The sequence below is a fragment of the Dreissena polymorpha genome, chromosome 8 (genome assembly GCF_020536995.1).
Source record: "Dreissena polymorpha isolate Duluth1 chromosome 8, UMN_Dpol_1.0, whole genome shotgun sequence".
In the NCBI taxonomy this organism is placed as follows: domain Eukaryota; kingdom Metazoa; phylum Mollusca; class Bivalvia; order Myida; family Dreissenidae; genus Dreissena; species Dreissena polymorpha.
Window position 1 is genome coordinate 43855282 of NC_068362.1, and position 72089 is coordinate 43927370.

Here is a 72089-nt window from a genome sequence, read left to right on the forward strand (position 1 = left end):
TTCATCGTCAGATAATAAAAATTGTTTGGTTGGAGAGGTATAATGAGCAATTCTAATTAAAAGGACTTCTCTTTGGTGTGAAAATCGTTGACATTCTAAGAAATAATGAGAAACTGTTTCAATTGCACTACACGTGTATAAGGGTGAAAGCGCAATATTGGACTTAAATACATGTTGATTAAGTGAACTATACTCAGTTCTGAGCCTTGAGTAAAGCATTTGTTGGCGCCTTTAACCATAACAGTATAATACATTCGGGTTCGTAATATTTATATTTAGAAGATGCATAGTTTAAAGACGTTAGGGAATCAGCATTTCTAGTATCTAGAGATAGTTTGTTCCATTCCGTAATGGTTGATGGTACAAATGAATAAGAGTATGTTGTTGTGCGGGTCGTAACATTTCTGATGTTGTCTCCGTTTCGTAATGGTTAGGGGTTGTTAGCTCCGACTGTTTCCGGTACACTAGATTTTAGGTAAGCCGGCGTAAGATTTTTTTGTGATTTTAAATATGAGAACAAGTTTATGTTTACGGCGATGAGTATCTTATGTTTCCCATCCAACCTCTTTGTAGAGCTCAGAAATCGACACAAGTTTGGTACAACCCGAAACAATTCGTGCTGATTCTATTTGGATTTTGTCTAAGTCTTCTTTTCATAATTACAAACTTCTCGAAATATTATATTATTGGTCTTATAAACGAACAATATATACATTCTAATGCTTTCCGATCGAGAGTATGGTTGAGGCGGCGCATAATATTTATTCGTTTCCAGGCTTTGTCTTGATATGTGCTATATGTTTGTGTCCTCAGCAGTCATTGGCTATACATATTCATAAATGTTTATGAAATTTGACTTCTGGAATGGGTGTGTTTTGCATACTCAAAGTAGGGTGGTTTGGTCTGCTTTGTTTTCGGGATATTAATAACGACTCTGACTTTGCTGAATTAAATTTTACTAACCACTGACCGGCCCAGGAATTGATTTGTTCAATATCAGTTTGCATAAGAGCCGCTGTTTTAACCGGAGAGTTTACAATCATGCACAGGCTTGTATCATCTGCGAAGAGGTTAACACGCGAACTTATATTACAGACAATATCATTTATGTAAATAAGAAACATCAATGGACCGAAAATGGAACCTTGGGAAACTGCAGCCGATATATTAGAAAAATGCGAATCGGCGCCTGAAAGTACAACCTTATGTTTTCTTTTTGATAGGCAATTTTTTTTCCAATGCAATAAGTTGCCTCTGATACCAGCAGAGTGATGCTTATGTATTAGTCCTTTATGCCAGACTTTATCGAAGGCATATATATACTCTAGTTGATTCACGGCTGAATCACCTTTGATTAAACCAGACTGATATTGTGTAAAAAACGAGTTTCTTCGAAGAAAATAATAAATATGTTTATAAAGGATCCTTTAGAAAACCGTTTCAAGAGTGTTTAGTAGAGATTGGTCGGTAGGGTAGTTAGACGCTAATGACAGGTCGCCCTGGTTAAATACTGCACATACTTTTGCAATTTTCTAAGCGTCTGGCATTTAAAATTGAGTCAAACTTGCATTAAAGAGATTGCAAATTCGGATTTTACCTGGTGCGTAGATTCACGTAAGATTCTATAGCCAATCCCATCAGAACAAGAAGCTTAACCCAATTTCACCTTTTTAAAGGCGTAAACTACTTCGTCGGGCGTTATGGAAATAGACTGAATTGTATTTTCACAAGATTGTATGGCTTTATGGCAGGTTTGCATTGGAGTCGTCAATATCTGACTGCATAGCGAAGTACGCATTCAGTATGTTTGCATAATCAGTATCATCTGTCACAATATCATCAGTTTTGTCGTCACGTAAGGGTGATATTGATCGATAGAAGAAGTAAAATTACGCAAAGTTCTCCACCAGTCTTTTGAGTTAATATTTGATGATTTTAGTTTATTGCTAAGATTTTAAATATGCTGCACTTTTGCATCGCAGATAAGTGAGACAACTTGATTTCGAATAACGCGAAAGTTGGTCCAGTAAGTAATTGAGCCTGAACATTTTGATTTTTTATACATGCGTCTACGTTTACGTTTATTGGATTTTATAAATGTATTCATCCATGGGGCGTCTTCTGTCCTAATGCGGACATTTGTATTAATAGGTATTACCCTTTTGCAGAATCGAAGATAACGTCGGTGACATTTTGTGTATAGATATTTATATCATCATGGATTAATTGGTTCCACTTTACATGTGAAAGAAGTGTTCGTAATATTTTTCATAGTCACCTAATCCGTATCGCCATATATGTCGGCAAAACGGCACAAACACTGGGAAGTGATAGCGTATTTATTGGTCAAGGAATGGTTCGCCTGTTCCTGATATTAAAATTGATTCTTTGGTATATTAAAATTGAGTATATAAGATCTGTTTTGTTTTAAATACTTTAGACATTGTAATGAACAAAGGAAAACATAGTTTTAAAGCATTCCGATTACTACGAAGAAAGATTAATTTACATAAGCAAGAAATAAACATGTTTTGGTGTTCCATAAGAATGTTAATACATAGTAATTTATCCAACCAGGCTGCACTGACTTGACGTTAAGTATTGTTTAATTATTATCTCATGTTGGCCACCTAACAAAAACGAAACTATAGTTGATATATAGGGATATGGTTCCTTGGTCAAAATGGTTCCTTGGTTAAAATTAAATAATATATTATTTCGAAATCAATGTATATATACTAGTATATATCATACTATAAAGTCGACCATCTATTCGCATCCCAAATATAGATGATCTTAAAGGATATATGTGCTAGTAGGAAATTAAATAATAACGTACGAGTTAATCAAGAAATGTGACAAAATTATAAGACCAAACAGCTACACAATACATTCAATTTTTAAAATAAAATCAAAACAACAGCAAAGACCATACGCATACATGAGACCATGAACATTGAACAAGCTTATGGTATTAGAACAATTTGAGTACTATATAATCCACCGAATCGATCATTTTTAACTGTACACATTATGTGTCTCTTGGTTTAGATGCATTATGGCCTTTTTTAAAATTGTTTTATTTTTGGTTTGCATTCAACGTATATATTTAAGAATACTCCTATGGGTATGGACATTTTTGGGAATCCATTCTTTTCTAATATGGATACATATGGGGCTCTACAGAACATATTGAATTTCGTCTTCACTATCATAAAGATTGCAGATGATACATTTTATCCCCACGTTTTCCGGAGAAAAAGTAGGGATATTGTGGTGATGTGCGTCTGTCCGTCTGTCCGTTTGTCCTGGCCTACTGCTCCTCCTACACTATTAGCACTAGAACATTGAAACTTACATACATGGTAGCTATGAGCATATGTGCGACGGTCGCAGTGACGGAATTTTGATCTGACCCCTGGGTCAAAAGAAATGGGGGTTGGGGCGGGGCCGGGTCAGAGATTTTCAATCTTTTGTTTATGTTATTTTATATTAACTTCTTCATTTCTGCACCGATTTACTTCAAATTGATACTGAGCCTCTCTTATGACAATACGGTCAATCTCAACTATACATGGCCCCATTGCCAACCCTGGGGCGCCCCGCCACATAGGTTAAGCCCACCCAAAATTGCCTTTTACTATTATTTCTTCATTTCTACACCGATTCACTTCAAATTGATACTTAACCTCTCTTATGACAATACGGTCATTCTCATCTATGCATGGCCCCATTACCAACCCTGGGGCGCCCCGCCCATATAGGCCATGCCCACATAGGCCACGCCCACCTAAAATTGCCTTTTTCTATAATTTCTTCATTTCTACACCGATTGTCTTCAAATTGATACTGAACCTTTCTTATGACAATACGGTTAATCTCAACTATGCATGGCCACATTACCAACCCTAGGGCGCCCTGCCAACATAGGCCACGCCCACCCAAAATTGCCTTTTACTATAATTTCTTCATTTCTACACTGATTCACTGCAAATTGATACTGAACCTCTCTTATGACAATATGGTCAATTTCAGCTATGCATGGCCCCATTACCAACCCTGGGGCGCCCCGCTCACATAGGCCACGCCCACCCAAAATTTCATTTTACTATAACTTCTTCATTTCTACACCGATTCACTTCAAATTGATACTGAACCTCTCTTTTGACAATATGGTCAATTTCAGCTATGCATGGCCCCATTACCAACCCTGGGGGCGCCCCGCCCACATAGGCCACGCCCACCCAAAATTGCCTTTTACTATAACTTCTTCATTTCTACACCGATTCACTTCAAATTTATACTGAACCTCTCTTATGACAATACGGTTAATCTCAACTATGCATGGCCCCATCACCAACCCTGGGGCGCCCCGCCTACATAGGCCACGCCCACCCAAAATTGCCTTTTACTATAATTTCTTCATTCCTACACTGATTCACTGCAAATTGATACTGAACCTCTCTTTTGACAATATGGTCAATTTCAGCTATGCATGGCCCCATTACCAACCCTGGGGCGCCCCGCCCACATAGGCCATGCCCACATAGGCCACGCCCACCTAAAATTGCCTTTTTCTATAATTTCTTCATTTCTACACCGATTGTCTTCAAATTGATACTGAACCTTTCTTATGACAATACGGTTAATCTCAACTATGCATGGCCACATTACCAACCCTAGGGCGCCCTGCCAACATAGGCCACGCCCACCCAAAATTGCCTTTTACTATAATTGCTTCATTTCTACACTGATTCACTGCAAATTGATACTGAACCTCTCTGATGACAATATGGTCAATTTCAGCTATGCATGGCCCCATTACCAACCCTGGGGCGCCCCGCTCACATAGGCCACGCCCACCCAAAATTTCATTTTACTATAACTTCTTCATTTCTACACCGATTCACTTCAAATTGATACTGAACCTCTCTTTTGACAATATGGTCAATTTCAGCTATGCATGGCCCCATTACCAACCCTGGGGGCGCCCCGCCCACATAGGCCACGCCCACCCAAAATTGCCTTTTACTATAACTTCTTCATTTCTACACCGATTCACTTCAAATTTATACTGAACCTCTCTTATGACAATACGGTTAATCTCAACTATGCATGGCCCCATAACCAACCCTGGGGCGCCTCGCCTACATAGGCCATGCCCACCCAAAATTTACTTTAACTATAATTTCCTAATTTCTACACCGATTCACTTAAAATTGATACTGAACCTCTCTCATTACAATACAGTCAATCTCAACTATGCATGGCCCCATTACCAACCCTGGGGCGCCTCTGGGTCAAACATTCGGCGTGGGGATACGCGTTGGCCTCTGCCGCGCCATTTCTAGTCTTTCCTGTCTTTGCACATTATTGTGGCGACCGTGTTCAATATTTAATTTGAAGGATGATTAATGTTTTTGGCAAGTACATTTCTATTCTTTTGTAGAATTATGCAACTGCCTTACGTATGCGTAGTGTTTGTTAAACTTAAGTTTATTTCTCTATGCACATGTTCCTATTGTAACAGAGTTCGTATTTAACTTTATTTAATGTTAACTATGCGATTGAAGTAAAAAGCGAATCTGTGTTTGTACCAGAGTTGTTAACATGTATATTACTTAACTGATCATTTAAAACGGTATTTAACATACATGTTCTCGTTTACCGAATGAAACTTCAAAAAGCATTTATTCCGTCTAATATACCATGAAAATCTACTTAATTCTCTATAAAATTCTAAATTATTTGTAGAACGTTTTACATTTCCTAAACGTTTTGTGTAATCTTACTGCAGTAAGCGTTCAATTGATAACATTATCGAATGCTCCCTCATCTATATTTTACCCGTGTTGTTACGGGATATCACGAGGTTTTTTGCATAGGTCGATGTAACACACGCGATAATATATTGTCCAATTTACTGATAACTGTTGATTGGACTTGGTTTATGAATAACGAGATATTAGCGCAGCTGTATACATGTGTATCATATGGACTTTGAACGTATAACGTTATGAGATTTAACAACGCTTACTTCAAATTAACAATATAGTAAGATTAACATTCAACAGAGTGTTCGTATTATGTGATACGTTTCATTTTACTTGGTATGTCTTGGCAACAAAATGTATAAGGTATGTTGCTCTCCTATGTTTATCTGTAAAATAATATTTGTTTCAGATCATGATGTTTCTTATAGCAGTGCCTTTGCTTTATAGATTTAGTTTATTTTGTAAAAGCATCTGGCCACGATCCTTTCAGACAACAGTATGCGTATGTTTGGCTATGTTACCATAACACCGTGTTTACTTTCTTTACTTATGATTATTTTTTCTGAGGTCATAATGTTTATTTAAGTGTACCATTGATTTCCGGTTCGGTCGATGTTTTGTTATTGGAGAATACATCTAGAAAATTGTCGATTAGCGTTTTTTATTTCCAATAATACAACATATGATTAATTGTGTTATTTAAGATCGAAACACATAAATGTGTTGCATGACTAAGTCGAACTAATGTTACGTACGCGTCTACCGTATGCTATAAGCGCGTGATTATCCTCAATTAGCGGAAAGGGCCTGATAAAATTCTAACTACACACACACACTCACACGCGCACACGCACACGCACACGCACACACACACACACACAGAACATTCATTGGCTGTCCAGTTAGCCCAGTGGTTTGTGCACGCATTTCTCACATCGCCGACCTGGGTTCAATCCCTGTTCCCAAAAGCACACGAATTTGATAAGTGGTCACCATACCGAACGGATGAGGTTTACCTCCGGTACTCCGGCATAATAAATGTACTGTTTAAAATCGAAATCGCTCCATAACGTCGTAAATCGTCAGAAATTAGCCGTGGAGCTGGTTTCTTGTTCGAGAAACATTATCTTTAGCATTTCATCCTAGAACCAATTATTATTGCATACAGTCTATCTATAATGCCCTCCTGCGGGGTGCAGAAACTTGGCAAAATGAGGGCTTCAACGGGAGAAATCGTGTATTAACAAGGCGATTAACGTGCCGTGCAAGCCCTGGTATATGTTTTTCATATCCCTAAACTGGTTACTTCCCTTAGTGGATTCAATGAAGTCATTATGAACTTTGTTAATAACTCCAGCTATCGACGACTTTCCAAGCATAAATGGGGAACTGAATAAGCACCAGTTACCTCATGTATGCAGGGATTAAGGCAATGAATATTTAAATCGACTTTTCAAATTATACCATCTGCACTCTTTCGACAACAGCTTTATTTTATTGGCAAGGTCAATGAAGTCAATATTATTTACTCAACACTTTCAAAAGACTATGCTGTAAATGTAAGTGTTTATGTTCCTTCAACGTTCCTGCTGTATGCTTGAAATACTTCAGTGACAATATGTTGGCAGTATTAATTTTTAGAAAATTTATTTGAAACGAAATAAGATAGACTTATATGAAAGAAACATCTATGAAAAAATGACTTATTCTAACGATATATTTATCCGTCACGATCAGTAAATTCCAACATAATTCACCATTTCTTACTTTGCGAGGCTGCATTTCAAATTAACATTAATCCACTGTTTAAACACATTTAAATTCAAAACTGCCTATCCTAAGGTAAAGCCTCGTCATTTCTGGTGATGATCGAGTAAGGCATATGTAAAACACAACCTTGAACCGTACGTCATATGAAATAATCAAAATTTGTGTCGATGTCAAATGAACAAGACATATTGTTATCAATGTTATTTTAATTTATTTTGGTACGTATGATTTGTTTATGCAATAATAGCGAAATTACACATTTTCTCGGACATGATCATCTGCGGGCGCTCTCAAAATCCGTTCTTAACATCGTGCTGCGCACTCGGACAGGAACTGATTTTTCGAGCGCCCGCAGATGATCATGCCCCTCGAAAACGTGTATTTTCCCTATATAGAGTTTTGTTCAAGCAATTAAACACTAGCATGACTTTTTGACTAGACGATGGTTGACCACTAGTGTGTACCAATTTTTAACAGCTTGAAAGCAAAATATTATGTTTTTTATGTTCGCATATATCGGCACATCAAGTCACTCCATGACTCTTGATAGCGACAGAACCGTCAGGCGGCGAATTCGAAACAAAGAGGATTATGAACATAAAAATAGCGTGCTGCATGGCACCGGAAATATTGATGTAATTGAATGTAAGTATGTACATAAATTTATTTAAAACAAATAATAGTATTTTATAAGTTCATGTTCATGTTTTGGCCAATGAAAATATCCTCATAGGAAGGTACAAAAAGAATATGGTTAAGTTTTTTAATAACAAATACTTGCGAGGTGCATGAATGTTTAGCAAGAAGTGTACACTAGAAACGAACATATGTATTATTGTGATACACAGCGTAAATGTGTACATTATGTACTATGCGTTGTGTTGGTTAATTTAAACACTATTATTAGTTAAACACCCGCTTATCAATAGTCCTTTCACCCTTTGGCAAAGTGAATATTAAAACAATCATAATCTCTATATGTGCCCGTATATACAAACGATATTTTAAAGAAAACGAAAACATTATCTCATATATCACGAGTCAAATTCAATACCAATAAAATATTATACCTCTTAATATAATTGTCATTATGAAATTTTCCAACGGGAACACAAAAGTACAGCTCCCGCTAAGACAATTTGTAAGTAGTAAATTATAGATATAAAGCGCATATTAATACGAGGCTGCCCGAAGCCAATCTCGCGTTTTCTCGCAAATGATAGGATGTAAGGCAATTCACATGGAATAAATTGTGACGCAAAAATTAAAAACGAGCATTGTTTAACTCGTTAAATCTATGTTACCATACTATATCTAGCGTTCAAACTTAGGCATTTTCTATAAGGAACATTGATTGTATATGGGCTAACTATATTTTACGAAACATTCATTGATTTGTAATATTTATGTTGCTTAAATTCCATTCAGAAGCAAACAACGAAATCATAATTGACTTAGTTTATTTTAGTTAAATTAGGTAGTGAAAGGCTCATACTACAGTATAATATCATAGTGGTAAAGGTGGTAAAAGTAAATCGTCTGAATACATTTCTGCAAAACAAGATAAACGTTTTGAAATGATGTTAAATACAAAATTAACGCAAGAAAGTGAGGAATTTACCAGCGCTAGCTATAATTAACCTTTGGCTGATGGCGATATGCAGAGGAATATCCCAACGTCACTTGGACCGATGAATTTAAAGGGTAACTCTTAACATTTGGTCACTCTACTTTTTCGGACACGATTTAACGATTTTAAGTGTTCTACGAATTAGGGAAATTTTATTATAATATGTTCCTTTCTATACTATGGACTGTAGCAAATTCTCGTACAAATGTAATGCCAAATGCATTTTAAGCAAGTGGATCACACAAATTGTTGATAAAGCAGTCCAACGAACATGTCACTGGTTCACTTTCATTTCTCTTATCGCTAATACTGCGTTGTCGTATTCATTTAATGCCCCGTCTAGAGATTTCAAATCCGGAAACTGCATTACAACAAAACGCAGTAAGGCAAAGATTGTATGTAAAACCACTATTTATAATTTACAATTTCAAAAATGTAAGTTATTTAAAGTTGTTTTTAATCTAAAAGTGTATTTATCATAGCATATTGCAAACTGGTTATTGTGTGTACGTTCATTTACATCGAACTTTAAGACACATTTTATTGTTTTGTAAATCAATGACGTAGGTCATAGTGTTATAATTTTACGGTTACATGCGTTTATGATAAAGTGTTTTTTATTTTTGTTTGAATAGTTCAATTACCTAACCCACATACTTCCATATGGCCGGTTCGTAATGTTCCTTACTAATTTCACCGTTGAACTATACTTGGATAAGACGTACTGACACTAAAAAAATCTTTCAACATAAAGTATTTTATACAAGTTTTACAGGTGGCCTAACATTCCGGAACGTAACGAGGCTTTTGTTTATTAACATGAACATATCATAAAAAAACATATGCAAAAGAGGGCAACATTAATTCCATAAAAATATACAGCCATAACAATTAATAATAATTTATAATTAATATTACGTTTTAAAACAAAGTATACACTTATTTGTTTACTATTCGTTAAGGATTTAAATCGCATCACACCATTCGAATTTATTTCTAGTACAGATACGTTGATCCCAACTATATTATTATCAGACAGCAAATTTAATGGCGAAAGAAATTGATCAATCTAAGATCTCCAATATAAGCCTATCTCTGAAAACTTGAGACATATACACGAGTAATGCATCGTGATGTTTAATTTCTTCATATATTCGTATTACCCTTAAAAGGCATAATGTGTCACAAATATGTTTTATCGAAATAAGCTGTATGCTTAAAACGTACAGAGAACCGGCACAAACGCCACAAATATGCTATTCATAGCTGGTCGTTGGGTTTTCTCAGAAACATCAGACCCATGTACAATGTGTCCAAGCGTTGAGATACAATATAGCAAACCTCAAGCACAAAAATATGCAAATTTTGTGTTTTTAACTGAGAACAATGCATGATTTTAATACGTTTTTTATTAAACGCTATTAGGAAAATAGTATGCATGCATGGATTGGGTATTCTTATAAAAAGTCATTTCATAAGCGCAATCTTATTAACACATATATCTCTTTTAAGTGCAATTGTGCATCTTGCGTGATCGGTTTTTAAACTGAAGCTATGGGATACTTTCTCTTTAATCTACTTATTTTCTCGTCAGCATTACAAAAATGTATCATGGGTGTTGTTAGATTTCAATTAAATAGCGTAACTGTTTGCTGTTACGGTACTCTTACATGTAGAGCTCATGAATCTTTCACCAAAATAAAATAGTCAAGTTCATAGATATATGGTAATGATCCAAAGCATCACATTGCTGCGTTGTGTTTTAATTAATATATTATGTTGATGAATATTTTTGATACATCTTTAAGCGCTTTCAGGCAGCGCTGTATTAGAATTAATTTATCTTGATTAATAGACAAACGTCAGTTACAGACCGCTACAATGTTATAAAGAATTCTTCAACATTATATACGATCATAGTTGTATCATGGACGAAAGTGATGTTGATAACATGGACATTGATGCGGCTTTTGATTGGCTTGAGGAAAAACAGATAAACCATCAGCTTCAGTCCTTAGAAGAGATGAAACAGCTCATTCGAGTACATCTTCGCGCGTCTTCTAGCGATCCGAAATTATCTAAGTCGCATAAGGTATCAAGCATGTACATTCATTCTTTTGTATACCCCATTGGAGGATCTTGTTTAAGAATGTTGGTATTGTAACAATTTAATTTAATGAATTTAATAACAAATCTTTTGAATGTGGTAATGTGTTGTAATTTTATTTAGAAAGCAATGGAATTGCGAAACGGATTCGCGGGTCAACAAATTACCCGCGGATACGGGGCAAAGCTTTTGATAACGATCCCCGGTCGGATCGCTAGTAAACAAAAGGGGATGCAGGATTTATTTTAAATAGATTACATTATATCAAATAGATTGCCTTCTAAATCATAACGCGTGTTTTTCAAAATAAAGACCGAACAAACACATTTTAGTCAAATTATGGTATTCTTAAAATTGTAAAATAATTTGACGAATTTCTGAACCGGAACATGTGTATGAATTCTAATTCGACTTCAAACTTGAAACGGCATTGTATGCAAACCTTAATACATTATTTTCTTGCATTTACATTAAAATAACCGAATCTAATATCCAATCATTTCTGTTATCCTAATTGCTCTAGCCAGTAAATGATGTTAAAATATTGACCCGAATGACATACGATACTAACATTATTTTTAAAATATTACTGCTTCAGTGTTTTAGTCATTATGTAATAAATTATACTTCTTCTTCTATTATATCAACTGTCCCAATCTCTGCAATAGTAATGTGCTTAAAGAAACGCCTTTGCAATAGTTTTAAAAAAAATTCGTCAAATCATGACCGTACTAAAAGTTTAATCAATGTTCGATCTAGAATATAAACCTATATATATGAACACTTAGAGTCTTTAGACATAAACACGAGTAATGCATTGTGACTCTTGATTTCGTCAAATATTCATTTTATCCGTAAGAGGCATAATGGGTCAGAAATATGTTATATCGAAAGAAACGGTATGCTTAAACGCATAAAGATCCGGGCGCAAACTGTACAAATACTGAACTCATATATGGTCGTTTTCTTTTCTTAAACATCAGTCTCATGTACAATGCGTTTCGCGTTCATGCGTTGAGATAAAAAAATCAAATTGAAGCGCAATATGAATATTTGGTGTTTTTAACTTGGAACAATTTATGTTTGTAAGTCTCCATTTTCAGTCAAAAATAAATAATTATTGTTCTTCATCGCGAATGCAGTTTAATGTATTTATGCGAACAATTAAATGCAAAGAAACGAAATGACTTTTTTATTATTTAACGCTAGTAGGAAACTTTTATTCATGCATGGATTGGATATTCGTACAAAAATTCAATTCATAAGCGCAATATTAACAAGTGCATCTCTTTTAAGTGCAATTGTGCATCTTGCGTGATCGGTTTTGGAAACTTGTTGCTATGGAATACTCTCTCTTTAATCTACTTATTTGCTTGTCAGAATAACAAAAAACTATCATCGGTGTTGTAAGATTTCAATTAGATAGCGTATCTGTTTGCTGTTGCAGTACTCTTACATGAAAGAGCTCATGAATCATTCGCCAAAAATAAAATGGTCAACTTCATACATATACGGTAATGATTCACAGTATCACAATACTGCGATGTGTTTTAATTAAACAATCATTTTGATGAATATTGTTGATACAATTTTATGTGATTTGAGGAAGCGCTGTATTAGACTTTACCTTTATTTATAGGAAAACGTCCGTGACAGACCGCTAAAATGTTATAACGAATTATGTAACATGAAAGACGATGATACTCGTATCATGGACGAAAGTGATGTTGATACTATGGACATTGATGCGGCTTTTGATTGGTTAGATGAAAATCAGATAAGCCATCAGCTTCAGTCCTTAGAAGAGATGAGACAGCTCATTCGAGTACATCTTCGCGCGTCTTCTAGCGGTGCGAAATTATCTAAGTCGCATAAGGTATCAAGCATGTACATTCATTCTTTTTTATACCCCATTGAAGGATCTTGTTTAAGATTGTGGGTATTGTAACAATTTAATTTAATGAATTTAATAACAAACCTATAGTATGTGGAATTGTGTTGTTATTTTATTTTTAAAAAAACACAGTGGAATTAAGTAGGGATTACCCACACGCGAAACGGATTCGCGGGTCAACAAATTACCCGCTGATTTGAGACTAAGCTTATGATAACGATCCCCGATCGGTTCACTAGTTCAAAAAAGTGATACAGGTTTATTTGTTAATAGATTAAATTATTTGAAATAGATTGTCTTCTAATCATTAAGCGTTTTTTTCCAAATAAAGACAATCAACCCAACGAACAAATGTAAGTCGAATTATGGTATTCTGAAAATGGTAAACATATTTTCAGGGATTTCTGAACCGCAACTTGTGTATAAATTCTTATCGAATTAAAACTTGAAACGGCATATAAAGCAAGCATTAACAAAATGTGTCCTTATAAACACATTTATGTAACAAAATCTATATTTTAAGTTAAAACTATTGATCATTTTTTCTGTCTGGTCTTTTATCGCTCAAGCCACCAAATGAAATTAAAATAATGGCCTTAATGCCATACAATACTTATATTAATTTTAATGTTCAACAATGTGATACATACTAAATACAATGTTCCAAGATTCAGTGTTTTAGTCTTTATGTCATTCATTAAACTACTAATTATATTTAATAAACCGAATCAATCCTGTAAGCAATAACATTTTTTTTTAATAAACTGCTTTAAATCATGATCCGCACCGAAACATTGATCAATCTACAATCTCCATTATAAACCTATCTAAGACAATTAAGAGTCTTGAAACATATACACGAGTAATGCATTGTGATTTTTTATTTCGTCGTATATTCGTTTTACCGGTTAAAGTCATAATGTGTCAGAAATATGTTTTATCGAAACAAAATCACTGTATACTAAAAACGTACAGAGATCCGGGCACAAACGCCACAAATATGGAATTCATAGCAGGTTGTTGGGTTCTCTAAAAATAACATCAGACCCATGTACAATGTGATTCGCGTTCAAGCGTCTAGATACAATATATGAAAACTGAAGCGAAATATTAACATTTTATGCGTTTAATTGAGAAGATTTCATATTTGCCACTGCCCATTTTAAGTCAATAATTAATAAATATTGTTCGTCAACGTGAATGCAATTTAATGCATTTATTTGTAAAACTAAATTCCAACCAACGAAAAAAACTATTTTATCAAATTAAAAAAAACTAGACAAAAATCCTGGACAAAAACACTTTTTGTATATTGTTTTGTCGACACAAACAGCGACGATACGTTATCGTATTTAACGCTATCAGGGCAATATTCATTCAAGGATTGGATATTCTTACAAAAAGTCATTTCATAAGCGCAATCTTATTAATACATACATCTCTTTTAGGTGTAATTGCGCATCTTGCGTGATCGGATTTGGAAATTGATTGCTATGGGATACTTTCTCTTTAATCTACTTATTTTCTTGTCAGCATTACAAAAAATGTATCATAGGTGTTGTAAGATTTCAATTAGATAGCGTAACTGTTTGCTGTTACAGTACACTTAGAGCTCATGAATCGTTCTACAATATAAAATGGTCAACTTCATAGGTATATGGTAATGATCCAAAGTATCACATTGCTGCGATGTGTTAAAATTGATAGATCATGTTGATGAATATTGTTGAAGAATGTTGAAGCGCTTTAAGTCAGGCAGCGCTGTATTAGAACTTTACCTTTATTTAAAGGAAAACGTCAGTGACACACCGCTACAATGTTATAAAGGATTCTGCAACCTGAAAGACGATGGTACTCATATCATGGACAAAAGGGATGTTGATAACATGGACATTGATGCGGCTTTTGATTGGCTTGAGGAAAATCAGATAAGCCATCAGCTACAGTCTTTAGTAGAGATGAGACAGCTCATTCGAGTACATCTTCGCGCGTCTTCTATCGGTGCGAAATTATCTACGTCGCATAAGGTATCAAGCATGTACATCCATTCGTTTATATACCCATTAAAGAATCTCGTTTTTTTTATTGTAAAAATTTCATAAAATGAATTTTATAACAAACTTTTAGAATGATGGATATTGTTGTTATTTTATAATAACAATAATAACAAACCTAAAAAATGAGGGATATTGTTGTTATTTTATAATTAAAAAAATCACATTATGTAGGGGTAACTACAAACGCATTCGATGGTCGAACATTTACCCGCCGATACGGGACAACTCTTTTGATAACGATCCCGGGTTGCGTCTCTTGTTCACAAATGGGATACAGGTTTTATTTGTAAATATATTAAATAATGTCAAATACATTGCGTTCTAAATCGTTTAAAAGTTTTTCTAAATTAAGATAATTAACCCGAAGAACACATGCAAATCGATTTAGGGTATTCTGAAAATGATAAAACTATGTTGACGCATTTCTATACCAGAACATGTGTATAAACTCTGTATCGACTTCAAATTTGAAACCGCATTGACAGTAAAAAGTTACCGAATTGATATTTTAGGATTTAATATGCAATTGTTATGTTGTATGTATCGTTATAGCCAGTAAATGATGTTAAAATAATGAACATAATGCCATAGGAAACCTGCATTTATTTCATTTTCAACATGATGATCTATACTTAATGAAATGTACCAAGCTTCAGTGTGTCAGTAATCGAATCATTATGCTACTTATTCTATTCGATTCACTCTAAATCTCTCAACTAGAAATGCGCTAAAAGAAACGCGTAAGTGATGAAGTTTTATTTTTTAACACGCTTATTCAAATCAATACCCGAATCGACCCGAAATTCCATGTTTTTTTTACTATTATTATTATTATGCTACGCAAACCCTTAGAATTTGATCGACCTGTTCTAGCTCTAAAAAAGGTGCATTTTGGAATTGCAAGTGCCCGAGACATTTTTGTTTGAACAATTACGGCGTGGTTTTAACGCTAAGTTGATACTATAGAATTATTTTTTATAAAAAAAATATTTCGCCAATCGCTGAACAGTCATTTTAAGGTTCGAATGAAGAAGTCTTAGGATTGCAAACCTATCATGGCTTTTTTTCAGTCAGAGACAGACATAAACGAAATAGTTTCCAAGGATAAAGAATTTCGGAAACATATGTGTTTTCTATATGACGAACTCTTGAAAACTATTAAAAACCATCCAACATTAACTGATCTTTACGAATACCTCTCTACAAGAAGCGAATGTGATATTGAAACTAAGCTGCAAGAACATATAGACGAACTTCAGAGCATGGACTGTCCAATCGTGATTGCAGGTGCGTGGCGTTCATCTTTTTATTTATATCTCTCTAATTTGCTCAAACAATTACAATTTATACGATGCATAAGTTGCATATACGATACGTTAGTACAACATGTATTACGTTAGCTTACGTTAAATTGATATGGAAACCAAGTAAGTCAAATGATCCGATTAAAATTAATTTAACTACAGGAGAAACAAGTGCTGGAAAAAGTTGTTTTATTAACCTGCTTCTTGGAGAGGACGTACTGCCTGTCAGTTTGTTATGTGCAACCGCCACAATCTGTGTCATCCATCCCATACCGCCAGGCGAAACACCGTATTTCAAAGTCGATGGAGAAAATAGCAAATGCATGGGAAGTAAGGCAGAACTTATTTCCCAACTGAACAAAATATTGACTTGCCGCTCTGACACCACCACTGTTAAACAAGTTCATGTTTATTGGCAAGTGCCTCTGCTGGGATTGAATGTAAGTGTAACACACATTTTTCCATAACTTAGTTGTGGATGTTTACAAGTTACACTGTTTATCAAACGACAACATGTAAATTCTTCTGTTTAATGTGTAACTGCATGTTTTAAATTTAATCAAACAATGGCAAAAACATAATCATTTATTCAATTTTGACATATTATTTATTTGTTTGAATTGTATGAAGGCAAATTATTTAAAACAAATCTATTATATAAACACTATGAAAAAATTAGCAAAATTTGGCCTTACCGTCCATATGATTCACGTCACCTATAGTCATGTTGTTGTGGCGAATACCGAAATGTTTATGTTTTCGTTATCGTGCTTTATATTAACCAGACCATCATGTGGCTTACTAGTTTGGTTGAACAGCATCTACACGTTTAACAATGTAAACAAAGTTATTTTAGTTACAGAAGAAAACTACAAGACCGTAGTCGATATTAAGGTACCGTTGCAGCCGCAGTCAAATCTGGCGTGAGCGTTTACCATAAATAGATGAATATAAATTGAACTATTCTGACATTAAATGTTGACTCCACGTCACTATTAATAGCACCTCACATGACTATTTTTTTGAATGCGTGCACTGATGAGACCATCTCGCCGTTAGCGCGGCACAACTTAGAAGAACAAAGAATCACATTAAACAGGAATTTTGTATACATATCCGATTGAATTTCATCATATAAAAATACTAAACTCAATATCTTCCACGATTTGGGAACATGTTCACGTTTAATTCCTTCAAACAGCATTAAGCATTCATTACAAACAGTTAGGAGCGGTTTAATCTTTGCAAATATGTCATCAGTATTAAGCGTTACGTCAAACAATTCATCTTTGACTTCTTTACATGTATCCGCATCAATCAAGCCGCCTGCTTTTGGTCATCAAGAACATACATTATTTCTAAGATGGCAAAATTATTCGAATATTCGATTAAATGGTCAGTATTTGAATAACAGAATTGTTATTCGCATATTCGCATTTTTTTCAAACGTAATTGCCCTAATATTTAATTACCTGCGAGCCTCTTACAAAATGGCACCCGAAATCATTTGGGATTAACATGTTTGATGTGACGTTCTTCGTGTCAAACTGATAACGCGGCCCGTATTAGCGTTGATTGCGCAATGTAATATACACACTCTAAGAAAGGTCCCGAACTGTTGTTTTTCGATGGGGTGCAAATTAACGGCTTTATATGACTGGCGAATAATAATGAAGTTTCTGTGATCACAGTATGAACAGCCATTTAAATGTGTGAATTACTCAAATTGCGCAATGCAATATACACACTCTAAGAAAGGACCCAAACTGTTGTCTGTCAATAAGGTGCCAATTAAGGGCTTCAATTGACTGGCGAATAATAATGTAGTTTCCTCGCATCTCCATAGTAGCCCGCCGTCTTCTTTAAAATTTCAAATACAAATATAATTCTATGCCATGATGTTTTTCCTTCTTTTTGTGCCCGATTACCGTATCGGTTATAGTATTAGTCGACAGCGATATAATTATTCGATAGCAACGTTAATATACAGCCTCGAATTCAGCAAAAGGATATAGCTTACACAACAATGGAAGTTAACACAAAACAAGTTTCACTATTTTCTTTTCTAGGCTTTTTCAAAGTTTGTTTTTACAATTAAGCTACATTTTCTTTCTATTTCTCAACATAACCATTTTATATTCACATGTATTTCTATGTCAATTTATATTAAATATCCCTACTGGATACGAAACTGAGTAATAGAAGTTAAATCAATCCAGCCGTTTTATGCGTATATTCGAATATTCGATTGAATAGATTTGCGAATAGTTGAATACAGATAAAGGTATTCGATGCCATCCCTATATTATAATTTATTTCATTACAAAAAATATATTATATAATTTGGTGTTTAAAGAAAATAGTTGTACGCACCTTCTTAGTTACCGCTTCCATTTTGTAGACATAAATTAAAATATCTACACAAAATAGTATGTCAATATCGGAACAGAAACGCTAAGGCTTATGCAATTTTTTTAAACAATTATAAAATATTTCAAAATTAAACTTGCAAAAGGTTTGAATAAAAAACTACATTTTTTTTTTCGGCATGAAAATAGTTGAAAGCATGCCTGATATTTTAAACGCCATAAGCCTGTTATCATTTCACTGATTACCCCCAGCGAAGCGAATAGAAGCATCTGCAAAAGCTTTAATTAGCTAACACAATAGACAGGTCCACTAAAGAAGACACAGTTGGGTTTAAAAAAAAGATAAGCGAATGCTTACAAGATTTTATATCCTGGTAACGTTTCTAAAGTTTAAATACGCCTATATTGTTTTTTATGTAACGCGCTCCTTTATGGTGGGTTAAGCAAGTAATGATAGGTTTAAATTGTGGGCACATGATATAAATCCGTGGGCACATGATATAAATCCACTAACATTAACCTGAGATAATTGATCTTTTAATATTTATTGGTTTAGTATGACCCGATGTTTGTGTGATGTTTGTCCAATAATAAATATTGGTAAAAATTTGCATAAAGATACTGGATACAAATGCTTAGTGAATAACGAAATAAAAAGGTATTTTGTTTGGCTTTATTATACACACAATTGCTATTATTGAACTAATACTTATGCATTTAAATCGCTTAATGTGTACTTGTGTAAATAAAAACTAACAATATATACTGATAATGTTTAGACTTGCAAAATGGCGGTACTTTTAAAGCTTAAGTACACTTATGTTTTCATTTCGCCCCAAAAAGAGCATATTTAGGGAAATAAATTTATTCACATATTATTAGTTTGAATGAAAACCCTAGTTGTTTATGGCATAATAACATTTAAAAAAAGAAACCGAAAACAATAAAAAAAAGAGAAAACAACAACAAAATATACAACTAACAATATTACATTTTTAAACATTCGAAATCGCATGACTCAATTCAGAGATCAGGTCTAAAAGTAAGACATCTTATTATATTATATGTATTAAAGTATTTGCATATCAAAATTTCAGAAAAAAAAGATAATATACATTGTACAACATCTTTTGATATGAATTAACTTTCTTTCGGAATAAATATGCATATACATATAAATAAAGAATGTGCATGAAAATAAGAAGTGGAACATTGTTATGTCTGTATAAATACATATAACCGATAAAAGGGTTAAAATAGTATCAGTATTTAAATTTTGCCTACTAACCATCAATGTACACATCGAGATACGCCCTCTGGCACCGCATGAATTAGGAAACGAAATGTATACATCTCGTTGCGAAAAATCGTCCTAAAAGGGTTAATATTAATGCCAAACACATTGTGTAATTAACATTTAAATGAATGAAAGCTGCATGTGTGATCTATTCGTTCTTTTTTCCTAGCAACACGTAGTGATTGTCGATACACCCGGTGTAGGTGAGGACGAGCAAATGACGAATAAACTTTTTGAGTACCTTCCAAACGCAGCTGCTTTTATATATTTGATAAACTGTTCAAATGCCGGCGGAGTCCAGGAAGACAAGGTATTTGTCTGTGCTCAACTATTATTCACCGAGATAAAATTGTATTTGTCGGGTTCCGAGTCGAACTACTCAATAACAAATAAACTCTTTATATGTTATTTTTACTTTTATATATTTCTAAATGCTTTCTCGATGCATACATTTTCTTTCAGTTGGTAAACATTTTCAGAAAGGTTCTCGACTATGACAAATCATCGGGAGTCTTTAGTTTCGATTCAAATTGTACATTATTTGTATGCAACAAATGGGATGTAATAAAAACAAGGGAAAAGGAAGGAGAAGACGGGCTTGAAACGAAGGTTTGGGAAGACATAATATCAAAGATAAAACGATATTTGCCAACTTGTCAATTGGAACAACATGTGTTCAAAATGAGCACAACTAAGGTATTCTTTTTCTTCACATCAACCGTTTTGTATTTCGATTTAAAAAGCCCTTACATATAATACGCATAACATTACTCAGTAAATGTTATAAGAATTAGATGCGCGAATCAATGTGGGAACCTTATCCGCCATACCTATAGTTCTATTAGTTTAATAATACTTACGATTTCGCACGGTTTCCTGTTTTCTTTGATTTTCTTTTGTCGTTCGCTGTGTTTAGATTCGTCATGTATTACCTTACATGAAAATTTCTATATTCGAGACGAGCAGTTGCCTGAACGTGCATTAGTAAGTGCATATAGTTCAGTGTAACCGATATATCGGATAATCTTTCCCAACAAACATGTGTGTGAGTTTCCTGATAAGTATTAAACTAGCTAAAGATCACATGAGGAATAATTTCAAACGCAAAAATACTTAAAGTTTTATTTATTCAAATTATGTCCAATACCCATGATATGAATCTGAATAGCATGACTTAGTTCAGTGGTTTTCTTAAAATTATTACCCGGGTTGGTCTACAATAAAATAAATACATATATAACGTGAATCCAATGATCATTACGATCATGTAATGTTTCTCACTCACTAGCGTTGTATTTTCACATAAAACGAATCAAGGCATTTGTGTCGAAATGAACTCTTTAGTCTCGTGGATTTGTAACGACCTGCTAGGAAACTCAAATCTTAGGTAGTATGAACATGTATACACACATAAAATGTGGTTGTTATTTGTCTGCATGTTTGTCCGGTTTGTTGTTTCGGGTACCTGCCCATGACATCACATATTTATTAAAGGATATCAAAAATAAATTAACTGGTTAGTTGATGCTTTTAAAACGAATACATAAAAACTGTATATATTTTCATGGTACCCTCACTTCCAAAGATTAAGGGGAGGGGTATAGTGAATTCAACATGTTTGGTTTAAACACTATTTATTTATTCATGTTTGTTGGAAGGTTTGTGTAGTGTCTGGTTTGGAGTATGTCCTTCTAGCTATTTATTTCAGTTTTATTTGATTCGCCAGATTCGCGACTTATATTTGAACGAAGAAGTAGTGCGTGAAATAAAATTTGAGTATCACTCGTACACGATTTTAACGGATATAAGACGGTATTTCGCGTGTTCAATAAGTACTTCGCTTGTTTATATCAATGTCACTTTTCGAGATCGATTATTATTGCACAGCAGAGTATCATATTTCTAGCTGATCGTGGATATATTTACGTACGTTCATAGCTTTAATTTTGTTTAGGCCTTACGATACATGAGATGTGGAATGGGCGACACAACGGAATTTTCCGAACTTAAGGAAGGACTCAAAGGCTTGTTAATGAATAGTCAAACCAGTAGATCTGGAATGCACTATAGGTAATTTACAAACTGAATTCTTGAACATTGCATAAAGAAAAACACATTGTTCGAAATATATATTTTAATCGACGATCATGGAGTACAGTCCATTATTTAAACGTTTTTTTAATAATTGAATCAGCGTACTGAGTGACCGTCCAATATTTGATCGTGGTAGGCGCGCGTGCTTACGATACATTACGTTGTGGGCGGCCCTAAAATGTTTATGATACTATTGCAGGTCATCTAATCTACGATACAAGACTAAGCCCGAAATTTCAAATATGTTGAGAAATATAATTCTATTTAATCTCGTATTTATTTTTAAAACAAAGTTTACTGGTCAGCGAGTATTTCTCAGACTTAAGTTTCGGTTTTTGTTTCAAAATAATACGAACACATTTATAAAAAAATTACTGATACATCCTGGGTTTGTCATCTACAAGCGAATGTAAACAAAACATTTTTTGATGTGCGCTTGCGTATGTTCATGGGCCTTATATTGAGTCATTAAAGGGAGATCATTTTCAACTTTATAGAAGTATTTACCGGACATGTATATACATTTATTATTTTGAAACAAATAAGAGTTTAAATAAAACTTTTCATAACATTACATTAAAATGACGTAAATACATTACTTTGATAGTAAAATATGTCGCTTTCTGAGTTTGTTAAAAGATTAAAGTGATATTATGGGCATCTAACAGTTTATAGGTGTCTATCGCAACCGTTGTTTATTTTTTGGTGTTTTCACTTCATATACACTTAAATTTGTTAATGCAGCATCAACCTACTATAACAATATCCCGGAAAGAGAAAAATAATGCATTTGAATATCAACCGTATTTTCGTTTTGACAACTGACGACAGAAATGATTCGATATACAATGTGAATCTGAATGTAGTTTTAGTGCAGATTCGTTCATACGACACAAATACACTATTTTGTTGTACAGATCATTTCTGCTTAGAGGACTGGGTGAGTCACGTAAAATATCGAATATAATATAATCAACTGGTAGCAAGATGAGTTGCAGATAATTGGTCAGTAACCACATTTTAACTAACTCTTTTTGCCTGTTAATTCTTTTCAGCTCAATGGAACAGTGAAAAATGCCCATACTATCACTTTAAAGTGATATTATGGGCATTTTTCACTGTTGACTTGAGTTGTGTCTTTGTGTCGTATAAACGAATCTGCACTATTTAACTAAATTTAGGTTCTCATTGTACATGCGTGATCAGTTGTCAAACGAAAGTACGGTTGATATTCAAATGCACTATTTTTCTCTTTCCGGGCTATTGTTTTAGTATGTCGATGGTGCATTAACACATATAAATGTATATGAAGTGAAAACACAAAAAATAAACAACGGTTGCGATAGACACCTATAAACTGTTAGATGCCCATAACATCACTTTAATAATTTGTTTCCAATATCAGTTCGAAAAAATATCTATAAACAAGCATGTTTATTTATAGATCTTTGTGGAAAGAAGAATATTATTTTTCAAGGGAGAAAATCCAAACAGTGAATTTATAATTTTAAATGAGATTTGTTTCTATTATATTTAATTATTTACTTTGTACATTTTGTGAGCAATTCACATATAAGTATACAGCAAATTGTGTGGAATTTTAATGTAAAATATCTATCATTTAAATCATGTGTGCGTGTTATACACCTGCGTTTTTGGTAAAATAAAAGATTGTAATATAAATAATTGAGACCTGCTCTAGCAGCAGACGACAGAACATCTCAAGCACACAGTTTGGGTTTCAGTAAGGGATTTCTTTTGAGCATGCGCGGGCTATTAACATCCCCCGCCTGGAGGTCGCATTACATTCCTACGAGATTTAAAAACATCACACTTGTTTAACTTTAGTTCAAGCATTTAACGAATTTTTGCTGTCAACTTCAAGAAAACAAACATCTGTAAGAAACTGACGAAGCAAATTGTGTTGCAGCGTTACAATACACGAAATAAATAGAACGACCCGTAAATACTGCTGTCCGACAAATACTCGCTTACCAGTAGGTGTGAAATACAGTTGGGTTTCGAACACAATTGTGGAAGAAACGAGCTCGACCTTTTCCTGAATGCGACCGTTTCATCACGTACACACAAACCAATCACAATCCAGACGGGTTGTTCCTGTTTGATATAACGCAATTTGGAAATAAAATTCCCTATTTTATTCAGTTTTTTTCTTCATTATTGACTATCCATGTTAATTTGAAAATTGTAGTATTTTCGAAATAATTTGTCCGATGTTTAACAGCAATATTCAAATGTACTGATATACAATCACCATTGGCATTTTCTGTTTATTTTTTATTAGTTTGGACTAGCGAATAACAAGGATTGAATGGTTATATTTTTGTTGAAACATGATGTTCGTACGAACTTTCAAAATTCCTGTCCAATCAGCGATCACATATAGGAATAAGCATTTCTGTAAAGTTAAATATCAGAAATACAAAACTCGAAACTGGTGCTCCAAGTCTCTTTTTCACATATTCTGCACCCAATCTTAATGCTAACTTTCAATCAGTATATCCCATTCGAACACAAACGTACAATATGAATATTATACACTAATCAATATACGTTTTTTTTCGAACTTTGCAACATGGGGTCCCGTGTCTGTTACGCGTGCTCTGATCCATGTATTTAAATCACATTAATTACCTAGTAGAATGAGTTTTATTAGTGGCGTATTGTATTTGCAACAATTGTAATGTCTTTAGGCTGCTACCAGGCGACCTCATTTTGTGAATTGTCATGATTTTAACAATGTGTACATCTACATTTATATAAAAATCATACAAATATGCCTAACATAATTTCATATCTTATCAGTCAATGTTTGGATGTGCGATGCATTATGGGAATGGATGATTCGGTCATCTTTTTCCCTATTTAAAAAGCACACAAGTTTATAGTAAGATGAACAACATGTTTTATTTAAAAAACAGCAAAACAATTCGGTTTACAAATTTTAAATTTAAGTACTAATGAAATCTCGCCAAACAAGTCAAACGTCATACAATATAGTCATTCCCGCCAAAAATACAGAGTAGTAACGATTATATTTAATTCTTTCCTTGACACGTTTTGCGTTAATGTGTGAAAGCACAAAATAAGGTTATTGCGCTATCCTATTGTAATCTTATCAGGTTTGGAATGATTAAAAACAACTAGGGAAAATGGCCATTATTTCTTCTAAGCGACTTATATAATGTTTTAACCAAACGATAGCGCAGTATATTGTTATTCTTCATTAAAAAGACCAGCGTGTTAAACAATCTTTTCATATGAAGCAAATATCTGTAGACGTTGTGTGTTTTAATACTTACACATTTTCATGCGTGTTGCCACGTAAAGAACTAAGAATTAAGCTTCCATAAACAGTACTATTTCCGTAAATATATATATGTTTATTTGAAATGTTTATTTAAATCTTTAACTGTCCATTCGTATGCATCCGCCGTAATGTACACTAATATTTATATCATATAAACTATGCATTGATAAATATTTAGAAGCCGGTTTTCATTAAAAAACAATTTCCGTTATTCCACTTGTCAATATTAAAAACGATAGGGAAACGTGTAACGGTGATATGAGCACATTATTGTGATATTTTGTTTCCATTTCACGAATGACAATTACGTTTTATTGTATATTTTTGCATTATATATTTTAAATAAAGTATAAAGTTACGTAAGGTAGTTTTTAATCAACAAGGCGGTTTCTCCAACCTTAATCATAATTGTATGTTAAATAATCGTTACGCATTATTTTTGGGGGCATTTTATAGGCAATCGGTCAGTCGACATTGCGAAGAAACTAGCGGATACAAAGGATCACTTGGTCATATAATTTTTAAATTTACTTTTCGCTAGTTCTATATATATGTGTGTTAATGCATAAAAAAGTCTTGAAGTAAACCACACTTTTTATTTACAGGTGGTTATTTTCAATTTTGCATCATATAGAATTGTATATTTCTGCGCAAACCGCTAATTTTTCGGTTGAACAAAATAATATTTTATACGACAAAGTGATCACAAAGCTGAATAACATTTACGTCAGCAAAAGAAAGGTAAATAATTGATTGATCTTTTGCCAGTTTTCAATAAGTACTTATATCTTTAAAATAACATTTAAGTTTTATAACGTGTTGGATATGAATGGAAAAAATCATGACATATTTATTTCATAAGATCGATTTTATTTTAAAATAATTAATGTTAATTTGTTTCTATATCCTTTAAAAGGAAACATATTTAGTGCGTTGCAAAGAGATAATTTCTAAAAATGTTCATGCCCATAGTTCGAACAAACACTCAAAAAGATGTGCGAAGAAGTGTCATTCAAAATTTCACATGAAATATATCAACACCTGCGCAGGTTAGACGTACAAGAGCGAATTCTTGCAAGACTTAAGGGACGGTATGACTGTCAGAAATACCATATACTCGAAGTTGTTATCCAAGAACTAAAAGATTGGGAAAACTCGGATAATTACCAAAGACAATCATTTGAAAAATATGCGTCCGATATTGAACAAGAAATTCGACTTCTAGTAGATGAATGCACTGTCGCTGAAGCCGAAATCGCTAACATGTGTAACATGTCAGATGGTAAATACAGATTTATACACTTTATGTAATCGGGTGAGTTGTGTGGTTTTAATCAGTGTGATGTTGTTGGTGAGATTTTTTTATTGTATGTGATGGTAATTTATTGATGTGATAATTTTGGTTAATTGGATGTGACCCCGTGCTTACAGTTTGCATTCCATTCACTTCTTGTGTATGCATATCTCTTCCATTCTATTCACCATCGCAGTGAGATATAGATAAAATGGAAGAATCTTCAATGTTATACATTGAAGTTAAGTTGTTGGTCGGGCATGTGTTTTCAGTAGAATTAATATGTCGTTCTTCGTGTATTTAAATGGCGAATGCATACAACGTATATAAATATGGAGTATTACATTAGTATGATGTTTTAGGAAAGTGTATCCATCTGGTTGTTTGTGTCAAGTACCACTGCCTCTCGTGCGATGCTAGAACAATATTCTACATATATTATTGTATATTATATTACTTTTTTTAATTTGAAAAAAACACTTTATGGTAGTTATACGCGTGGGTATATAGTATATTTGTACTGCCTCTTAAAACGTGATAGGTCACGTTGAAAGCGCACGATACAGGGCATGTATCTATTACAGACACTTGCGTTCTAGCTTTAGTTACCGGTGTAAACACATAGAACACTGACAAAACCCATAACATGAATTATGATAATCTTAATTATATGATAATTGCTGTAATGCAATACCCGAATGTCTTTGTTGTTTTTTTCTTCAAGTATGTACTTTAAGTCTGGCTTACCCCAAAGGTTGGTAACATAAGCACTTATAAACGTGTGAATTGGTTAACGGATTGCATTGATGCGATGGCCGTAACACGCCAATATAACAAACGAACTAAGAAACCATTATTGTTACTAATTGTGCTCATTTAACAATGAGTTTACTTAACTTCAAATAAATAAACTAAAGTTTATCATTTGTTAAAGATTGACTAATATTTAATTACATTATCACCAGGTATATTAAAGTGTTCTTGTTTTCATAAAACACTTACATGTTTATTATATATTTTATTTTATCTAAAATATATGTATATATTATTTTCAGTAATGGGGGATCAATCAGTGTTCTCCAGCTTTATAACGCTTATGGTTAGACGTGGCCCAATCATGGTCTTTTCAAGATGGCGGCCATTTTATTTTGATATATTCATCCATGTGTTTCAAAAGCTGCATATGCAAAGCATGTTGCGTAAAATAATTACGCAATCCTTTGACATGGAACATATACAAGATCGTATTAACAAACATTATTTTTTCCCAATGGAACAGAAAATTCAGAAACATTGCGATATTATGATAACGCGTCTAGTGGAGGGAAATAAAAAACTTCTAGATTCTATTGTGAATCATAATGCAAACGCACATACACAAATAAGGGAATTCAGAGTAATTCAAGATGAATTTCGAATAATTCGTGAAAAGTTATGGAGGCTCGACAAATATTGAACATGTTGAAAGGAACATATGACGAATAATACATAGTTTAGTGAATACATTGTTATTTGATGTGATCATGAATACAGTCACTTATATAGGATTGATTTTTGTATTGCTACATTTGTAGTGTTTTCATGATCGTAACAAATTGTAGAGCTAGCAACATTCTATTTGTTAAGCATATATATAACATTATAGTTTACAAATTCAACACACAATGGATATATTACGCAAGCTCTAGTACATTACTCTAGATACAAGTGAAACGAACATCATCAATACATACTGCAGAGTGGGTATTGTAATATATGTTTTTTCATGTTTGGTCGACTTTATACAGGCGAAGGCGTTGTTGAGACATTCTTTACACATTGCATTTACAAAACAATTATACTTCGATTAAAGTGTGTTTAAACAAATATGAATATTTTATAAATTGCATCTGTAATCAACAACTCATAAATGTTTTGTTCTTTTTAGAAATGTTCTAACAGAATATAAATAATTAATCTTACCCTGATTATGCATCAAAAAGTCATCTTTTAATTATAGGTATGTTGTTTTTGTATCACGTGTGTCGGTGTCATGTTTTATTATTGCGTTAAAAGTTTTTAAATACAGAATATTGATATAAACATGTATGGCATTGACCGTCACATTTGCATATATGTTGTCCGTGTACACATTATTCTAGGCAAATGTCGGTTATTCAAGTGGAGTGTGTTTAGATCACCTTCGTTGTGGAGACTTTAACGTTTAGTTTCTGACCCCTAACTCCAGACCAAATGAGCTGGCGTCCGTAAACTTCATATTGTTTGTACCATTTTGTTTTGATATGTCCTTTATATGATAATTTTAGAAAAACGCTTATACCTGATGTTTACAGAAGAAGACCAAGGATGTTTAAATTTTGAAAATTATTGAATGTGTCTAGAAAATCTATACTGATTCGTCTTGCTAATTTCTGTATTAAAGCATTTAAACTTAGAGCCGAAAATATATAGAGAATATGTTTTCCTCAGAATTGTATATGATATCTAAATGATTTTTTTTCTCAATCAATTTACGGATTTTGAACATCCACTTACCTTTATTTAAAAGAAATAGTAAAAAGCCTTACATTCTCATTCAAATCATGAAACTTAAGATGTAGACACCTACCAAGATCTCTGATTTCGATAACATATGCATTTTGTGTTTTTCGCAAAAATCAAGGGGTTTCCTCTCAATAACTTGAACAAAATAGAACGGTTTTCCCTTCTGTTTACAATTATTCATGTCAACATCTTATGAGGCTGCCCGTTGTGTTACTCAACAAATAACTTTTTAGTGTTAATGATAATTCATACTCGCTTCGTAAATGCACAAAACTTATCAGCCGACATCAAATAAACATAAAATCAACCCGTATAAGGGTATTTTACTCGTTTTTAAGTCAATTATCTTCACAGCCGCCACATAATATGTGTGTTAATGTTGGTATATACGTGTATTGCTATCTGCATCCTATGAGCACACAGTAGAAAATCTAACAAGAGACCCAACGGGTCATAAATTGTTTAAATCTTACTGGACCGGCATGGGGTTCCTTTTCTAGAAGTGTCTTTAGTTAATCTAAATTGTGTGTGAACTTGGAAGCCTTGTGTTGACAACTAAATAAAGGCATAAGATCTATTCTTCGAGTTGTAGTATATGTTTTATCATGCGACAACCATCAAGAACATAATATTCATAAGTTTCGTTCGCGATATTTGAATATTTTCGTTGACCTTCTGCATTCCGCCTACACAAAAGAGTTATAAATTATAACCAATGGAGTAATGCCTAAATGTTATAATGGTGGAGGTGGTTGGATTTCAAATCTATGATGAAATTTTAATCACGTATTGTATCAAAAGAGTATTTTGTTAGGTTAAAAGTAACGAACAGGTCATGGCAACTGGGGACAGCAGCAATATGACGTGGGTTGAGGCGCGATACAAATCCGTAAACGCGGCGGACGCAACATTTGCAGTGCCAACACAAAATAGGTTTGTCTTACCCTGTGGGCTGGGACGTGGTCAGGAAGACCGTGACTGCAAACGTAAACAAGTATGTAGCGATGGGAGTATGGGGGACGAGCTCGAATGCGAAACACAACGCTTTGTTAACCTTACTATCGACGAAAATGTATTATGTTTATTTGAAAAAATTAATCGGAACTTTATAAAACGGTCGTGTAGAACTAAATAAACACAATACCGATATCTAAACAGTACAACTAGAAATGCTATCATACAAATCCATAGATCTGGAGGCCGAAGTAAGAGAAATAATTTGATATTCTGGGAAATATAAAAAAAACATACAACTAGCCATCTGTAAAGAACTTATTCATAAAGGTAATAGAACGAACTAGATATTGATCCCATTGAAATATGCATCGAAAGACCACAGCGTCCTGGGACTACCATAAACACACCACTGCAAAACAAAGATGACCCCAAACGCCCAATAATTTTGCGATTTCGTGATTATTATGACACAGACACAATCATAAAAAATGCGTACCGACTAAGGGGAAATAATGTCCAAATCGATAGAAATTACCCGACAGAAACAGTCGAAGCCAGAAAACACCTGAACCAAATGGAACAAACGAAGACCGCCCGTGTAAAAAGAGAAAACATGCAAATAAGATATCCAGCGAAACTTTTCATACAGGACATGTTTCCGGATTGGTACGAAATTCTTTGAGAAAGGAGAACAAGGTTTCCAAACGCATACCAATAGAAGCACCTTAAAGGGGCTTGTTCACACTTAAATTGCATTTTTTTGAAGTTTTTCATTTAATGCTTTAAAATTCATAAATTTAAACATCGCAATTAACGTGCTCAAGTATAAAACTAAAATAAAGTTAAAATAAGAAAGAAAAAAGTAAGCCGCACCAAGGCTCGAACCACTGACCCTTGGATCGGTTTTTTCCCCGACTACATATAGATTTTAAATATAAATTTAAATATAAACACGCATTGTGACAACAACAACAACAACAAATATGGCGGAATCTGTATTGTCAAACACGGAAGAAGAAGGTAAAATATGTTGTTTTTTATTGTAAAACTAAATAGTGCGTATGATTTTTTTTATAAAAGTAGATTAAAATAGTATAACTGATCAAATGATTCGTTTTCGTTACATAAGTATATGCATATACATCACAGAACGCGTAAATACTGATGCTCTCGTTTACACTTAAGTTACAGACAGAGACTAAAAGCCAAGTTGAATACAGAATTAACTTAAGTATTCGCGCAAATAAATTAAATTTATCATTAGCCTTGGAGTACTGAGATCATTTAAACATTACAGTATCTTTTTCTTTCCTCATAACTGACAGTGACAACATTATTTGTTGGCAGGCAATTCAAGATGCTGTTCATTTATTGAACTATTCATTATTGTGTGTTATATGACAATGACATTTATTATTAACTAAAATGCATTTGAATGGTACTGGTAGTTTATTAATTTAAACCCAAAACTCATAGTTAACCCATTAAGCGCTGGAACCGAATTTTGAAGGCCTTTGCAAACAGTTTGGTTCCAGATGAGACGCCACAGAACGTGGCGTCTCATCAGGATCCAAACTGTTTGCTATTCTGATAGTATTCTTTGAAATAAATCGAAGAAATGGCTAATTTTAGAAATTCAGCGGATGACATTTAGCAGATGACAAATTTCCCAGCATGCAAAGGGTTAATGTATTTATATCAGTTTCTTCTGCACAGCTATTTTATAAATAAACTGAATAACCAAAATATTTTTGAAAATAGTAACACAGTTTAGTTATTCATGGCATCAAATGCATGTAGCTGGCGCCAGACAACTCTTCCCAATACCAACTTGCCCCAAAACAAACTCGCATCAAACATATGGTCACTCGCTCCAACCAAGAGACAACTCGCCCCAATTTATTTTCGTGCATCTTATTGTTTCTTTATTTAAAGTATTTTATCTTTATATTCTTTGTTAATTTAGCAAAGCACGTATATATTTTGATAAATGTGTATTTCAACAGTACATTGTATTTTGAATAAATCAAATACAGGTCATCTGAAATGCATGTATCATTATATTTGTAAAAGCCAAGAATATTCTGGATATTCCTCTTTTTTCAACTGTTTTGAATATCCTCAAGATTTGATTTCCTGAATGTCGAAGAAAACTTATTAGATAATAATACCACATATTTACAACTCACTTTTTTAATAGAGACCATAAATAGTTTTAAAAAGTGGTTTAAATTGTGTATTTACTTTTTCAATAGGATACAACCATAATTAAACCAAGAAGTTTATGAAGAATGATCACTGGATTTTGTCACTTTGGTACAAGAAACATAAAAGGTATACTTATTTAGCTGCATTTTTTTCTGTTGATTTCATTTGAGAATATTGAAATAATTTGTAGATAATGTTTTCATGATATTCAGGCAAGTTGAGATTTCATTGAATTTTTTTTTTATGTCATTTCACAATATTCTTGAATGGAAACAGAAAAAAACACAGTTCAACGCACTAATTGTTGATATATAAAACAAAGTCTTTGTATGTAAAACTGTGTTGCTACATGAGCAAAGAATTTAAAAAATGATCCTACATTACAAAAAAACTGACAGGTTTTAAAAAAATGGTGTCATGAAAAATAAAAAAAATCTATATGTACATGTAGCTACATCTTGTGTCAAAATTCTTAGCTTTATGTTCAAAGCATTTATTGTTAAATGCAGAAATGTCTTTTCAAGGATATCATAGACCACCTTACTTATACGGAAGCATCGGAGCTGTTGAAGGAAATTGCTGCCAGACAGTCAGCAGTTATCACTGACAGCCTGTCCTGGCCCAGCTTGGACCATCCTCAAGCTAACCATGATGGTGTGTTTGCAAGAATTGTCCATTTGGTAGACAATGATGAAGACCAGCTTTGTTGTGGCATGGCCTGACAATACTATACAAGCCAGAGACCAGTATGTTTACTGTTGTTGAATATGACCCATTTTTCATGTTTATTTTTCTGTGGGCCTGTTTAACAGAATTAATAATGCACTTTATCTATTTCAAATATGTTGTTTTTCTGTGGACTGTTTAACGGAATTATTAATGCATTTTATCTATATCAAGTATTTTATTTGTCTGTGGGCCTGTTTAACGGAATTAGTAATGCATTTTATCTTTCTCAAATATTGTTGCTTGTAATATGAATATAGAACACGTAAAACTACTCATGTAATTGTCTCAGCTTAAAATCAAAAGTGTAGAAAATTTAACTCATTTACTGTCGAAACAGTGGCCATTATGTTCCTGCATCTTAAAAGCTGGACAATAACAGCTAATATATATATATATATATATATATATATATATATATATATATATATATATATATATATATATATATATATATATATATATATATAGATAAATAGATTTAGCAAGGGGTTTTGAGTTTTTTATGTGTTCATATTTTCAGAAAAAGGGTTAAGTGGTGACTGATCCTCTCACCCTCCTTATCCAGGAAACGTTTCGGAACAAGGTGTTGGCACTGAAGATGTGGAGGACACAGATTGATCACAGTACATCCTTTGGATTCATGAACACCTTCAACGGGACGACAACAAAACTGTATCTGCCTTTTTTTTTAAAGGAATTAGTTAATAAAATTATTGTTTACAGCTTTTTTAGTCTTGTTGTTTAAGAATGCTTGCAACATTGGTGGATAAGCGGTTGTTTTAAATTTGAATCTTCAGTAATGCATTCTTTATTAAATGATGTAATCTTATTTCTTTCAATATAGTGTAAATAATAAGAACATAATTATCCTTTGTATACAAAATGAAAACCAAGTTTACTGTTCTATTAATCATTATTTATTTATCTTGTTCTTTTGTCAGAAATATTACAGGGGCAAACATACAGTATTCCTTAAATAGAAGGGGCAGTTCTTAGAAAATTAGCATGTATTTTAGCAATGCATATTCAAACTTTTTCCATATTTATAACCAGCAACAATATGTAAGTATTATAATGTAACACAAATTAATACTACGAATTTACTACTGATTTTGCCGTGCCTGTCATCAAATAAACATGTTTTACTGAAAGTTTCTTAAAAGATGTTATGTGGAAGACTTAATCAATCATTTAATAAATATTTGAGCCTCGCTCTGGGAAAAGGGGGTTTAATGCATGTACTTAAGGTTGTCAGACTGCACAGGCTAATCAGGGGCAACACTTTTCGCCTTATCTGGATTTTCTCTAAGAGACTCCCTTTCAACAAAAAAATACAATAACGCAGCAATTGTCTGCCTGATTGGTATGATCAGCACATGTTAATCTCGTACGACAATTTACGCACATGCATTAAGCCCCATTTTCCCAGGGCAAGGCTCACCTATTTAGGTTTTAGCTGTCTATATGCTCTTTAACTTTTGAATCATGATGCAGTTTCATATAATAATGTATTATGAGTCGTTTTTAATTGATGCATATTCTTTTGTTCAGTGTTGAACTCAACATGTATTATAATAAGGTGTTCACTTAACGTTCTTGCAGTATAGTTTTGCTGTGTAATATACATGTTATAATAAATCAAAATTGAACAACTAGCTTCTTATCTCTTCATGTTATTTATTAAAACATTTTAAACCAAAACAACAAAATCCATAACATAATGAACACAAAACATTATACTCTATATTCATGAAACAAAACTATAATTGATAACATTTTGAATAAATGTTTCCAACTTTCAACATTTGACAGATCATATTATTTCTGAATTCCACCAATTTTTTAGTTATGGATAAACAGCACTTTATCATCTTTATGACAGTTTATGTAAGGCTATTACAATAAATGGTTGTTAGTAGACTGATAACAATGGAAAACAACACATAATCTATATATAGCATTGTGCTTTGATGTCATTGTTAATAGAACATAAACAAATGTGGTGTGCAGCATGCACTCAACATTGACTATGGTAGCTTATACCTAAAGGAGTCAATAATTCCTTTTCATAGTCTTTACTTGTGACAAAAAATCAGGAAAATGCTGAGCTCAGTGTTTATTTAGCTATTTGCCAGACCAGGTGTTCACAAATTCTTCTGTTTCAGAGTGACCTATGATCAAATACTTTGGATCCTCTATTGTAATAACAAAACAATTAATTCACCATGTTTGTTCATGAGTCTCCCATAAAAAACGTAACACAAATCATGATACATAACACCTATAAGAGTCAATAATTCCTGTTAATGGTCTTGACTTGTGACAAAAAAATCTGGAACTTGGCCCATTGTTTATGTAGTTATTTGCCAGACAAGGTTTTTACTTATTCTTCTTTTTCAGAGTGATCTATGATTGAATACTTTGGATCCTATATTTTTATAACAAAACAATTAACAAAATTCACAATACCTTACACACTTAAAACTCAAATACATATTCTCATGGCATTTCAGGGCACTTGTATGCTATGTTCATCAGTATTTTATCAATGATATTTCTGCCCTATGTTTATAAGCAGTTCACTTATTAAAATCACATTTTATCACCATGATGATGACAGGACAGTCGACCATAATGTCACACATTTGGTCACGCCTTCATATTACACAAATAAATTCAAGCATCATTTCAAATACTAAAGTCATCTACTGACTGAAAAAACAGCCAGGGTCACACATTCACTTTCATACTCAATGGTATACATCCTATAAAACCATGCTTCCAAATTCACACAACATGTTCCTACCCATAGTCAGTTATCATTGATTTCAGCTTTGTCAATGTTTTAATTCATAATAATGGTATGTTGAAGTTAGTTAAAACAACATAGTTACATACACCATGTACCAATTTGTATGAGTAAATCTTCATATTGTTTCCGGGTTGCTTGCCCTTGACCTATTGGATATTGCAGCTCCTCATTAGCCGCAGGTGGATATATAAGGGGCAATTGTAGAGGCAATCAGCTTTGGATAAGCTGAATCAAAAAGGAACTTTGATCGAAGGGTTTTTTCCTTGATGATCTCTGTGTACTCAGTGCATGAACGTGGATCCCTTCTTTTCATTGATTGGCACCACCGTCCAATTGTTGGCTGCCTTCAATTTACTCTGAAATAACATATAAGCATATTTGAAATTTTGAAACACTAAAACTCATCATAAAAACTATGTATGAAATTTGTTTGCTATTTTAAACATTATTTTATTCATATCATGCCAATCAGGTAACATACCAATACTTTTCTGGGCTACTTGATTCACCAGTATTAACTTATAAACCTACCAATACTTTTCTGGGCTACTTGATTCACCAGTATTAACTTATGAACCTACCAATACTTTTCTGGGCTACTTGATTCACCAGTATTAACTAATGAACCTACCAATACTTTTCTGGGCTACTTGATTCACCAGTATTAACTTATGAACCTACCAATACTTTTCTGGGCTACTTGATTCACCAGTATTAACTAATGAACCTACCAATACTTTTCTGGGCTACTTGATTCACCAGTATTAACTTATGAACCTATCAATACTTTTCTGGGCTACTTGATTCACCAGTATTAACTTATAAACCTACCAATACTTTTCTGGGCTAATTGTATCACCAGTATTAACTTATGAACCTACCAATACTTTTCTGGGCTACTTGATTCACCAGTATTAACTAATGAACCTACCAATACTTTTCTGGGCTACTCGATTCACCAGTATTAACTTATGAACCTACCAATACTTTTCTGGGCTACTTGATTCACCAGTATTAACTTATGAACCTACCAATACTTTTCTTGGCTTCTTGATTCACCAGTATGAGCTTATTATATGATGAAGTTATCATACTTGAGTCACTAACTGACAATTACTGTACAACTAGAGATTGGAGGAGAATGGCATTGAAATAATTTCATGACCAATCACCATGCAAGTTATCTGAACGGTTCAGAAAACAAACCAGCTATCGGATATCCTCTGGTTTTCATAACATAAAAAGTTTCTGGTAAAAAAATGATAAAGCAATTATATTACCAAGGAACTTTAGGAAGCACATAGAATCTTATTGAATATAAATAAATTACTTTATCAATTAAAATATGCTAAGACAGGGTTGTTTGCATACTCTAAGTAAGATGTTATCTCTCCAATTCCTGACACATGACCAGGTGTGGTACTTCCTTGTGACACAAATGACAGGCCAGGACCTGGCGGGGGCTGATGACCGTGCATAGGTGAAGAGTTTGTTGTTCTAACATTATGCTGAACAGTCAAACTTGCAATAGTTTGGCCGGCACGTCTCCCTAAATACCTTAAAAAAGAAGGTTTATTTTAGAATATAAAATTGATCACATATCAATTTAAAGAAACAACAAAATTGATGTTAAAATCAGGGAATAAACTGTATAATCATATTATCATATCATGATAATTGATTACATAATATAACATATACATTTGCATGTCAGTAAATTTTATAAAACAAATATACAAAATTATAATATTTTATATACCGAATAAATTAATCATTCATAATTCATTATTTATCATTAATTGCATGCTTCATTTGACTCGTGTTGGAGTGTTCCTTATAAGTTATAACGAATTCATTAAATTGATACGAACATCTTGGCATAGGGGCATAAAGGCTTATTTCAAAACTCGCAATGAACAAATTATGTTATCAGTGCGTATCTGGTTCCGTTGCAGAGTAAAATATCCATACAATAAAACCAAATACCTGTCCAAACTTTTGCTAAAATTCCTTTGTAAACAGGCAACACTTGCCAAACACTAAACGTAGCTTCTAAAATATGACTTACAATTCGTGTGTGTAAGCCATTACCCTGTATTCGTCTCTTCCAACGATACTCCTATGGTTCTGCAAACACTCAGTCTTGTCGCCAAGATTGAATACATTCGAGCGATGTCGCTGGCTCCGGCTTTTGTTTCTCTTTTTTATATTTTCGATCACACAAATGAGATGCATTGTTTGTAAACCAAAAGCGGATAAGCGCAGCGCGCATGCGCAGGCTGCATTCTGGTATACTAGTTGGGATCCCATTCACAATTTCTGATTAAAAATAACTCATTTCGCATCTGAGACGCTTTATAATTTTCAGGTTTTCAAATCGTCAAAAGTTGCATTAAATGGAAATTTTAGAGCATGGAAACAATTTGGTGTTTTTTTTAAAGCAAATATCATAACTACAATGAAAATTTGCAAATCCGAAAAAATTTTTTTCAATTTTGTCAATTTATCAAAGTGTGAACAAGTCCCTTTAAGTTTCCCACTCCCGCAAGATGCTCAAACAGAACCCACTACTGCAGCGATATATACACACCAAAAATGTCCGGGAAGAGAACAAAACACACAGATCACATACAATAAAAACAGAAGTTTTTCATGAGACACAGTCGAACAGCTATGTGCCAAACCCCCTCTACAGACAAAACACCAGATAATCCGTGCACATAAAAAGAAACACCAATACTTATACGTATGGCATATAGATGACGAACGACTTTAACATAAAACAACGTAAGTGCTCTCTAAAATGTTCTCAATAACACAATGAAAAACAAAACTACTCAAGGCTTGCCAACGCCACGTGCAACGTAAAGAAACCGCACCGCTTCAATAAATAGGAATACGGTGCAAAAACTAAACGCACCACGAAAAGGTGTAAACAATTCGTATTCAATACACACATAATATGCAGCGACAGACCATGACGCCCACGCACAGCACAATATGAAATACAGGAGGAAAATGGAATTGATTTCTACCTCAAGAATATTCAAGAATTGATTGGCAAATGATTACAACAAAATAATTACAGTGAAGAAGTACCATGATTGTTTTGTTTACATCATTTTGTTAACAGACGCCTAGTTGAATCAACACATTTGCACAGTCAATGGCTTTTTACATTTTAAATTAAAGTAACTTAATACTCAAAATCAACGAATATTTCGCAAAATCGTTCGTAACATAATGTTAACCCATAACTAAATCAGTGTTCCTTATATCAGTAGCGATAATTTCAACGCTAGATGTGCTGTGATAACATAGATTTAACGTCAATGCTGCCCTCTGATGGCACTGATCTTTAAGTTCTATGCATTGACTATGTTGTTTTTTGTAAACTACATTGTGTCTTGTATAAACATAATTTTGTTCTGTACATTTTTCTTTATGCTTTGTGCATTTGCAATATCGTTTTGTACTAATTAAATTTTGTAAGGTGCATACATCATTTCGTTCTGTGCATTTGTCATTATGTTGTGTACATTTACTAGCCCATTTTCTACTAACGACATTTTGTAAAATTGCACACATGATTTTGTTATGTGCATTTGTCATTATGTTGTTCAAATTTTCATTATAATAAATACTGTTTGAACTAAATTTTAACACACTGGAGTAACCAGTATTTTATCCCATTTTCAACGCGACATTGACGGTATAACACCTTATGGAATATACTAGCCTGTATTCAACCTTGTGGAATATACCTGTCGCATGCACGGAATACTTTTTACTTTACCACTGAATGATTTTTCATAAGAAATAAAGTCGTGAAAACTTTAGCTTCAAAATTATATTACCTTCAACCTTTAAATCTAGTCATATGACATTATTTTTCGCCATTCGTATAATGAATCAGCTGATACTTATTTCGACATTTTCCCCCAAATTCTTTTGACAATTTATTATAAACGCGACTTATTTCACGTGTACATGTACTGTATATCGACATATTTGAATTGTCAATTTATCACATTTTCGTTATTTCGTGTAATGTGCATTGTTTATAATCCATGCATATACTTTTGACATTTAAGAATGTACAACAAGCCATACAAATATCGCACAATTCAAAAATAATCTGCAATTGCTCTATTTGCTTTCCGATCTAATTCACGTTAGGCATAGAGTATAAGATGGTAAAAATAGCACCACACTGGAATTCGGACATTTTGTACATGTGTATTATACACTCATTTGTCTGTTGTGTAATGGAATGTTTTCCATTCTTTGTGTATTTATATATTTTGTTTTCTTGCACAATAAGGGAATTTACCATAGACAAATAAAACATTGTGCACGTTTAAACATAGTTATGTTTGTTTGCAACAATCTGCAAATCCAATCGAGTTTACCAACGGCTATTATTTGATAAACTGCTCCGGTTCATTTTAACAGCAGTAATGTACATAGAGTACATGACGTAGCGTGTGACGAAGAAGAAAGTTTATTGAGTTCGTAAATTCATTCATTCTATACATAGATGGTGACGTCACTACGTTATTGTCACCTATATACTAAGACGCATCACATTCCCCTTGTTTGAGGAATTATGCTTCCGCAAAAGTAGTTCTGCGTAGGAATGAAAATGTTAATAATGAAAGAAACATCGTTTGTTATTGTGTGTTTAAAACGAAATGTTATTTAAAGGAATGTTATTTAATTATGTTTAAATGTGATTTTGAATCTCTAATAAGACTGATAGCGATTACCAGAAGCACGATTACCTGACCTATTTTCGCTTTCACTTTTCACTCGTAAAAGAAGTAATACCCACAATTCCTACCGCGTTAGTACGCAGGTCAGTAAGACCGGTGTGTACACAATGTAAATTCCTTTGAATATAGTGATAGGATGGCATAAGGGTCTTTATTTAACTATGCTAAAATAATTATTAAAGACCCTATATGCAAACTCGTCAATTATTGAGTTAAATGGATTATTAGATGGATTTTAAAGGATAATTAAAGGTAAGATACTAGTTAGAACGTGTTTTGGTTCTTGTTTGTACTTTTGTCGTTCCCTGTCCTCGGGGAAATGATTTTAACATGGGCGCTATTGATGCATCGGATCACACTCGGCATACCCATAACATTATATAAAAAACACGTTCTGCGCGTCCTTAAATTCGTCGTCCGAAGTTGGAAAACGTATTGCCCTGTATATTAAGTCAAATAAAGTGTCAGTCGCTGCCATCGTCTGTTTACTCGTCGAAATTGTCAAGGTCGTCGATGGTGTACATGTATGTTGACATCGACATCATTTTGTCAGGAGCAATCGACGCCATATTGGATTTTGATCTTTTTTTTTTCGAAAATAAAATGAATTATAGTAAAGTAAAATCTTCTTTTCGCGGTCGTAATGTGTTACAATTCGCATACTGCGTAAATTTGACTGGAGGCATCTGGTGATATTTTTACTTGTTTGACAGTTTGTGTGTGAACTTTTTTAAGACTATTTTGCGTACCAGAACAAATACATTTATATCACTACGCATGGTTTCATTCGTTAGATTTTAAGCGCTTTTAAGACTGAATTAAAATTATTGTTAAGGTTATTAGATCTGATTATGTTACATGTCACGTTAAAAATAATCAAATGAGATAAATAGAATACTAGGATAAGCGTTGAATACAGAGAAGTTTATGTTGCTCGGCTCGAACACCGAAAGCGCTCGCCAAGGCTCGCGCTCCCGGCGTTCTATGCCTCGAAACATAAACTTATTTTTTTTTAACGCTAACCTAGTATTCTCTATGTATTAATAGTATACACGTAAGTAGTGAGGTCGATATTCAAGTCAAGTGTTTGGCCAAGCACTCATTTCTTATTGTATAGATTCACGAAGGTTGGGAATAATTTTCAATTAACAGCTGCAATTATCAACTTATTAGTCTAAGTGAAAAAGTTGACGTGATGTACTGGAGACGGAAAACGGCGTACCGAGATATAAATCCCTTCTTTCCTGAATGGTGATTACGATTCAAACGCACATGCGTAGGGAACTAGAAATTAGCACAAAATTCCAATACACTAGCTAGCCAGATATTATTTTTTCTACCTTTTAAGGTTGTTAACCTATATCTAAATTATAAATAATGAAAATATTAATAGCAAGTTGATAAAATGCGCGAATTGTTAACAACGTTTTCATAACATTACAATAGTGCGGCTTCAAGTATTCCAAAATGTATGCTAAACCATTGAAAACAAAATGCAACAGTACAATCGATCGAAAGAGTAAACGCGCCCATCCTTTCATTCATCAATAGTTATTCAATTCATGATTAGGGTAAACAGCCCTAATTAATGTACATTAGGGCCATAGTAATCTTTTTGATCATCGTTTTTAAAACAAGTACTAGTATATCTACTGCTACATTATCTGTTAAATTGGCACCTGGAACATCCGCATTTTCGAAATATCACTGTTTACTACAATTCCAATACATCTGAGGAGATTTATTGTTTTCCGATATTCCTTTAACGATCCGGCAATTTCCTCTTCTTATATCTTATTTTATTGTTTTAATTATGTATGCGTTAATCTGTTTGCACGACAGATCTGACGGCCATGGTTTTAGTATTGATAATTAATCTGCTGTTCACATAAGAATTAACTATTACATTGCGTCGCTCGTCATGAACCCTGTTAATTACTGTGAATGAAGATACCATCAATTATTCAGTCTTTGATTAAAGTTGTATTTGTCTTAACAAAGATATACACGCAATCGGATCATTGTTTTGAGGGTTTATGTATTTAGAGCTACGTTTAAATTACTTTTAGGCTGTGAAGGTGTTGAAACCAGATAAAGTGTTATTAACCATTTACAGGATAATGAACCTGGTGTTCAAGTGCAAAACGTAGGTGATCAGCTGAGTATATATAGTCTATGGGTAGAGGAATGTTTTTAATGCAATCATTAATTAAATACATGCATAATTCTAACTAGAATGACCAAGGAAATGCAAACTTAATTGAACTATCCTTGTATGAATGGAAATATTCAAATTCTTAATTGCGAAAATTAGAACTGCGTTATGCACTTCACGTGTTGAAAATTTAAAACGTGTAGACGCGGTATTGAGAACAGTTATAAAAGATGGGGATGCCAGTATTCAAACACATCATGGTCGATGAGTCGTTGATCATCAGGACCAATACTGAAAGTGAATCACAGGTATTAGAGCATCACAATTGAACGGACAGGTACATTTTACTTTTTAATAATAACTATATGTACTAAATTGACTCATCACTATTCCGACATCATTATGACATTATAATGCATTTTAATATATGTAAAATAATTGTTTTTTTTTTATGTCGGCTAATAAAATAGTAAATATTGTAGGTACTAAATTATTTCACTGAACTTGCTTTTCATGATCAAATAAAGTAAAAACACACACTTTAGCGTGATTCGGTTATGAAAAATATAAACCAATATAAACAATCGAAGTACAAATTTTATTAACATAAAAAGACACAACCATTTAAAAGGGTTATGAATCTAACGAAAAGGAAAACAAAATCACATTTTAATAGTGTACTTTGTTTTTTTCCGAGCATGCGAGTTATACACTTAATCAGGTGTGGGTTACTTGCGACGTTATACAAAATAATGGCTGTCGTTTCGTATAAACGATTTCACACGAGCGGTTAGAACGAGTGCATACGTTTGTAAATGTGACAGTGTATGCCGAGTTATGCATGAAAAAAAACTTAAAAAGAAATGGTTTCAACATATATATTTGTTTATTAAATACGGTTTATACATCATGCATGTGTACAGATTTTGACACTTAACTAAATTACCGTCGAAGGCTGCGTTTCCTTTAGTTATTTACACAAGTACATGCTTTTAATTGTATTTGCACATGCGCTGTTGATCGAGACCATTTATTACCATTTTATCCCATACCCGCATTAACGAACTAACAACCATTCTGAGTAATTTTGGTGTATTTCAACCATCTAAAATTAAACAAACATGCGCAATATTGTGACCTATAGCTTCCTTTTATTTGATGTTTAAGTGTTTTTCCAGCAATCTTAAATGTTTTTTCTTATATTATGAAGACAAGCACATGCAAATAGTATGTGCTTAATTAAGTACCAGATTAGTTTCGAAGACACAATAGTTTATTTGCTCAGCAGGAAACCATGAACACTAGCACATTATCGTGGTGTATGATTTACAATTATCGCTAAATAAACGTATTTGTATTCAACACTCTGCTTATATTATATAAAAACGCACATGAGCTACCAAATGTAACACAATATGTTTGTTTTGTTTTCACTAAATATTGGTGAATATGTATCATTCGTTCCGCGTGTCTGTTAATATTGTTTATTTTGAAGAAGTTTATGCATAAGGAACGTTTCGCCTGATTTGGTCGTAAAATCTGGCTCGATGTGATTTCTATTGCAGATGGTTTTTGCATAATTATTTAAATGACAAAACAACGGTGTTCATTCATAATTGTCAACACATTTCATACACCTATGAAATCCAAAACAAATAACCAATTTGTATAGCTACAGCACGTAGTGTTTCATCAGCTGTATTTGTAACATTCTAAAGGGGGCTACGGATTTCTATCCGCTGGCGTAAGAAGAGCTTTTGGGTTCGGTTTGAACTAATGTCAAACGGCATTTCAATGTCGTTAGGGCTATTGTGGCTTCATATCGCTATTCAACATTGAAAAAAAACAATGTTATGTTCCGCGGAAACAATGACGTCATTACGTTATTTGTTTAAAAAATATAGAACGTTGGTGTATATTTACGCATTTCTATGCATACGATGCGGCTTCATAAAAAATGCAAAACTTGGTCACGTTGTCGGATTATCTAACCAAAACACAGTGTTTATGTTAAAATGATAAAATAATTGTGAAAACATTTTTTTAAATTTCCAGTCGACGTTTGATACCAATTATACAGAAGGCGATGAAGTTGAAGATGCGGGAAAATCTTTTAAGTGTATCAGTTGCAATCAAGGCGATAATCGTGATCATATTACGCAAAATACCGACGTAAACAACATGCACACTAAATTCAACATTCTTTCTTACGGTACAGATAAATATTCAAGTTATACACTATCTAACGATGTCAAAGCAGATAAAAGTCCTGTGTTGGCATGCGCCTTCTCAGAACGCACAACGCGCATTACGTCATCCAACTATAATCCTCATGCCGTGGTCAAAGATACACATATACAAGACGTGCATGCCACTGATAACAGAGACGATGCAAGCAAAGAAGGTATTGATAAGGTATATGAAGAGTTGGCAGAACAAACAAATCGTTCGGTTGAACATGATATGTGTACACAGGAACATACATCATATAACAATGAGCAACCGTATACGCAATTGTGGTCGAGTGAATTTGATTCAGAAACTGAACTATAAACTTACCCACTTAATGTTACTAAAACGGAATATGTGGCATCATAGGAAAAAGAACCATCAATCGATTTAAATATTGTTCATTGCGTAAGTATACAATAACAATGTTCCCATACTGACGGATCATGTAAACCACATTGTGTGTTTTAAGTTTATTGCACAAAATATGAGTTAAGATACAAAACGATTTTAAACATTCATTTTAAATTCTAACTATTATTTCGGAATATATATTTAAAATAAATTACCATTTTGGCATCTTAAACTAGATGGAACACAGACATCAGTGTAATAGTAATATGATTTTGTGTATTACCAGATTCCAGAGAGTCTTCATATTGGTAGCCTGTCAGATGTCGTGGACTACGTTTGTGATGGGCTTGACGACGATCTGGACCGCCTTCAGATGATAGCAGCCTGGTAAGTTCATCTTCAGCTCAAAAGTGACAATGTTGACACGAGTCGGAGATTTGACCGGGAACTATGTTACCGAACGATGCACAAACTGTGCACGTATGACAAAATTGTGTTTATTAAAATATTTGATCACAGACTCAGCATCTAATTGTGTACAAAGACTTAAAAATCTTCGTTAAATTTGTTTACATAGTCACATCAATACATGCGAATGTCTACTGAAACATTCCCTCCGCATGACGTTTTACCCTATTGTATAAATATGATGTGCGAAAGTAGTAGAGAATTGAAATCAAACGTTATTACTTTAAACGTTTTGTAAAGGTACAGTTGATGTTTAAATAATGAGGTATATAGGTATAAGCATAACACTCCGCATAATAACCAGAATTTTGAAATTGAAATGTCTGACATTTGTTGGAACCTTATTTTCTTGACAAGTCACAATCGGCCGTGCAAAGGCAATGCAAGAACTCCGTGAAAGAAACAACCTTAGAGTAATAGTTTTTGTACAATCCACATCCGTTTCATGTTGAAGTATTGCAACAATCCTTTCGATGGGAAAAGACTGACGAGACAAATCGCAATGTCGAATTACTCTGTAATTAATGTTATGAATAATTATTTTATTATTTATTTGCACTTCATTTTGCTTACTGACAACTATTTATGTTTGAACTGTGCACGTGATATCTAGGAAGGTTTGAAATTGTGTTGGCTTGTTTGATAATATGTTAAATACGACATGTTATTTGTTGCAGGTTAGCGAGGTTGAAATCTAAAGTTATTCCAGGAGAAATCAGAGGGCCCGATTACATTCCAGGTAGCAAAGTAGAACCCCGTGGTGAATGGCTTGCGGTTTTCTCAAATTACACATGGATTCTTCTGGACCCGACGTTCCTGCTTCTAAATCATCGCTTAAAACCACTTCTAGCCATGATGATAAACACTTCCTGTCTTGCATTTACGATATGTTGAAGGAGCCTGCGCGTTTCATCTTTACCCATTTACCAGATGATGGACACTGGCAACTACTGGCTCGCCAGGTCGCAAGAGAAGAGTATGCTGGCCTTCTTGTAGTTCGCGAAGCATTTTTTGATCTACATCTGAGGTTGAAAAGCTGTTATAAATCTATGATATATAACACTAACCATGAGTTTTGCATGTCACTTATTTACCCAGAGGATGGTTGTTTGAGGTTTAAATGTGAGCTTCAAGTAGATGATAACTCGATTACTGCAAAACGACTACGTACGTACCAGTTTCTTGAAAATGTATTGAGTAAAAACAGTGTTAATGTCAGACTGAGATTTCCAAGTAAAGGGCACTTTGTTTTGAATGTCTTTGCAATGGAAGAAGACAAACGTTGGCGAAATCTATTGACAACGAGAATAATAAATGAGGCAGAGGATACCAAGGAAGCTAATCCAGAAAACCCTCGCGATGAGTGGGGACCCGACGTAGATGTATGAAAATGGGTTTCGTGCCAAAGTTACACCACAGCGGTGAAATATGTGTTCAAACTGGTGTCATTCAGACAGTTTTTCAGATGCGAGACCTCGATACACTTGAGCTATTCACTCTTGCGCTGTGATACTCGATTTGATCGTAGCTCTTTCAAGGTGAGTGTATTGAAAGACAAAAAACAATGACGTGATATTGATCGTAGACATAGATACAGAATCTCAGGGAATATTCATTTTGCAATTATTAGCAAGGAAAAATAAAAATGAACAGTTCTCGATTTTCTGCAATTACTTAATCAGAACGGAGAAGCCATGGTGTATACCTAAACTAGAGTTTGTGAGCAACAATAAGATAACAGACAAAACCTATATCACCGCCCCTGAAAGTGGTTGCTTACAAATGACCGTTGAAGCTCAAGGAATAGTAGAGATGATCGTAGAGTTGAAACTGCAGGATAATCAAGAATTGAATTTTTCAGAACATTCCCGACATTGGATACGTGATAATCGCTATTTCATAGACCTAAACTTTCCAAGACGAGGAACGTATACATTGATAGCACGTGGAAAAGAATTATGATGGTCGGATGCGACATATTCAACAAGAAACTATTATAGTTGACGTCTCTTCTAAACGATGGTCATGCTTTCCAAAAGTTGGAGTACACTGGAATTCATTTTATCGTATTGACTCTCCGCTTACTCATAACTTGAAGGGAAAAGAAGACGTTACTTTTTAGTAGAAGTCTTCTATGCTCAAGATGTCGCTGTTTTAGCAGCAAATGGCTGGTACCACTTGGATAGACTTGGTGAAAGTTGGCTTTGGAATGGACAGGTTTGGACTGGACCTAAATCAACTCGATGTCAATTGCTAGCACGATTTGAAGTCGGGTCTCCTAAATGGTCCGAACCTTTTGTTCAAGGTCAGTTCGAAATGAATCCAAGAATTAAATAAAACTCATGGGATGATAAGTTTATAATTCAACTAAATGTGTCATTTACGGTGATTGATTACAAAATATACCAACTGTATACACCGTGAAAATAACACGCAAAAATACAAATGCAACCACAGGCAAATCTTACAGTAAAAATAGAAATGTGTGTGACGTATTTTAAATTTGTGAAGCTTTACTTTTTACGAATGGGCTTTATCGGTGTATAAACTCAGACAGAACATGGCAATTTTGATTACAGTTGTTATACATTCAACATTACTAGCACTAGCACAAACATAAAATTAAATCAGAAGAAGAATTAACAATCTGGTTCCTTGTTAAGATATTTTCTGACATTTCATATAACGACATTACTAATAGTTATAATAACTCATAATATAGAAAATGTCTATCCCGGAAGTTCTGTTCTACCCTCTGCATAATAAATGTCCTTATATAATACAATTCAGCACTTACTAATTAATTTTCTAATGTGCAATACTTTTATAATAAATAAATATACATACATATATTCAACATAACTTTACTCTGTAAGTAACAAACTTGTTTGCGTTTTTGTGTGTTTTTGCTGGTGTAAACTACTTGTAGTAAAACACTACTAGCTCTGCATATGAATGTATGTTGAATGTACGACAAAAATATGTATGTACCCATCAAGTAGCTGTACATGAAATACTTTGCATATGAAATTCTCAATACTATGTGAAAAGCTTTGTATGTATGAACTGTATTACCAACATATGAATGTAATATTCTACGGAAAAAAATAAAATTTTGCACAAAAGAAAACAAGCATTACTAGCATGTTTTATTCTTTATTTCAGATTTTAGCAGAACGTGATTTTGAACGTCTTGACGAATGCCAGGAAAATGCTAGAGCATTAGCTTCGAACATGAAATAAAATTGTCTTATGTACTCTAATCAAATGTAATCGGAACAAGTACTTTATACGATCATATTAGCTAGTTTTTTTAATGTTCCAGATTGTAGGTATGGTGGACGTAAATAATAAACACATACATATTTAATAAATATGGTCCTATAGTATTGTCAGTTATCAACCCGCATTACCATTTTTATTCCGGTAAGAGTTTAATTGTTAAATTGGTATAAACTTTGACTAAACTTCACACGCATTTCAGGTATCGTGCAGAATCTGTTAGTTAATCGAAAAACGCACACATACACATGCTATTGAAGTAATGTTTCTCAGTATTAGGTCACATATTTAAATAAGGTGTTGTAACACAATACATTTTCTACAAACAAACATCAAACCATAATATAAGCTTTCATTGGTTTAACTGTTATATGAGTTTACAAGCTTTTATTTTGCACGCTGTACGTATGGTATGGAGCTTAGTATTGTCTTATTGCCACTACATTATGTTTGACACATAATATTCGTTCCAAAATATAAATACAAAAAATATATTTATCAATGTTCAATCTTTGCTTAATTTTTCATCAACACACTAGTGTCCCTCTAGCGGTTATTCGATCAAATAAAAGGCATTATATAAATATAAAGCTATTACAAATTAAGTGAACACTAGGCATGTAAAACGCATGATGAATATCAATACATCCAACAAATCACACATCGTAGTGTAAAAATGAAATGACTTATTGATTTTTTTCGAATATTCAGATGAAGGTATATAGGTATAAGTATAGCAGTCCGCATAATAATGTAATTGGTTATATATACCTCGTCAATGATTTACACATCAGTATGTTGTTTGTTTCGTTTTTATTTATATTATACCCACCCATACAAAGAAATGAATAGTATACTGTGATCGATGTAGTTTCACAAAGCGTGTGCTCTCCTTTTGATATAACCTATTTAAACGACCAAAATAGTCTTATTACATTTTTCAATTTTTCAATTTTTCATTTGACAGCATTTAAAATGCTGTCAAATGATATAAATTGTTTTTGCAATAACATGTACGGAACATAAAGCATTATAACTCAAAACATGTTATCATACAAATGAAACAATAAACTCGAACACTAACGTAAACGTAAAGAACAAAAACGCGATTCCCGAAGTAGTGAAGATATTACCTAAGGGATGCAATCACATTTCTACAATTTCATCGGAGGGGTTTCTCTTTCAGTTCAAAAAGTGACGCTCCAACTGCGTCAATATCAAATAAGAGATATTGCTCACTAGCACCCGGACGTCCTTCATTTATGTTATCGTTGGTATGGTCCCTTTAAAACAAGCATAAGGTGTATAGCAGGGTCATGTATAGGAAGAATTGTCGCTGACTACAGTCACCAGCATGAAATTAAGACAAAGTTACCTGGTAGAGCATTTCATAACGGGCATGGGGAATACAAAAAAAAAAATGCACAATTCCTATAGTGTTTTTCCAAGCATGTGTGTAGGTACACAATTCTTACTTATGTTGACCAAATTAAACTGATATCGTATTTGCCTTAGCGTATTATATAAATGTAATTATGCTTGACCACATTTGACAGACACGGATCTCACAAAATGGTCTGGAGCAAGCGTTTATGCGAATTTTTTCGATAATTTTGTATCTCGCAGATAGACAACTGTACGTTTCTTCAGATAATAGCTTTAAAAAGAAAGATTGAAATTAGTAAAAATTGGAGCGACTATATTTTTGCCTTATATATGATATTATTAGTTATATCAAAATGCTACGAATAATATTATAACACGGGCTTATATTTCTGCTGAATTGTTATTTAGGACCTTTAAACATGTATCGTATCTAATATTAAAGGTGTATTCCAGTTACTTCTCATTTTCAAACTTTAAAGTAAAAAATGATAAACTTATTTATATTCTAATAATAACACGCAAAAAAAACAAATTACGGAATCACGTCTTTGTATGTAATTTTGAGTAATTTTGAATATAAACATTCAGTATTTATATCTTTATTTAGTTTTAAGATTGCTAACAACTGTTGCCCTCTATCTATTGGGTTATGTAGCTATAAACTGCTTTTGGTTGTTGCTTCGCATATGAAGAACGTACGGTAGCGAAGTGCAATGACATATCAACACGTATGAACCCTTCGTGTAGGTTCATTTGTTTGAGTCTGCTATAATCGAGTGTTTCAAAGCCTGATATTCATGTATGTATAAATGGGCATTTTGTGACATTTTGGTTTGCTTTTGTTGTTCTTACATTTCTGTACATTGTTGTTTGTCCATATACAAATTTGTCCGAAAGTAAGGCTAGGACCCTTTTAGGGGTTTTAGGTTTATGTTTAGTATCTCTATTTGTTTTGCCTAATGTAAGCATGCGCTGATTTCATTTAAAAAGCATGTGCATTGCTGGTATGCATTTCGTGTCCAGTTAATGTGAAGAGAAAATGACCCGTACGAAAATTCAAATGCATGTAAAAAGGGACTTCCTTTAAACAAAAAATACCATTAAAGCGGAAAGTGTCGTCCCTGATAAGCCTGTGCGGACTGCACAGGCTAATCTGGGACGACACTTTACGCACATGCATTTTGTCCAGTTTTCTCAGAACGCGACTCAATTGCTCTTTCGTTATCGTTTGTATTTGCATCTTATTGAAACACGCGGTTGCACCGGAGAGGGTTATAATTTATAAATGCACAAAACCAGGGTATGCAATATAGTTATTCCAAGTTTGCTTTGTTTTAAACAGTTGTTTAAACATTTGATTATATCGCGCGAGGGTACAACAAGACGATTGCATACTTGTCATCGTTAAAGCAGCCGTGTATATTTGAGTCTCGCTCTGGGAAAATAAGGCTTAGTGTATGTGCGTAAAGTGTCGTCCCAGATTAGACTGTGTATTCCGCACAGGCTTGTCAAGGACGACACTTTCCGCCATTGCTGGACTTTGTTTAAAAACGATATTTTACGCAGTTTTCCAACAACACGACTCAGTTGAACACCAGCTTGTACCGCACGTAAATTGCAATTCACACTTGTTTCTTTACACACAACGAACGTTTGCTTTGTCATCAAACTTACCAAATCGAATCTTATTCATCATTTTCGACTTGCATATAGATGTTAAGACATTCAGCCCTATTAATTCTACAGTAACTTGATAGGATCGTATTCAGGAATACGATCAACATTCTACCGGCACAGTTTGTGTGGTTCTTGGATGATATGTATACGTTAAACTGTCATCAGAGATATAAGTTGACATACTTGATACTTCAAACAGAGGAATTGATACCTTTTATATTGCATATTCAATTGAGTCGTGTTCTGAGAAAACTGGACATAATGCATGTGTGCAATTCGCACAGGCTAATCAGGGACGACACTTTCCGCCTAAATAGGATTCTTGCTAAAAAGAGACTTCATTTTGACGAAAATTGTCATAAAAGCGGAAAGTGTTTTCCCTGATTAGCCTGTGCATTATGCCCAGTTTTCTCAGAACACGACTCAAATATTTAATAATGTTCACTGAAGGTAAATATTAATGATTGTTTCCTATTGTGACTGTATTTAAGAAAGATATTGTTCGTTTAAGACCTTTTTTACAGAATTGTATATCAATTCAAATTAATTATTTAGGATATATTTAATTATAAATAAAGTTTTCACATCCTAAATTTCAACGGAAACTGTTGAAAGAAAATAGATATATACGAAACATATTAGAGTTACGTTGTTAATTATAATAGATGAATATACCAACTATGCACCACTGCGATATTGCTATAATTCGTGTACCGGTACCCGAAAGGTTTAGATATTTACCCCCGGTATGTCCGTTTTTTTCGTGTGCCGATTTGTCGATCCGAATCTGGATCCTTCAAATAATGGGAATACTTCTTCTTTTTTGTCCATGTAGTTGCTTTTTGACAGACTTTAGGGAAAACAAAAATATGGATAGGCTGATGAAACGCTGTATGAGGATAGACGGCCATATGCGGAATATGCACGTTATTTCACTGTTATCAGATCAAAATTGTGATTGCTTTGGTTACAAAAATAGTCGGAAACTTAAATCTACATCTAGCCATACAAACAGGTTCTGAAGCTAGTTTCGTACAACTTATGAGTCGTGTTCTGAGAAAACTGGACATAATGCATGTGCGTAAAGTGTCGTCCCAGATTAGCGTGTGCAATCCGCACAGGCTAATCAGGGACGACACTTTCCGCTTTAATGGTATTTTTAGTTTCAAGGAAGTCCCTCCTACCGGAAAGCAAGTTGAGGCGGAAAGTTTCGTCCCTGATAAGACTGTGCGGACTGCACAGGCTAATCTGGGTCGACACTTTTCGGACATGCATTAAGCCCAGTTTTTTCAGAACAAGACTCTTATGGAGATCTGTTCTTACTCCGACATCATAAACCCGGTAGAGGACTGTTGTTTGTCTAACCCATTTATGCCTAGTGGACTCTCCCATCCTTCTAAATTGGATCAATTCATAACCAAAATTAGGGATGTCTGGTATATTTATTTCTATTTTTAGAATATTTCTTACAGAAATTCCTTTAAGCAAACACCGCAGACCCCGATGAGACGCCGCATTATGCGGCGTCTCATCTAGGTCTACACTGTTTGCCAATGCCTTTTTTCTAGACGCTAGGCATAAATGGGCTAAGACAATCCTCAAGCAATAAACTGGACCGGTTGTTCCGCATATATCCTTTATACTTTCACATGTTTTTTTTTTTACTTTTGGGTTCTGTGCTTAATAACTCCTATCACAATACATGTATTTACGTTTTGGGTGAATATTTCAGATGAAATGCTTTGTACAATGTAGGTAAAAGGTGCGTTGAATGTATAACCTTTAATGTATACCGATGAAATCTCTGCAGCTGATGTCAAACAAAACGATGCTAATTTACGTGAAGTTCGTGTATCTTTAAACGTTATAAAATACATGAAGATGCTGATTCAACCGTCGTTAATTCTTAAAAAATTGTATGATATATTCTAACACGGCACGTGCCAAATTTCATATAAACAAAGAAGAAAATCGTATATGGGTTATTCTGCAATAAATATGGGCGGAGCTTTGTTACAACCTGAATTGTAATAACGACCTGAATTGTAATAAACTTTATTACATTATTACAATTGCGTGACAACCTGAATTGTAATAACGCCCGAAAGTGTAATAAACTTTTTACTTGGTTTAATATTGCATCTGATCGCATTTTCAAACACAGATTATTGCAAAATATAATTCATACATGTATATAAAATGTATTCTGATAGGGCCATACGACCTATGAATGACACAAAAGTTGGTCTTATACAACCCCAATTGTAATAAAGTTATTACATTATTACACTTGAATGACAACCCGAATTGTAATAACGCCCGAAAGTGTAATCAACTCATTTCTTGGTTTAAAATTGCATCTGGTCGCATTTTCAAACACAGATTATTGCAAAATATAATGCATACATGTATATAAAATGTATCTTAATAGGTTAATACGACATATGAATGACACAAAAGTTGGTCCCATACAATCTGAATTGTAATAAAGTTATTACATTATTACTATTGTTTGACAACCTGAATTGTAATAACGACCGAAAGTGTAATAAACTCATTTCTTGGTTTAAAATTGCATCTGATCGCATTTTTTTCAAACACAGATTATTGCAAAATACAATGCATACATGTATATAAAATTTATATTAATATGGCCAAACGACCTATGAATGACAAAGAATGTGTTTTCATACACACTCAATTGTAATAAAGTTATTACATTATTACAATCGCGTGTCCCCCTTAATTTTGAAAACACCCGAAAGTGTAATAAACTTATTTCTTGGTTTAAAATTGCATCTGATCGCATTTTCAAACACAGATTATTGCAAAACATAATGCATACATGTACATAAAATGTATCTTAATAGGTCAATACGACATATGAATGAACAAAGTTGGTCTCATACAACCTCAATTGTAATAAAGTTATTACATTATTACAAATGCTTGACAACCTGAATTGTAGTAACGCCCAAAATTGTAATAAACTTATTTCTTCTTTTAAAATTGCATGTGATCTTATTTTCAAGCACACATTATTGCAAAATATAATGCATACATGTATATAAAATTGATATTAATATGGTAATACGACCTATGAATGGCAAAGAATGTGTTTTCATACAAACTCAATTGTAATAAAGTTATTTTATTATTACAATCACGTGTCGCCCTGAATTTTGATAACACTCGAAAGTGTAATAAACTCATTTCTTCGTTTAAAATTGCATCTGATCGCATTTTCAAACACAGATTATGGCAAAATATAATGCATACATGTATATAAAATGTATCTTAATAGGTTAATACGACATATGAATGACAAAAAAGTTGATATCATATAACCTCAATTGTAATAAAGTTATTACATTATTACAATTGCTTGACAACCTGAATTGTAATAACGACCGAAAGTGTAATAGACTTCTTCCTTCGTTTAAAATTCCATCTGATCATATTTTCAAGCACAGATTATTTCAAAATATAATGCATACATATATAAAAAATTGATTTTAATGTGGTAATGCGACCTATGAATGACAAAGAATGTATTTTCATACAAACTCAATTGTAATAAATTTATTACATAATTACAATCGCGTGTCGCCCTGAATTTTGATAACACTCGAAAGTGTAATAAACTCATTTCTTCGTTTAAAATTGTATCTGATCGCATTTTCAAACACAGATTATTGCAAAATATAATGCAAACATGTATATAAAATATATCTTAATAGGGAAATACGACCTATGAATGACAAAAAAGTTGGTCTCATACAACCTCAATTGTAATAAAGTTATTACATTATTACAATTGCTTGACAGCCTGAATTGTAATAACGACCGAAAGTGTAATCAACTTATTTCTTGGTTTAAAATTGCATCTTATCGCATTTTTAAACACAGATTATTGCAAAATATAATGCATACATGTATATAAAATTTATATTAATATGGCAATACGACCTATGAATGACAAAAAATGTGTTTTCATACAATTCAATTGTTATAAAGTTATTACATTATTAAAATCGCTTGTCGCCCTGAATTTTGATCAAACCCGTAAATGTAATAAACTAATTTATTGGTTTAAAATTGCATCTGATCGCATTTTCAAACACACATAATTGCATAATATAATGCATACATATATATAAAATGTGTCTTGATAGGCAATACGACATATGAATGAAACAAAAGTTGGTCTCATACAGCCTAAATTGTAATAAACTTATTACATTATTATAATTGCTTGACAACCTGGATTGTAATAACGACCGAAAGTGTCATAAACTTATTTCTTGGTTTTTCATTGCATCTGATCGCATTTTCAAAAACAAATTATTGCAAAATCTTAATTAGGTAATACGACTATTATTGACAAAAAAGTGTTCTCTTGCAACCTCAATTGTAATTAAGTTAGTAAATTATTACAATTGCTTGATAACCTGAATTGTAATAACGACCGAAAGTGTAATAAATTTATTTCTTGGTTTAAAATTGCATCTGATCGCCTTATCAAACACATATTATTGCAAAATATAATTCATACATGTATATAAAATGTATCTTAATAGGGCAATACGACCTATGAATGAAAAAAAAGTTGGTCTCATACAACCTCAATTGTAATAAAGTTATTACATTATTACAATTGCTTGACAACCTAAATTGTAATAACGCCCGAAAGTGTAATTAACTTATTTCTTGGTTTAAAATTGCATCTGATCGCAATTGTAAACAGAAATTATTGCAAAATGTAGTGTATATATGTATATCAAGTGTATATTAATATGGCAATACGACCTATGAATGACAAAAAATGTGTTTTCATACAAATTTAATTGTAATAAAGTTATTACATTATTAAAATCGCTTGTCGCCCTGAATGTTGATAACACCCGAAAGTGTAATCAACAAATTTCTTGGTTTAAAATTGCATCTGATCGCATTTTCAAACACAGATTATTGCAAAATATAATGCATACATGTATATATGTGACCGTCTCGTCAAAATGCCAGATGACAGAATTACAAAGAAAGTATTTTTGTGGGATCACGCACACAGCCACGGATGGTGTTCGGACATGAAACGTGTTTTTGAACAATTATATTTATTTGACTTGTATGCTACTAAATCAATGAGCAACCTGTCGCTGAACAATTTGCTGTGCCATGCTAAAGATACATTTACACGTATATATGCTGAACAATGGCAACAAGATCTCATTTCCCAACCCAAGCCCAGGACTGACCGGCAAATTAAACACGAACTTGGATGTGAATATTATGTGTCTATGCAACTACCAAAGCACTTGAGATCTTACATTGCTCAAATAAGAACAGGTAGCTTGCCGCTGCAGATTGAAACCGGGCGGTTTAGAAACTTAAAGATCGAAGAAAGAATATGCCTTCTGTGTAAAGAACCCAATCAGGTCGAAACAGAATACTATTTCTTATTTGAATGTCCACTCTACCTTTGTTTAAGATTATGATTTTATAACTGTGTATCAAATATAAAACCAAACATAACTAACATCCCGTATAACGAGAGTCTAGCATGTATGCTTACTAATAAAAGACTTATTTTTAAATCTGCATTATTCATTCAAGATTGCTATATGAAACGATCGGAATAATTATATGTATCCGACATAAATTAAAACAAATCATTATGCAATTTATATTACCCATGTAAATAATAATAGTTATTTCTACACAAACTTGCAATACTATGACCGTAAGTCCACTTATTTATAATTGACACAAGTTATTGATCTAAGCTATCCATGTTAATACTTTAAACAATTTAACCCTTTTTACCATCGTGATCTTTCCTGCACTATTTTGATGTGATTTTATGACAACACCGATAACATGTCAACTCAGTGACTCATGAGCCATTCATATGGCTGGGTAGTACAATGTTTTGTATATATATTTGCTAATACAACTATTGATCGTATTATTGCTGTAAATACCAATGATTATTTATGTTCTATGCGCCACTTTAATAAAATATATACAACTACTACTATAAAATTTATATTTATAGGGCATTACGACCTTTGAATGACAAAAAGGTGATCTCATACAACCTCAATTGTAACAAAGTTATTACATTATTACAATTGATTGACAACCTGAATTGGCCTAATGCCAGAAAGTGTAATACACTTATTTCTTGGTTTAAAATTGCATCTGATCGCCTTATCAAACACAGATTATTGCAAAATATAATGCATACAAGTGAGACTTCATGACGCGACCTCCGACACTGTCGATACTATAAACGGCTGCCCTCAAGGAAGTGTACTCTCAACTATATTATTTCCGCTAAAATGAACACCCTAGATCAAACGATTGACGCCCATAATTCTCAAAATAACAATGATCAAATTAACATATCTCTTTTTGTAAATGGCAGTGCTATATGGACCACTTCAAAATCACCTAAATAATCAATACATAAAATTCAAAAAGCCCTAACTGCCATAGAGAACTGGAGTACATCATACGGTTTCCAAATTAATCCTGCAAAAACACAAGCAATAGTATTTTCGAACAGAGCTCGTAAAGCAACGCTATGTAAGAACATTGCAGACCTCCCGCAATTAACGTCATGCGGTACTCCTCTTCCATACCCAGACAAAATTACTTTCCAGGGGACGACATTTGATACATATCTAACATGGAAAGATCACATCATTATATTATTAATGCGCCGCCAAAAGCATCCAAAATAACAACTGGGGTACGGATTAAAAAAACTTATGCGTATTTATAAAGCCACTATCTGGGCAAAGATAAAGTTATACAAACTACGGCACTTAACATTATCACGGGCACACGTAAAACTACAAGCACCATGTTACTCATGTACGCGATGAATGTTCAAGCGCTTAGCAAATACTATCTTATCGACAAAATTAAGGTACAGGCACCTACTTACTATAGCCTAAGAGAACTCTCCAAACCCGACATTGACTTTCATCTATCAACACTAACACTTTCGGGCGTTATTACAATTCAGGTTGTCAAGCAATTGTAATAATGTAATAACTTAATTACAATTTGGGTTGTATGAGACCATCTATTATGTCATTAAACGCGCATGCGTGAACATGGCGGAATAAAAAAATTATCAGAGTCAAAAATACATCGAAACAAATTGAAAATTCGTGGAATTAAACGTGTGATCGTGAATAAAATGTGTTTTAGTGAACAATTGGATGATTATTTATGACTAGGAAACGCAAACCTTCCAAAGATTCGCCGGATAACGGTCAATCACGTTCAAAACCAAACACGAACAAGCGGAACAAAGGAAAAACAATGGCGCAGAATGCCCATGCATCGCCAGTGACGAATCTTAGCGGTCAATCACAGACGAGCCAGTCAAGTCAGTCAAGTCAGTTCTATGGAAGCCCACAACTTACGCAGATGCCATATTAATACATGATGAATACGCCCAATTTTTATGGACAGGGGTTTATACCGCCGGGAACGCCATCACCGCTACCAAGCTCAGACATTATGTCATCAATCTTGGAAAGGTTGAATTCTGTTGACAAAAATTTATCACAGTTGGACCAAATACAACAAACAGTGTCGAGCATAGTCTCGAGAATTGACAAAATTGAGCAAAGGATGAATAATTTTGAGACCCAAATTAAGGAATTAGAAAAGTCATGTGATTTCAGCGGGAATATGATCGAAAACTTAACAGAAAAACAGAGTGAACTTTACTCAACAATTAAATCCACGTGCAATTCGCAAAACCGTTAGGACTCAGCGTTCCTGCATGAACAAAAACTTCAGGCGGAAATAACGGACCTCAAGTGCCGGAGTATGCGCGAAAATGTGTTGTTTTTCCAGATACCTGAGGAAAAAGACAAACATTGCGACAAAAAAATCCTGGAATTCATTGAAAAAAGGCTGCACGTGCAAAACGCCCAATCTGAAATAAAGCTGCACAGGGCACATCGTATAGGACGATATCAACCGAATAAAGTGCGTCCTATTGTTGCAAAATTCGCATACTACCCGGATAAGGAGAGGGTCCGCAAGGAGTCGAAACAACTTAAAGGTACCCCATTCGGAATATCCGAGCAGTATCCACGGGATGTAATGGAGGTCCGACGAAGGCTCATACCCATCATGAAAAACGCGAGATCCGAGGAAAAGGAGGCATATCTCAAAATTGACAAGCTGTATATAAACAAACAACTGTATAAGGAATAGGACGTTTGTGAGAATGTCATAAAATTTGTCACATGGAATGTGGAAGGACTAACAGCGCTTAAATGCTCTGATAGTAAGTTTTTATCTTTTCTAAATTGTCACGATATCATTTGTCTTACTGAAACTTGGACACATAAAGACTCTACCATAGATCTTAAAGGATATAGCAAACCTATTAACTCATACAGACGTTTACAAAACCGAAGAGCGAAACGCTCGAGTGGTGGTATTGTAATTTATATAAAAGACTCTATTCGTAAAGGTGTCACATTAGTTAAAAATGATATTGATTGTATTGTTTGGCTTAAACTAGATAATTAATTTTTTAATATAGAATCTGATGTTTATATATGTGTTATATACTAGTATATTGCACCTGAAAATTCCCCTGCTCATTCTTTGTATTCTTATGATATTTTTCAATGTATTGAATTTGATATAAATTTGTATCAATCCAAAGGAAAAGTATTTCTCACCGGAGACACAAACTCGCGAACGGGAAATAAAGCTGATTATATCGAAAATGATAGATATATGAGCAATATTGACTTTGTTTCCGACCCAGATATTGAGACTCTATTACCACGATCAAATAGTGACCGGGTCACGAATCGATTCGGAGACTACCTATTAGATATGTGCAAAGCTACGAATTTACGTATCGTGAATGGGCGGTTACATAACGACCATAACATAGGTAAGATAACGTGCTATACACACAACGGTGAAAGCCTAGTGGATTATGTATTAACTGCGCGTTCCAATTTCAATGATATTGTAAAATTTACCGTTAACGATTTTACGGAATTCTCTAATCATGCGCCTCTAACATTTGATCTCCGCACGAATGTCGCGGTTTCAGCAAGTAATACTAATCCTATATTGTTTATTTTAAATGGAAACCTGAGAACAAATGTGACTTTGTATGAGATGTTACGTGCGATGTCCAAAATCTAGAACACACGCTTTTATCGCAAATCGATTCAAACTCTGATCCCGATATTCTAGTTAGCGAATTTTCGAACTATTTAAATTCGAAAGGAGAAAAATATTTTAAGCACATTGTTAAACCTGAAAATAAAGGATTTATAGACTCTGGAAAAAATAGGCAAAAATGATTTAACGAAGAGTGTAAAAACAAACAATATCGATGTACACGAGCTTTATACGAGTACAATCTAAATAAAAATGAACATACACTCGAGCGAATGATTGCATCGAAAAAGGATTACAAGTATACGTGTAGAAAAACGAAATTAAAGTACAACAATGATCTTAGCAAACAAATGAATAGTATGAGACGGAAATCACCCCGCGAATTTGGAAATTATTTAAACGTAAGACGGCATCACAAAGCTCAGATACGATATCGTTAAGCGAATTTCACAATTATTTCAGTGAATTAGCTGACGAAGGTAAAGTAAATATAAATTCGTTTAACGCCGAAACATTTTTACATGACTTTGATAATAGGCTAAACACAGAACTCTCTTACCCCGAACTCGATAATCCAATATCGACAGAAGAAATTATAAAGGCAACAAAACGGTTGAAAAACAATAAAGCCCATGCGGGTGACAATATTATATATGAATATTTTACTGAAACAATACATGTCATCGTCAGACCGTTAGAAATATTGTTTAACTACATACTTGATAAAAAGCGTTTTCCTCGCAGCTGGGCATCCGGAATCATAGTACCAATACATAAACGGGGTGACATATCAGACCCAAATAACTATCGCGGAATTACCTTAATAAGTTGTTCACAAGCATATTGAATGAACGCCTTAAACAATGGGCAGAAACAAATGACATTCTGACGGATGCACATTTCGGCTTTAAACCAAATTGTAGCACGGTCGATGCAATATTTGTTCTTAATGCACTTATAGAAAAACAGTTTCAAAATAAAGACAAACTATTCTGCTGTTATATTGATTACCGGAAGGCATATGACGTCATCAATCGCGGTCAATTATGGAGTAAAATGATAAATGTGGGCATCGACCGTAAACTTTTAACACTTATTCGATCAATGTACGATGAAGTTTAATTACAGGTCAAACACATGGGTAACTTATCAGACATATTCAATAGTAACGTCGGCCTTTTTCAGGAGGAGATAACGTCGCCCATATTGTTTTTTCTATTTATTAACGATATCGAATTCGACTTGCAAAATGGAATAAACGCCGGAATTACACTAGATCAAATATCGATTTATTTATTATTATTCGCTGACGCGGCTTTATTTTCTGAAACCCCGGAGGGTCTTCAAGAATCATTTAACAATTTAGAAACCTTCTGCGATAAGTGGAATTTAACGGTTAACATTGAAAAAACTAAGGTGATGGTATTCCGGAAAGAAGGTACAATCAGTAGAACATTGAAATGGACATACAAAGGTCAAGAACTAAAAATTGTGAATAATTTTAATTATCTGGGAATTGTCATGTCAAGCGGTGGATCTTTTGTACCCGCAACAAATACATTGTATGGCAAATCTTTAAAAGCGATGCATTCTTTGTTCAACTTAACAAAAGATATGGACGTACCTATAAATGTCATGTTAAATCTTTTTAACGCATATGTATCATCAATTCTATACTATAATTGTGAGGTTTGGGGATTTATCAAAGCGGAAAACACTGAGCGCGTCCATCGTACATTTTGTAAAAGAATATTAAATGTAAAGATGTCAACAAACTCATTATCGCTATATGCCGAAGTTGGTCAATTCCCCTTGTATTTAGACAGATATGTTAGAATCGTTCAATACTTTTTGAAATTATATACTGTAAAGCAGGGTAATTGTATTCTGAAACAAATTGTTATATCACAGAGATTAGACATTGAACGCAAACATAACACAAACAATTGGTCATCAAAAGTACGGGACATTCTTAACCAAACCGGTTTTTACGATGTTTGGTTATTCCCCGAATCTGTGAACTCTAATCAATTTATCCCGTTACTTAAAAACAGATTACGAGACCAGTATATCACTAACTGGAATATAAGTGCCACTTCATCTAGTTCAATGATTGTATATAAGGAATTAAAACCAGTATTCGAAAGATCGGCTTATATTGATATTGTTGAAAATAAAAAACATAGGAACATTATAGCTAAATTACGTTTGTCATCTCACAAATTATTTATTGAAACGGGTAGACACCAGACCATTGTTAGAGATCAACGTAAATGTGTTTTATGCAACCTTAATGATATTGAGGATGAATATCACTTTGATCTTACATGTCCTTACTATGCCGATGTTAGGAAAACATTTATTCCAAAGTATTACAGATGTCGCCCAAATATGTTTAAGTTTATCGAATTAATTAATAGTTCAAAGAAAAATGTGTTACGAAATTAGCCATGTTTTGTTTTACAGGCTTTGAAATGCGAGAAAATGTCTTATATATGTGAACATGTTTCATTGTAGTATATTTTATTTACTTGATTGCATTTGTAATTCATAGATGCACTTTGACTATACTGTGTTTACTTGTTTGTCAATGGTCAATGGCGTTTTGCCGATTTTTCCAACAAAAAATCTTGAAACTTGCTATATATTATATATCTTTCATAAAGCCACTAAGCGTATAATAATGCAATACGTGTTGCAAGCATTAAACAACGTTTTTACAGTATGTGGTCACCCAGTATTAACCTCTTCCATGTGACATTCTCACTTAAACATGTTGTATTTCATTCTTTTTTTAATCGATCTTCCTTCGAATTATGTATATTTTGTATTTAATTATAACGCATGCTGTTATTGTATATGTATGTTAACGACGATGAGCGGTATATGCTTAAGTCAAATAAACTATTCTGTTCTGTTCTGTTCTGTCATTCATAGATCGTATTGCCCTATTAAGATACATCTTATATACATGTATGCATTATATTATTCAATAATCTGTGTTTGATAAGGCGATCAGAGGCAATGTTAAACACAGAAATAAGTTTATTACACTTTCGGTCGTTATTACAATTCAGGTTGTCAAGCAATTGTAATAATGTAATAAGTTAATTACAATTGGGGTTGTATGAGAACACTTATTTTGTCAATCATAGTCGTATTACCTTATTAAGATACCCTTGTATATACATGTATACACAATATTTTGCAATATTTTGTGTTTGAAAATGCTATCAGACGCAATGAAAAACCAAGAAATAAGTTTGTTACACTTTCGGGCGTTATTACAATTCAAGTTGTCAAGCAATTGTAATAATGTAATAAGTTTATTACAATTGAGGTTGTATAAGACCAACTTTTTTGTCATTCATAGGTCGTATTGCCCTATTAAGATAAATTTTATATAAATGAATGCATTATATTATGCAATAATATGTGTTTGAAAATGCGATCAAATGCTATTTTAAACGAAGAAATGAGTTTATTACACTTTCGGGTGTGATCAAAATTCAGGGCGACAAGCGATTTTAATAGTGTATTAATTTTACTACAATTGAATTGTATGAAAACACATTTTTTGTCAATCATAGGTCGTATTGCCATATTAATATCAATTAAATATACATGTATGCATAATATTTTGCAATAATCTGTGTTTGAAAATGCGATCAGATGCAATTTTAAACCAAGAAACGACTTTTTGACACTTTCGGGCTTTATTACAATTCTGTGTGTCAAGCAATTGTAATAATGTAATAACTTTATTACATTTGAGGTTGTATGAGACCAACTTTTTTGTCATTCATAGGTCGTATTGCCTTATTAAGATACATTTTATATACATGTATGCATTATGTTTTGCAATAATCTGTGTTTGAAAATGCGATCAGATGCAATTTTAAACGAAGAAATGAGTTTATTACAATTTCGAGTGTTATCAAAATTCAGGGCGACAAGCAATTGTAATAATGTAATAACTTTATAACAATTGAGTTTTTATGAAAACACATTCTTTGTCATTCATAGGTCGTATGGCCATATTAATATAAATTATATACATGTATGCATTATATTTTTTGCAATAATCTGTGTTTGAAAATGCGATCAGATGCAATTTTTAACCAAGAAATAAGTTTATTACACTTTCGGTCGTTATTACAATTCAGGTTGTCAAGCAATTGTAATAATGTTATAACTTTATTACAATTGAGGTGGTATGGGCCCAACTTTTTTGTCATTCATATGTCGTATTAACCTATAAAGATACATTTTATATACATGTTTGCATTATATTTTGCAATAATATGTGTTTGAAAATGCGATCAGATGCAATTTTAAACCAAGAAATAAGTTTATTACACTTTCGGCTGTTTTCAAATTTCAGCAGGCCGTACCCGGGCCTTGGGCCCAGGGGCCCAGGCCCCCACCCAGCTGACTTTCGAACTATGATTTTTTTTTTTTAAATAAAGGGCCCGAAGTAAACTTTCCCTCAATACAAAAGAGCAGCTATGTGTTATTGTCCCTGATAAACAAGGGGATTAGCGCTCGCGAATGGAGATAGCAGTGAATGGATGCAACTGCTACAGGAGGTCGTAGACTATGGTCTTATAATTGCTGACGCAGGTTTTTTTCCTTCTTTGAGAAGGCCCTTTCCCCTAGAAATTTTTTTCCCATCTCATTATATAAGTAAACCTGATTCAGTGTAGAAAATTATTGTATAATTAAATTATCTGTTGCCTTGAATTTGTTTGAAAACAGTAAAATATGTGTAATTGATTATTGAAGACTTTCATTATTTCCCCCAAAAATTAGGGGTTGCGCATTTTTTCCCTTAAAAAGGCAAGGTCTTTTCCCGAAAATCAGATAAAAAATCTGTGACATAATTGATTTGTGAAAAAAAAGGTGGAAGCAATTAGAGAGTTGATATGGATAATCGTCATTAGTTTAAACCTGTAAGTTTCAGAAATCTAAAGCTTTTAATATTGTTGTGAATTCAGACCAATGTGTAAAGCTTAAAGCTTAAGACTTCCGATATGTGCTGATTTACTTGTTATATAATATTTCATAAATTTATATCACAAAATACGGTTTTTATAAGCATTAAAATTCACCTTGCAAAGTGCCACATTAAAAGAGTATATATAAATGTATATGGAGGGGGACCCCTTCCAAACCCTCCCCGGTTGGGCCCCCCCCAGTCAAAAAATCCTGGGTACGGCCCTGTTCAAGGCGACACGTGATTGTAATTACACATTTTTGTCATTCATAGGTCGTATTGCCATATTAATAAAAAAATTATATACATGTATGCATTATATTTTGTAATAATCTGTGTTTGAAAATGCGATCAGATGCAATTTTAAATCAAGAAATAAGTTTATGACACTTGCGGGCGTTATTACTATTTTGGTTGTCATGCAATTGTAATAATGTAATAACTTTATTACAATTGGGGTTGTATAAGGCCAACTTGTGTGTCATTCATAGGTCGTATTGCCCTAATAGAATACATTTTATATACATGTATGCATTATATTTTGCAATAATCTGTGTTTGAAAAAAATGCGATCAGATGCAATATTAAACCAAGAAAAAAGTTTATCACACTTTCGGGCGTTATTACAATTCAGGTTGTCACGCAATTGTAATAATGTACTAAAGTTTATTACAATTCAGGTTGTAACAGAGCTTATACACTGAAAGCACACTGTAACTTAACAAAACATTCCGATACATTTTCCACCAGCGTACTAATCCGATAGTGTATGAATGGAAGTCTTAAAGGGCGGAGATCTAATCGACAGAACAGCCCAACGTTTTTTTATGGGCAGAACTTCACATAAAATAGTACACAAGAAAAATAAGATACATCGTATAAACCTTTAGTAAAAACCGTGTTAGAATCGAACTAATTTGTGTACGTTATAGTTTGTTGTCGAATAACCCACGACCTGAAGTTTAGATGCGTGGTTTCAAATCCCTCGTGATTTAATCCCTGGATTATTCGACAACAAACTTTAACGCACACGAATTATTTTTTAAATCTTCCAATTACCGCAAAGATATTTGACATTTTTATACTTTATTAATTCTTATGTTAGAAAATCAATACCTGTACGTTGTATATTCAGGCAAGCAGATACATCATTTCCGGTATCGGCTACACGGGACGGTATGTGGCGTTGATGGGAGGGCTGCAGAAGCTGATCGTGTCGAGCCTGACGGGCAACGCCAACATACACTACAGATTAATAATATGAGCCGCGCCCGGGAAAACTGGGCTTGATGCATGTGCATAAACTGTCGTCACAGATTTGCATGTGCAGTCCGCACAGGCTTATCCGTAAAGACACTTGGCGCACATGGACTGAGCTCAGTTTTTCTAGAAAGAGGCTAAATAGAGACGAGTTCTGAGAAAACGGGTCTTAATGCATGTAAATGTAAAGTGTCATCCCAGATTAGCCTGTGCAGTCCGCAAAGGCTAATCAGGGCCTACACTTTCCGCCTAAATTGGATTTTTACTAAGAAGAGACTTCATTTAAACGAAAAATGTCATAAAAGCGAAAAGTGTCGTCCTTGATAAGCCTGTGCGGACTGCACAGGCTAATCTGGGACGACACTTTACGCACATGCATTATGCCCAGTTTTCTCAGAAAGAGTCTCAATAGATCTCCATTTTCTAGCTGCACGCTCTGGCTTATCAGTTTATTTGCAAAACACATTGCTAACATTCCATTTTCTGCACTAATTGGCTAAAACAGTACTAATAAATCTTTTTTTTTCACAAAAAGTCATAACAAATATATACATAGAATACTTGTTTTGTACACTTCCTGTTTTAGTCGTACATTCTATATGTGTCATATCTCATCCGTTCTGCGGGATTTACCTTCGAAAATATAAAAGGTCACGTGATTCTCGGCACGTAATTTATAAAATAAGCATTACCTGATAATCAAAATGCAGACTTTTGTTCATCAAAAACTACCACGTTTGAAAATAGAATCATATAATTTATTTGCAAAATATAAATAGAACACAATCCAACTAAACTTTTAACGGTAAATTATATCAATTTGAATAAAAAAAATACTGGGTCGCAAACCGTTTAAAAATGATTAAAATAAAAGGAGCGTCAATTTATTTTGCAATTAACAGACACAACGAAAACCAAATTATTTCAACGTTTTCTTACATGTTCGCAAAACTTTAAAACTTAAGTTCGTAAGTACGACGTGAACTGTTCAACTTTTTGACAAAGAAGCTTGTGTTTGTATCAAAATAAGCATGCCCTCTTGAGGCAATTACGTGAAGATGGATACACGTTATTTATTGTTTTACCTGTAGATATACCAAGGTATTTTTGAATGGCAATTTCTAAAATAATTAAAATATGTTATCATTTAATTGGCATGGACTGTTGACATTATTGTAATATTATAATGCATAATTCCATTTTGACAGGTTTTTGAAAGTTTTTTCCGATATTTCTTTATCTGCTTTACATTGACTTAAGTGTATCGAAAAAAGTATTAAATAACGCCGGTATACGTTGTTCGTATATCAAAAACTTCAATTTCCAGGTGGATAGACAACATTCTCGAGCAAATACGTAAGTACGTGGCGGCACGCGTGAATCGTGCTCGTGCAACAGAAGTGGAGAAGAAACGCCTGTTCGAAGAAGTGAACACTCGTCTGGCGAGGCTGAGAGAAGACGCGGGTCATGTTAGTATGTCTTCTAGAAACATAATTAACATATTGAACTCACACCGTTTGAGTTTATACCAATCATGTCTTTTATCGTTGATACTTGCATAATTACTACTCGCGGTTGTTCACAGAACCCTTTCCTAATAATTTTGCTAGATTTGCAATTTTCCTGTATTTAGTTTAAGCCTATTTATTTTAGCTCGATTACATAGAAAGTCTAAGGTTTATTTTAAACGCTATCGAGACCGTTTTCTTTGACTAGAACTGTTACTTGTTGTCCATGGGGAAGATCGATAGAACGCTCCGACAGTGTGGATCGAACCCATGACCGCCCGGTTTCTAGGCGGACACCTTAACATCGTTCTGAAAAAAAACTGGACGTAATGCTATTGCATGAAGTGTAGTCCCTTATTAGCCTGTGCAATCCGAACAAGCTTATCAGGGACGAAACTTTCTGTTTTTATGGAATTTGTTGTTTCACGGAAGTATTTCCTTAGCGTAAATCAAGTAAAGGCGGAATATGCATTACCAGATTGGCCTGCGTGAACTGCACACGCGAATTTGGGACTACACTCTACGCACATGCATTTAGCCCTGTTTTCCTAGAACCAGCCTTAAATCACTAGCGGGTGTTCACAAGACTCCTGATGATATTTCTGGATTTGCATATTCTTTTATTTATTCCACAGGTGAAGAAGAGATTACGAGAATTTGCGCTGGTCAGATATCGTAATCTTGCGAGCTCTCTCTTCGCGTATTTACACGATCCCGAGGTACAAGCTTGGATTAAATTCTGGACAGATTTACAGGCGCCGGACATCGAAGCGGTGACGCGACGAAACTTAAAGGAGAGCGTATGATATAAGCCCGAATAATGGATGAAATCACGAAGTGGGAAGCTGGTAACCAAATAGTGAAGACAGTCCAGGACGAGCTTACACACGAATTTAAGCTTGAGTGCAAGTTACTGACGGAAGAGTGTACTGATATCCATAACCTCATAGAAGGCGATATAATTTCACCAGAGAGGAGATTGATAGGTATAGTTGTAAACTAGTAGGTTTGTTACACACCGATAATCTAAACCATATGTGAATAATACCTCATTAACATATCTTTGTCTTACTTAATAATTAGACTGGCTTGTAATGTCGGCAATGTCATCTTAAAACTGCATTTCCGTTTACATGAAAAGTTAAAAACTGTTCTTACTTCTGCAATTGTTTTTCATATTTGTCTTTTATATAACCTTCATGTATGTATACTAAAATTGATTAAATATTTTTTTACAAAGGTCACTAAGAAATTATGTATGCTAGTGATTTATGAGGTACGAACGACTGCTGACTAATTTTATCGTAATGGTCTTTTATAGATTTTGGGAAACAGAGCATTGCAGTGAAAACCTCTGTATTTACCACAAGTGAAAGGGTGATTCTGGTTGTGGCTGCTCCCCTATGGATCCCCGTGGTAACATCCGCCTCGTTGTTGTTCCTTCCGGTGGGGGTTTGGATGCTTATAAAACAGACCGTTCAGGCAAAACAGCAACGAAAGGAATACACGAAAGATAAAGCGAAATACATAGTACATGACAATATGGACAGAACAAGTCATCGAAGATTTTTTTAAAGAGTTTGTCATCGACAAGTTTATCTCAGAAACGTACATGTCATTGTTTGAGAGGAAAATAAAGGACCTTTGTGAAGAAACTATTCCGGCACAGATAAAGGCAGACATTCATCAAGTGGAGCAAATACAGAGAGACAGGCGGTCCTCCAAGACAATTATCCGAGAATTTAAGCCTATTCAAATTACGCTGCAGGACATCATCGGACAACTCAAACTATACGGATTAAAATTCGCCACGAAAGACTTGATCGATGTAGCGCAGATTCGGCGTATCCGTGACATTGGAAAGGGCAGCTTTTCCACAGTGTACTCGGCGCTGTATTTTAGAAAAACAAAAAAAAACAAAAACAAATTGCGTCTCCTTGAAACAATTAAATATACCTCAAACAATATGTGACATTTTATGTGATAAGTACTAAGTTTGCGTTGTGTGATAGGGCATGTTCATAAATTTATGTCAAAAACTAATAAATACAAAAATATTGACTGTTTGATTGCAAAATGTCACTGTTTTGACGGCGGTTAGCTGTTAATCATTCGTCGAACGGATAAGCATCAATGCTGCAATCATAATGCAAATAAATGTGCTTGTATCAAAATTATATTCAATAACAATTTAATGCTACAAGATATTCTTTGTGTGACATACATATGGTTATTTCATGACTATTAGGCACTACGACTCAAAGGATCGACCGACCGAAGCCCTTGATATCTACGTGAAGGCAGGGGTGGGCATAGCCAGGGGACTCGCTCACTTTCACGCCAGCAACTTTGCTCACAGGGATCTTATACTAGCAAATGTCTTGGTAATGTCGAGATACCTTTTAAGAGATTTTAATATGTTCTCTTTATATTTATATGTCTCTGGAATTTCAAAGTTCACTTAGTCCATGTTATAATCAATTAATTATTGTAACAATATCGGATTTTTATGTATTAATCTTATACTATTGCATTTTAAAAATGAAATAAGTAGCAATTTCTAAACTTGTCGATAATTTGAAAAAAAAACACAACAACAATCCAACCTTAAGTCAATTAGGTTTTGTTTTACGATAGACACTATA

General features: G+C 33.7%; 1 protein-coding gene across 8 annotated transcripts; it reads left to right on the forward strand.

The window, feature by feature from the left end:
- The first annotated feature begins 5929 nt into the window (after positions 1-5929).
- Positions 5930-30547, forward strand: LOC127841962 (uncharacterized). Of its 8 annotated transcripts, none has more exons than XM_052371159.1 (13): positions 5930-6137; positions 8074-8189; positions 11095-11266; positions 12921-13157; positions 14966-15202; positions 16303-16519; positions 16699-16976; positions 20372-20512; positions 20665-20898; positions 22157-22272; positions 26233-26368; positions 26600-26909; positions 27977-30547. In XM_052371159.1, exons 3-13 carry the CDS (start codon positions 11102-11104, stop codon positions 28375-28377), a joined length of 2472 nt encoding a protein of 823 aa, XP_052227119.1. In that variant the 5' UTR covers positions 5930-6137; positions 8074-8189; positions 11095-11101; the 3' UTR covers positions 28378-30547. The 8 variants fall into 8 exon arrangements, with proteins under 8 accessions (XP_052227119.1, XP_052227118.1, XP_052227122.1 ...); XM_052371158.1 differs by having other exon boundaries at positions 11030-11266; positions 27977-30546; XM_052371162.1 differs by lacking the exon at positions 14966-15202 and having other exon boundaries at positions 11030-11266.
- Positions 30548-72089: the final 41542 nt, after the last annotated feature.

Bases quoted from the DNA above. Each gene is read 5' to 3' on its own strand.
- LOC127841962 (XM_052371159.1), top strand. From the start codon at position 11,102: ATGGACGAAAGTGATGTTGATAACATGGACATTGATGCGGCTTTTGAT. The intron at 16,977-20,371 runs GTAAGTGTAACA...CTTTTTTCCTAG, and splicing joins TGCCTCTGCTGGGATTGAAT to CAACACGTAGTGATTGTCGA. The intron at 22,273-26,232 runs GTAATTTACAAA...TTTTATTTACAG, and splicing joins AGATCTGGAATGCACTATAG to GTGGTTATTTTCAATTTTGC.